The sequence below is a fragment of the Scomber scombrus genome, chromosome 18 (assembly GCF_963691925.1).
Source record: "Scomber scombrus chromosome 18, fScoSco1.1, whole genome shotgun sequence".
In the NCBI taxonomy this organism is placed as follows: Eukaryota; Metazoa; Chordata; class Actinopteri; order Scombriformes; family Scombridae; genus Scomber; species Scomber scombrus.
This window is the reverse complement of record NC_084987.1, coordinates 6,546,869-6,618,957: the sequence shown is the minus strand read 5'-3', so window position 1 is coordinate 6,618,957 and position 72,089 is coordinate 6,546,869. Positions and strand designations below refer to the sequence as shown.

General features: G+C 40.5%; 1 protein-coding gene across 1 annotated transcript; it reads right to left on the bottom strand.

The window, feature by feature from the left end:
- Positions 1-16,108: 16,108 nt before the first annotated feature.
- spop (speckle type BTB/POZ protein) lies at positions 16,109-67,492 on the bottom strand. Its single transcript, XM_062438961.1, has 9 exons — positions 67,415-67,492; positions 65,848-65,969; positions 61,459-61,610; positions 53,623-53,750; positions 33,878-34,055; positions 27,722-27,777; positions 21,625-21,747; positions 19,827-19,969; positions 16,109-16,312 (listed from the first exon to the last, which is right to left on the bottom strand). The coding sequence occupies exons 1-9, from the start codon at positions 67,490-67,492 to the stop codon at positions 16,168-16,170; spliced, it is 1,125 nt and encodes a 374-aa protein (XP_062294945.1). The 3' UTR covers positions 16,109-16,167.
- Positions 67,493-72,089: the final 4,597 nt, after the last annotated feature.

Sequence of the window (72,089 nt, the reverse complement as noted above, 5' to 3'; positions counted from 1 at the left end):
GGAGGGATGACTGCTCTTGAAAAAACGGATGCAGTAGAAGGTGAGATTGGCATGGGGGGGGGTGAGAGAGAAGAACAGAGTCGGCTGGATGAGTGCGATGCAAAAGAAGGTGTTAAGAACAGGAAGCATGAGGGTGGGGGGGCGGAATTGGATTGAGAATATCAGAGGCGAGAGGAAAGCAATGTCAGACATCTCCTCAGGGGATCAAACGCTGTGTTCAGTAAAAAAAAAAAGAAAAAAGGCGCAACTCCAAATGGTAGAAAGACTGAACTGTTTGAAAGTTAAAGACCTAAAAAAAAAACATGAAGCGTGCAACGTGGCGTCAGGGAGCAGCAGGCTCATGTTTCCCCAAACCGACTGGTCTGTGACGCTTTGAACGAGCAGACCACAGAGAACACAAGCGGTGCAAAAAGTCTGATGTAAGTCCAGTTTTTATGAGATGTTTTGCATTTCAGTGTAAATTGAGGCAACTTTCATTTTCAATTAATATGTAGATGATGCTCTCAATGAATCTATTAATTATTTGTTAAAATGTCAGAAAACCCTGAAAAATGCTCTTTTGAAAAAAAAAAAAAAAGGAAATTAAGAAATTGGAACCAGACTAAACGAAAGTTTAAACAATGAATTGATTTTCTAAATTGGTGCAGTTTAATTGTCTGTTGATCAAATTAAAAGTGTTGAAAGATGATTAATTGATTAACAAAAGAAAAAATCCAACCCAAAATGCACTAGGTTCCTTTTTTATTCTAATTTCCTTACTTAATTGTGTGTCTCCCCCTCAATTTATGCAGATATAGTGTCAACTATGGACCACTAATTATTTCCGACAATGCCATCAGAAGATGTGATTTACAGGACGTTTTTAGGGTATAAGTTTCTTTTTTTGACAGACACAATTTCACAAAGCATGTGTTAATGTTCCCACCAAACCAAGTTGTTACCAGTAAATATCAGCTTTGCTCCTGTGTCAGTAACTATCTGCTGCTATGTAAACTAAAGTCAGCTGGTAAGCTATCCAGCACTGTTATGTATTTAAAGTTGAGTTAAAAGAAAACTCAAACATGTAGCTTCTCTTTTTTTACTGACACTATTAAGCTCTTGACTTGACTAATTTAGTAAAGAACAACAAACTAACACTGTGGGTCACGGTTAAAACCATAGACTGTATATAAAATGGACGTAACATCCCTGGCGTCACCCATTGGTTTGTGGACTGCTGCTTGGAAGAGAATAGTTTCGGATCTGGGCATCAGGAGGAGCACCTGTGAACCAATCACCCTGTCAATCACGACGTAGCCACACCCTAATGCATACCCTGCTTTATCGTCGAATATAAAATCAGGGAGGCCAAAATTTCACAAATGAACATCATACTGCATTGAAGAAGGCTTTAAACTAGCGATTGAGACCATAAACACATTTTGAAAACGTTTACTGAGGTTAGAAATCAAGTGAGAAGTTGGTGAATTCTCCATTAACTTGTATAGAGACGGAAGTCCTTTTGACACCAAAACGGTCGCCCCCTGGTGGCCTTTTGATAGAATGCAGTTTTAAGTTACTTCCGCGTTGGCATCATTTCAGAGGACCGGAACTCCCCGCCTGGTTTAAACCTCCAATGCTAAAGTTACTTTAAAAAGGGAAATTGTGAAGCTCTGAAGTAATTTACAAATTCATAGTTTGTTGGTTATTCATGTGTCACACTGTAGTTAAAACAACCACAATTTGTGATGTTTCTGCAAGACTTCCACAGTGTGTAGCAGGCAGAGTTAGATACAAATAAAAATATACAGAAAAGTGGCTTTTTATTTATATACTATGTTATTATACCTACTGTAAATAAAACACACAAAAATAACACAAATAAAATAGGATTTAACAATTGGACTTTCTAAAGTTCATCCTGTTTTCTTTCAATTGCCAGGAATCACTCTTGAAAACGAAGAGAATCACTAATTAAAGTAGAATTTTAACTGATTTATTTATATAAAAATATAGTTATTATGCCAGTTGGATAAAGTTTTCTCGCCAGTGACGATATCAAATCACATCTTGTGTGCAGATGTAGCAGCATTATCCTGCAGCATGTTGCAGGCTGACTAGACAAGTGGAGTTTTACAAAGGAAGGAGTTCAGTACCTCCCTCCTCTCCTCTCATAACACTCAACATACATCTATCAGTAGATCCTGAGCAACAAATGACAGAAAACTCCTCTTCACTTCTCACTTTCCCTAAAAGCCTCCCAAAATGTTCAGAGTAATTATACAGTTGGTGTTTGTACCTATCAAAGAGTTTGAAGAAACAAACTCAAACAGGCGGAGGAGACGGAGAGATGAAACGGAGGATAGATTATACAAGTCTGCCGTCTCTCTCAGCTGTGCTTCCTTCTGGTACCAGACACTCTTTACACAGGGCAAGCTGAGCTTATCACGTCTGTAGTAGATGAATGATGATGTGGGTTTTTGGGAGCCAATATCAATTCATCCCAGAAGTTGCAAGCTTGCTTCCTTGTGAATTCTGTTTTTGGCCTTGATGGAGCATCATCCGAACAAATATTCAGACTTCAGGAAACCAAGGACGTCTTTACACGTGGTCCGGATTCAGTTTTCCTCAGTGATTTGGGAGGTGGAGTTTGTTTTGACGCAGGAGAATCAGTCAAACATTTCTACCACACGTCACTTTTAGTCAAGTTGTGGCCATTTGTGTTTCGATAGTTTTTTCACTCCAAATTTCAAGTAGATAACTTCATTTACACTAGGTGTTGAAATAGCAAACAGGGAAAACACAAGAGTGCCTTCTTTTGTATGCTAACTATTAACCAACTACTTTACATTAAATTAAATATTTAATTTAAATTTTACCAGCAGTTGAGTGATGACAATATCCCACAGCACTTTCATTTCAGTTTCTCCTCCAAATAAAGGGTTTCAGTATGAATATGAAATCCACATTTTCTCAAGTTAGCTAGCGTTAGCTGAGTAAATCTCCTCTTTTCTAGCCGACTGTAAATTTCAAGCTAACGCCGTAGCTCCACTAACCTTATGATGCAGTAGTAGGACTACAGCTGTCTCTGCACCAGGTGTCGTCATTATCGTTTGATGAAAGATAGATGGATTCTTTATTGTCATTGCACATAAAATACAACAAAACTTCATTAGCATTCCGTATGCTTCTATCTTAGCTTGGGCAAATCCTCCACCTAAACACATATTTTACCTTGATGTATGTCCCTATGTTACAAACATCAGCCATTAATATAGTCCATCTCTGATACAGACAGTGTTTCATACCTGCTATCTCAGGAGACACCAGCAGCATCTCCTGAGGGAGCAGCAGCCATTACAAACCAAGTTTAAGGTGACCGAGGAGACGCCCTCCTTCATTGTTATGCTCTCCATCATTATTCCACGCCTCTCTCCCTTCATACAACGGCCCCAAAGCAATATCAGGGTCAGAAGTCTCAAACTGAAAAAATAAGTGTTGAAACTGTAAAAAGAAAAATACATAAATTATTTTATTTTTCAAATTTCAATATCGAAACTTGGACTTTCAGTTTCAATCTCTTTTTTGAATGAAGAATACATATGACGTTGATTTAGCTCCATGCAGGCATTGTTTTCCATTTGTGTCGCTCACATTTCATACTTTAGAAACAAGAATTAAAACTAATTTTCACTTTGAACTATTCACCCACATTCCTGATAGCATCCTCCCTCTCCACAGCCATGTATGTCGAGTTCCACTGAGTTTGATTCGTCCAGATGAGCTGGAGCTTGCATTCATCTTGCACAAATTCTGCTGCCATGTATGACTGAACTGACTTGTTCCAGATTGCCTGGCATTTCCCAAAGGCTGCACGTGCTAGCCATTTGTATGTGCCATTCTTCTCTTCTGCCATGGCAGCATTTGATGTGGCAACTAGGTTTAACAGGTGGCATGCACACTTTTGGTGTGGAGGAAGCTGGTACTCAAGACTGTTATCTTGTTCCAGGATGCTGAATGTGTCCAGGTAATCAGCTTTGGGCTCTTAGGAAGAGTCTTGGTCTGACTCTGGCTCTACTTCCTCAGACTGGCTTTGTTCACCAAACACACTGAATACTTTGATAAAGTTTGAGCCGCTGTCTGTTATGGTTCTTATCACGTTCCCCCTTATTCTGTATTGACAATGAATGTAATCAAGGGCACATGCTAGGACATCAAAGGTGTGGGACCCTTTCAACCTCTGGCAAGCAAGTGCAGCAGATCTTCTCTCCAAGGTTTCCTCATCTATCCAATGAGCTGTGACCCCTATGTAACTTTGCTGATGCGCTGGGTTTTTTTTACTCAGTAACCGATGTGATTTAAAATGCAGCAAAGTACAATACTTCAAAATAAACATACTTAAGTAAAAGTAAAATTACAGATTTTTAAAAGTAGTTACAAGTACACAAACAATGTACTCAATTAATTAAAGGATGCTATATTCATAGATAAATTCGCACTCACCAAATTAACTCAGGAAAAACAGCCCAAAACCTAGAAAACCTCTCTGATGAGAATAACTGCAAATGCACCCTAAAACTCTCCACTGTGAATAATGTTCATTTTTAGAGCAAACAATTAACATTTCTGTAACCCCAACTTAAAACTCCAGTGGAGTGCTGATCGTTCATGAGAAGCAGGATAACAGGACATACTTTAAAAGTATAGTATGCTGCCAGTGTATGGATAAAGATCCTCCTCCTCTCCCTCCTTCCCAGTGGCAGGCGAAGTAAAAGGCTAAATAAATAAGGCATGGCTGTGGGGGGGTCGCCGAGCTGTGACCTTTCGGCCCATTTGCTTTGGGAGTTCAGTAGTGCAGCCTCAGCTAGCTGCTCTTCCAAACTCTGGAGGGCGAATTTTAATCAGCGCCGTGCCGATGGCCGAGGCAGTGCATCATGCTTAACGAGGCTAAGAGAGGCCTTTCATTTACCCATGCACAGGTAACAAATGGACCACAGTGCTCATATGACAACCCTGTTTCCCCTTTTCCTGTCCTTCACTGAATCTCTCCTCTTTCTCTCTCCGCTGGTCCAGATCTCACCCTGCCTCACCGAGTATCTCATTTAAAGGTTGATAGTCTTGAACACTTGTTTTCTTTTGTTGTAGCAAAAGCAATTTCAACTTCTGCTTCTGCAAACATTTTTATACGAAAAAAGTCTCTATCGGTTGGCTATATATTTGTCTTACATTGTTTTTCCAGTTGATTAGGGACACCATACAATCCAATCTAATCTGATGCAGTCCCTCAATTCATCTGAACACAAAAGTAAAGGTTTTGTTGACACTCTGTCAGAGATGAGTTCAACTCTATGGTTATTTTTGAGGTCATATATGTTGTATTGGATTGCATTATAATGAAAGCTTTTCTTTCTTTAATATTTAAACCAAATCAATGCTCTCTGTGGATCTTCCACGGTACAAAGACATCAAGGTTAGATGGCTTTAAAGCTGCTGTAATCAATATTCTTTTATTAACAATGGATCAGATGTCTACATGGATGTGAAAATGGTTGAAATGATGACAAGCTCACAGGGAATTATCACCTGACTCTTCAATTCTTTCATCTCATTGTTTTGATCCTACTGCAGCAGTTATTTTTGGAAAAAAGCTTCGATTAGCCCTCCGTACGCTATCTGCCCTGCAACAAACAACAGTGGCACATTGACCAGCAGGTTAAGGAAGGTTACTTTGGAAATGTAATAGGTGACAGATTACTAGTTACCCTATTTAAAATGTAATAAGCAATATAACTATTTCAATCACTTAATCAAAGTAATGTTACTTATTACATTTGATTACTTTTCTAATTTTCTCACAAATGTTTTCAGCTGTTAGGGTAAGTGTTCCCATTAAGCTCCTAAATCTAAGTTCAGGTGTTTTTCATGGATACTGACATGATTTATAAGAAAGATAATTTCTTATAATGCAAGATTTATCTCTCATTTGAAAATGTATTCATTAGTTCATGTAGAATTTGAAATACAAAATAGAGATATTTTATGAAGAAAGTCAAAAGTCTGGCATGGGCTTAATTGTTATTGTGACACCATTTAAGCCCATGTGTGCTCCAAATAAGCCCACGTCATGATTTATTTACATAATATAAAAAAAATATTGATGTCAAAGAATTAAAAACAGCAATATAAGTATTCAGTAATATTTTTTTTAAAAGATAGAAAAAAACCCTCCTGAGCAAAATCTTAAAGGTCTGACTTCAGATATAACCTTTGTAATCATCATATTTTTATAAGTAACTGTAATTTAATTACACATTTTTTCTCAGTAACTAAAACAGATTACAGTTACATTTAATTTGTAATTAAATTACTTAACGCTATTACATGTAACTAATTCCTCCCCAACACTGTAAACCAGCTAAAAATCCAGAATTTATTTATTATTTATTATATTTTTTCTCAAAATTGGTGGAAACCAAACCAGAGCTAAAAGAACAGTTAATATGGGACATAGATTCTTCAGAAACACGACTCAGAATTAATGCTAATGTTACTCCATGTCTACTGGATTTGCAAATAAGCAATAACGAGGATGCTAAAGTGTCTGCCATGTCAACTTTATATGGTAATAATATGTCAGTGTTGTGCTCACAGCTTGTTTCCCATCTGTTGCACGACTCCTTGTTCTTCTTCTCGCTGGAGATAGATCTTTATGACTCCGGCTGTATGTTTGGGGTCGTTGTCATGCTGCAGAATACATTTGGCACTCATCAGACGACTCGCTGAGGGTTCTGCATTATGGATAAGAATCTAAATGTCTACAGTGCCTAAAACTTTTGCACAGTACTGTAGATTTAAACAGATTGTAGTTAAGCCTCTTACCAGCTGTGAGTGTGAGGAGTGAAGGGGCTGATTTCTTTCTTCAGTACTTTCTTAAGATGATTACAGTGATCAGTGACGCCAACATCTTTTTTTTGTTGCTGTTTTATCACTTTAGTTTTTGCATTCATTGTTCGTGACTTGTGACTGTAAAACAAATTTCTCCTCGGGGACACTAAAGCTTTACTTTCCTCTTTCGGTCCCTCACATCCTCCCACCCAGTGTTTTATGCTGCAATAGACTCGAGCCCCCCCTTTGTGACCCTGAGCTGAGCAGAATAGGCAGTCATTTTTTCTCCATTTCTTTTTAATTGATCTCATCTTCCATAATATCTTTAGTCCATTTGGACAGGATTAGTACTCCGAGGGGATGTGTGTAGTAAAATATTTGCCGTGCTAATTTTAGATGTAATAATAGCCGCTGCTGAAGTACAGGAGGTGGTTTTGTAACAGAAGAAGGTATTCCTGAAGAAAATCATGTGACTCTAATAACCTGCAGGATTTAAGCTCATGTATCTCAGCTCTTACTGTAAAATATAAGGTGTCAGTTATGATCATTGACTATAAATGGGTGTTATGTGTTACTGTCTGTCCTGTTTTCTGTTCTTGTTTTTTTGAAACCAGTCTAAATGCACAACTCAACGACACAAGGACAGATCTTAAAAAGTGATGGTCAAAAGCACAGGAAGTCAGTCAGCAGAGCAGCGGAAACAGAGGGGCTAGGTAGAGGTGAAAACCAATGAATCAGACAGGGTCAAAACGAGGAAACAAGAACAGCAAAAATGCTGGAACGCTAACTAAAGGTAGACAAGATGATCCAGCAAATGGGAACATGAAGACTGTTTTTTTCATACACGCAGACAGGGGAGCCAATGAGACACAGGTGTAACACATTAGGGCGGGGCCAGGTAATTGCACAAGTGGGAAAAACAGTAAGGCATGAAGTGAAGTGACCTGAAACGACAAAAAAAGGTGAGTATAACAAAATAAAACAGGAAATAATGTACTGAACTGAGAATAAAAGATGAGACATGACAGTTTCATTGTCAACAACATTAACCAGGTTTAGACAAAAATTGGCATAATTATTCATGTTACTTATTGATCCAGAATGGAGGAGTCATGCTTTTTGTGGCCTTGGTGCTTTTTACATCATTTGACACACCTGCTTTATTTTCTACCCTTTTTCTGCTACCTCTCTCTCTCTCTCTCTTTCTCTCTCTCTCTCTCTCTCTCTCTCTCTTTCTCTCTCTCTCTCTCTCTCTCTCCCCCCCCCCCCCCCCCCCCTCTCTCTCTCTCTCTCTCGCTCTCCTTATCTGTCGCAGCAAGTGTTGTCCTGATGAGTTCAACTCCATCACTCCTTAGCTCCACAGGTCTCATTACAGTCAGGCCAGTAGGGAACATTCTAATAAACGGATGAAGATGACACTCTTACAGCTTGTGCATACACACACAAACACACACACACACACACACACACACACACACACACACAACCTTGAGAAAGATTACACCAGGGGCGAGTACAAAATAAAAACCTTTCACTTGATTATTTCAGGCAAAATAAATCACAGCCCTCAGACACACACTCCAACCTCAGAGCAAGAAAAATAGTGATACAATAACATCCACGGCGAGAGCGCAAGCAAACATGCGCCTATAGATAACGTCGCTCCTTGTTAAGAGGGAAAGAAAAAAAAAAAAAAAATGGACACACTCACAAACATGCACACTCAAGCACACACTCAAATAATGAAACGCATACAGCCATGCACCTTCCTCTGTTGCACTGTGCACAATAAGTCTTGCTTCATTAAAGCCAAATCTCATCCACTATCAGTTTACAACCACAGAAGTCGTTTGAACCGCCGGGGAAATACAATTCCATTCCGTTTCGGGGTTATCTTAATATATGAGCTTGTCTCCGCCACATTGGTCTGCGGTTATGAGGCGGGCAAACACCCACAGCACCGCAATATTGCACTGGCACATTCACAGGACGGATTGGTGCACACAAAGCAATTAGCAGCTCATATATATATGCATAATTGTGTGTATGTGTGTGTGTGTGTGAGAGAGAGAGAGAGAGAAACAGAGAGAGAGAGTGAGTGACTCAACTCCCATGTCTGGTTCTTTTCCTCTTCTAATTTCTACATCCGATGTTATTAACAAAAAGTTCATTGTGGATTGCAGTTTGTTTTGTCGCCTTAATACATGAAACAACCCCCATCAGAGTGGAGGAGTCTCCTAAAATGGCATCTCTTAAACATTCCCGAGCAGGTACAGTATCACTGCTGCAACTTCCACTGGTGCCGCCGCCGCCGCCGAATCTTCAAAGTAAAAAGTAAGAAATGGTTTTATGAGATTTAACTCGCTTGGACACAGTGAAGAAAGAGAAACAAGACAAATGGGGTACAAAGAAGACAAATCTCTCAACGCTGTCAATGTCTGAAGTGCTCCGGCCATCCATCCTCCATTGCTCCTTCATTCACTATCTGTCTGGCCCTATCCCACCTGTATGACACCTGATCGCTCTTCATCCCTCTATCCATCCTTTACCCCTGTCACTTCACCCTTACATTTCTCTACCCCCAAGGCCTGAGCTCCCCTCGCCTGTCAAAGATGATACCTTTCGAGTAGATCACTTGGGGTATCATAAGGGATAAATGCTCAAATGTCTCCTCACGAAAGTTATAATATGCTCTCGGTCATGCTGGTTTAAGCAGTCTCGGGTACGCCTTTTTTCTTAATTAATCATGATTAATAAAGGGTTAATAAGAAGCAGTAAGCAGTTAGATAAAAAGACAAAGCTAATTAACATCTCATTCATGCATCTCATCTCAGGGACAACAGATGAAAATGACATGACATGGACCGCTTTTGATCATGTCACCTCAGCTGTTATAATTCAACCAGCTGCTATTCTCCACAGTTAGCAAGGTTGTTGTTAGTTAAATGGCTTGTTCAAAACTAGCCAACACAAAAAAAGTACAGTTTGACTTTGAAAAACATGTATTTAAGGATGGCTAGACTGAGAAGTACTTGTTCATTTTGCCTGAGGGATATATGAGACCAGTGTGCTTCATTTGCAGTGAAACAGTAGCTATGATCAAGAGTGGGGAATGCAAAACACCACAGCTACGCCAGACAAAATTGAACCAGTTGAAGCTGTAAAATCAAAAATGTTCAACAATGAATGCACGAAAGAACTGCAGCGGACTCTCTGTTTGACTATCACACTGTATCATGCAAGAGTTTAAGGACTTGATTACACAAAGGGGTCACATCATCTATTAATACAGACATTCTGTTCATGGTCAGGCGCGTAGAGTTTTTGTTCTGAAATATCACGTAATGCACCTTTACTGGACCTTTAATGCATCAGAAATGTATTAAGCACTCTGTAATAAACGCTCTATCTAGAAGAAAAATAGAAACTCAGCAGCCATATCCATGAATTAAAAAAAAAAAAAATATATATATATATATATATTTATATACTGTGATTTTTACAGTAATTACCTTAGCAGCAAGTGACAATATCGTAATGTTATATTACTGTGTTTTGGATTACAGCACCAGACCTGGACTTTTTATGCAGTGGGAAGTTATTACGCGCACTGTAGAAAACTTACTGTGATTTTACAGTGTTACACAGTTTTTACACAGTTACTGTGTAAAAATCACAGTAAGATTCACAGCAAGTGCGCTTAATAAATTGCCATTGAATTACACCTTAGTAGTAGCTCACAGTAGTTTTAATACAGTAGTTTAATGTTTTTATGTTTACAGTTGCAATTTTTTAACTGAAACGCAGTGTTTTAATGATACTGTACTTAAAAGCAGAGGAAGGAAATTCTTACTGGAAATATAAAGTTACTGTAAATGAAAATACAGTAATTTAAGGTTACTGTGTATTCGATTACAGCACCAGACATGTTGCAGTAAATTAGTTTATTGTTATTCATGTAATGCTGTAAACTTTTTAAACTACACTTTTAAATGTCAATAAATTAGCACAGAACCAACTGTTGAAATGACATTTTATTGTTAACTGCTGAACAGGAACTAACACATGTACTGATTTTAATTGTTTGCAGGGATTGTGCATACCATGTTTACATTAATCTAATGGCCTTCTTCCATATGGCATAAATACCCACGCTGAACAGAGATCTGCTGCAGTTATATCTGTGATGCAGTGCAGGACAGGACAACAGAGCAAATTAAGTTGTTTTCCCTTAGTAACTCAATAATGTTGTATTACAGATCTGAGCAGTATTATAATGAATTATTAACCATTCATATGGTTCATAACAACTTATACAACTTTAATTTTTAAATATGTCTCGTTAGAAGTATGTGCTTTAAATTCATAGACTTTGGTGATAAACTGCATCAACAAGAGATCTAACCAAGACAGTATAACAAAAATAATTATCTGACATTACAGTCACAGTGTTGGTGAGGTTGTCTAAGGGTTAGCCTCCATCTCATTAGCTTCTTTAGGACATACAAAAGAAGTGAAAATACTGCCATTATAATCATGAGATACTTGAGTTGGTGTCAAGTGGGGGATATTCAAAAAATCTAAATAGCCAAGATTACATTTCAAACCCCTGACCTCAAAACCCAGAGAAAAATCTGACCCCCGTTGAACACTCTCTACTTCCCGCTGTCCGGGCAGTGCTCACCAGCAGGCATCAATCTCAGGCCAGGCTCTTCCTCCTCTTTAGTGATGGCAGGCTGACACAGACGCAGAGCTTGTGACAAGCTTTCACAGCATTGACCTGCCACGCCTCGCTCTCCTTTCTCCCATAAAAGGAGGAGTGAATGATGGGGAGGCGAGGCAGAGGCATGAGAGGAAGAGCGAGGAGGAGGGAGGGAGTGACAGACTCATACAGCATGCATAACAACTGAGTACGCCTCTCCACATGCATCGCTCCATCTATCTCTCCCTGACTGTCTCATCTAAGGCCAATGGAGACACACACAAACGCAAACATACACACACATCTTTACAAAGACACAGAAGGTTGGCTGCAAGCTGCTACACAAGCTGACTATCAAAGCTGGAGAAAAAAATCACACCCTGATGCATCAAACTCCAGCTCATATGAGGAAGGTCACACAACGCGAGTTAACAAAGCCTCTTCTTATCTCAGGGACATTCCCAAAAAAGCTCAGTGTGCTGACATGCATGCCCACTCGTCGAGCACCATATGCCTGCCATGTTCACACACACACGCGCTTTTAGTCCGGCGCACATGCACATACACCTTGACCTTTACAAGAAAATTCTCAAACTCAGACATATTGGCTGCAAAGCTTAGTTGAGGGTTATCAGGCATTATAAATTGTAAGCTATCAAAACCTGTCCTCCCCTTTTCTGGCTCCAGCTTCAGTCTCTCAGTCCCACAGTGTGAGACTCAGTGGGATGTGCACACACTGCCAGGTGATGGGTTCAGTTCGCAATAGGCGATGCTAAAAATGTTTTCACCCATCAAGGTTTTCTTTCTTTATTGGGGGTAAAACAGTTATTTCTGGCAATTATGTGAATATGAAGTTATTACATGTTTTGACTGAATATCTTGATATTGATATGTGCTGGGTCTGGGTGATGATTCAACGCAGCCCTACATGAACTTACAGCAGATTCCTGTTGTGATAATATAGTCTTATCATTTAACTTAAACCTATTGTCCAGATTAATGACTCCAAGTATTAACAACTAATCCATGTATGAATATTTTGGTCTCGTTTAATGCATTTTTTTATATGACATAATCTTGCCTAAAATCTTCAGCCAAACAGCCCCAGAATTCCTTATTGAAGCTTTTAGTTGGGACACCTGTAGGAATTGTTGCACTTTTAAGGCTTAATTTACTTCCATTGCTGCAGAAAAGCAGTAAATTGTTAACCCGTTACTTGATCCCTTAAATGTCATAACTCTGACATTTTACATATACTCTATTTTACAATATATTCAACCTTTGGTAACAAACTTTTTTTTTTTTTTAACCTCTGGTCTTTTATCTTTGTACGATTTAAGGTTATTCATTGAACTTGAGCAGCTTAACTTTCCATAAAAACATGGACAAAATGGGAGTATTGTAAAACTTTTGACTGGTAGTGTCAGTATCAGAAAATGATGATTAATGTATTATTAATATTAGATATTTAAACGCTGAGTTAACAAGTAATTATTAAAGTCACAATCTAATCGAAAATAGTATCTTGTGTTGCATTGATCACTGTAATTTCATGCTGCATCCCTATTGGTTGGTTAAGTAGACATAGCTAGAAGCAGCAGTCACATTATGGTTATCCTAAATTTCTGACAATATCAGACTTTTGTCCGAGGCTTTGGTCAGACGACCGTGAGAAGAGCGACATTTGAGCCTCTCTCACATTACGATGGTGTTTTAGAGCCCCAACCACACAGATATAACCACGTTTCTTTTACAATAGTCATCTTTCATGTGGGACAGCCCAAAATTACACAGTGTATACCCAGCTTGTGTGTGACAGTGAGCCAGCATGAACAATACCAGAAGAAATTCATCTATCATAATGATTGTAATGCTGTTTTTAAATCATAAACCTTAAAATAATGTCACCTACAAAATTAATCTTAACAAAAACACTTTTCAAACTTTTTTTTTTTTTTACACCTCTGCTGTCTTCAATGATAAAAGCCTGTAGAGAATGTTGTTATTGGTGGGGTTGGGCTGATTCAGCTAAATTATGACATTGAATTACTGCTCAGGCCTACAGAGATGTGCTCAGGTATGAAGCTTCAGTATATCACAGTGTCTGTATCACAAATAATAGCCTTTTCTCCATTTGATGAGCGCTGGGACAATGCCAGAATATCCCTGAAGATCAGTGGCCAGGACTGACTGTTTGATGAGGTGCGATTTGCAGGGCTCAGGGATGAGCTTCCCTAAAGCATGCTGGGCCTTGACTTCGGTCAACACACAGAAATCCCTGTTAAAATACTGGGTCCAACTCCCTCTGAAGTGATTACAACCTATGTGTTCTCTAAGCAAGGCCACAGACACCGAGTCAAACTGTCCTGTGACCATGAGTGCGAGCTGAGGCTACACACCACACAGCTGGATATACGAGCCCTTGTGATCAGACGATGTGAGCGGCACCGGCATCGGGGATTGAACTTTGATCACGACAGGATTAAGCTTGAAACTGAAATATGTTACTCACACACACACACACACACACACACACACACACACACACACACACACACACACACACACACACACACACACACACACACAAACACACTGATGTGGTGCAAAGCTGAAAGAGGCTAAGCATTAATGAGCCAGTAACTGGTAGATGTGGCCAAACTGCATAATGAGAAATAATGAAGCTAACAAGGACGAAAAAGACACTGATATGCCAAGTGTATTTTTATAATTTGAAAAAACATTGTTTCAGTCATGAGGGATGTACTGTAGTTAAAGTGTATGGCTGTATATTTTTGTAATAATAAAGCTCACATTCAGAGCCAAACTACCAATTAATCAATCCTACTTACGGGACAAGTATTATATGTGCATCCAGAGCCTGATATATATTATTATTACTTATCTTAATATCCTATTCCCCTGTGCCATATACAGTACCACAGTTGTTGCCAAATATTAAAATATGTCAATTGTTGGTTTTGAAATGGCTCTAAAGACACATTTTATCATCACATTTTCATTCTCCGGAGAGCAGTTCTGTGTAATGTACATTATATATTGTAAAGCACATTAGTACAAAGTCAAAAGGTTGTGATATGTAGCAGTCCAAGCTAAAAAACTCTGTAAGGGTCAGTGACGAATAACAGTTGGCAAGATGAGCAATTAAAAAATATCTTAAAAAATAGTTTTAAAAGCAGCATCAGGTTTGTTAAAACGTACATTTTGTATTTTTCTGTCATTTGAAATTATATTTGCACCATTTAAAAAAAAAAAAAAGTAAGACTGAATGCTCCTGAAAATGTCAAATGGTGTAACCACAAAAGAATGATATAATGATGATAAATAATTCCCCAGATAACATTTAATATGTAGAACAATTATATTCCATTACCTTTATTTAATATAACAAGTTTTAATTAAATTACTTGGTACAAAGTTTTATGGTCACATTTTTGCTTTAATTTATTCTGTCAAAATGGATGAGAAGCAGAAATTGTATACTGGGTCCACAAAATAACTTACTATACGTTTATTTTCAAATTTTAACCCCTTTAAATTTGACTAAACCACAAGGACACAAAAAATGTCATTGATCTGTAACCAGAATCACGTTCCTGCACATGCTCGGTGACGTCTGCCTTGCACAGAACTACTCTCCAGAGACTCAAAAAGTGATGGATGTTATTAGTTTTTGGAGCCATTTCTAAACAAACGACCCAAACATGCCCCTCAGTGCAATGCTGTGATTCAGTTTTAATAGTTTCTGGACAGCAAGGGAGCTGTCTAGAAGAAAAATATAGAAACTCAGCAGTGATATCCATGACTTTAAAAAAATATACTGAATTACAACAACAAACAACAAAAAACCCAAAACATTTAACCATACTGTATGAACATTAAAACACGCTCAGTTTTATCTTCTTTTATTAAAACAAAAATATACATTTTTTTCTGCTCTTCAAGAGACTTGCTTGTGCTCTAGAAAAAAAAAAAAACACTTTCTACAAACACTATTTAAGCCATCAATGACAGGAGCGATAGTTTTTCTAATCACGTTCCAGCTGGTTGATCCTTTTTCATTTGTCTTTTTATAAGGACGGTTTGGACTTTAGGACACACGAGACACTGTACTGTACAAGAAAAGACTGCTTTAAAAAACAATATGTCAAAATTGTATTAACAGGGATTCAGCACTGACTTTTTGCTTTCAAGCCAGAAGATCCGTTCTCCATGTGACAGACTAGCAGAATAAGATTCTGGCTTTTCAATATCGTAGACCAAGGATATATAGAATACGCAAGGCTTTGAGCTCGCAATCCATACATATCCAGGTTCAGATCCTACAGTCTTCACCCCATACCCACTTGTAGAGATGTGTAGTACCTCTCCTGTGGCTCCAGCCCTGTGAATCTCTGTTCTTCCCAGCTGAGTTGAGGGTCTGAATTTCCCCAAGAGATATCTAGCCAAGTTGTGAGTGTCAGTCTCGGGCGTCTCTGGATGCTGTTGGAGCAAGAGGAATCCTGGGAGGGAGGAGCGGTGAGGTTGCCGGTGCAGGAGGACACAGCAAGGTTAGGAAACACAAGAGTCTCTCCGCACCACTAGGACTGTTTGAGGCGTTTCCTTGGGGGACCCAGGAAGGGGCACTGAGCTGAAGCCAGGGAGTGATAGGCCTCTGCTACCAGATGGGGGTGAGAGTTCACCATGGACTTCCAGCCTGATGTCTCCATCACATCAGCTGCATGACTGTAAAGAAAAGACGGAAAGAGAAAAAAAGTTTAAGAGTAGCAACTAAATGGACAAGCAAATGAAAATAAATGCAACAAATTAATAAACCAGTTTCTCCAGATTTTGGGATTGTGTGGCTCCATCTGTGTGCAGTGCAGCTCTGAGACTTTAAGGATTCATCATACCAGCTGGTAGAGCTGTTATTTACTTTATTTAAAAAAAATATTTAACCCCAAAAGCCATTTTTGAAAGAAGTAGCATCGCATAAAAAGAAAGCAAGACTAAAGATCATGAATATGTGGGAATATGATGTTGAAAAAAACATGATAAAAGTCTGCTGAATCCTGAAACATAGCTGCATCACATATTAAACTATTATCCCTGTCAGTTTTGGCTGGTGATCATTTAAAGCCAAGCTAAAATCTAAATTACATATGGTGATGAGATGTGAGGATTGCAAAGATTAGTCAATTAACCAATTAGCTCGTAGACAGAAAAGTCGCCAAGTATTTTGATTAATTAATATTTTTTAGTCATTTTTGAGTCAAGATTTTTTATTTTTTTTATTCTCTGGTACCAGCTTCTTGAATGTGATATTTTCTTGCTTTTTAAATCCTCTGTGATACTAAACTGACTATTTTTGGGTTATGGACTGTTCGTCTGCACAAAAGAAGACATTTGAGGACGTCACCTTGGACTTTGGGATGCAGTGACTGACATCTTTCACCATATTCAGACATTTTATAGACAAGACGAATAATCAGTTGGTTGAGAAAATATTCGGGACATTAAGCGATATTCATTATCATTATAAGCCGGTGATTCCAGTAATACATTTTTTTTTTTTTATTGTTTTCGAGTCGAGAAACTCTCTGACATTTTTTGAAAAGTCAGGAAAATAAATATAATAGGATATCGCAGATAAATATAATTGTTGCAGAATGAAGCATAATTTTGAGGTACCTGAACTTCACTATTAATATTTACATTTGATGCTACTTTATACTTCTACTTCACCACATTTCAGGAAGAAATGTTGTATTTTCCCCCCAGCACTGACAGCGTTAATACTAATGCTAATTTTTGATGTAAAAAAAAAACAACCATTAAAACAAAACATACCTGCCAGAAAAACTGACCAGCTGACTACTTAGAGGGTCTTTTATCACAAACACTGAACAAGATTTTTTTAAGTGACTAAAACGTTACATTTAACTTTCATGAACTGAAAACACACTGTAAGATAGCTGCAGGACACCTATCAGGGATTACGCCATGGTTACGTTATGTGATCAACGTTAGCAACGGTAGCTACTTGACAATCACATGTAGCTATGCCCAAAAGCATACGCTGCTTTATTGTCTATTTCACTCTAAATGGGAACATAATTTACAAAATCATTCTGTATTGAAAACGGCTTTAGACCAGTGATTGAGATCCTAAACTCACTAATTAAGTGAAGTAATAAATCAACACAGTTCAACACAATGAGACTTATTTTTTGCCATCAGTGGAGTCGCCCCCTGCTGGCCATTAAAAGAATGCACGTTTCAGACACTTCCACATTGGCTTCACTTTTCAGACCAGGAGGTGCCTGCTTGAGTGTGACTCACAGGCTTCACAAATGAAAACCAGTAAGTCACATAAAAGATGAATAAATCTTGTAATTCCAAGTAATTGCTGATGAGTTTTACTTGTGGTCATCATCACCCACAGATGTGAGCTCACACCAGCAGACAGTGGGGTCTTTACCCTCCTGACACCCTCAGGGTGCTGGGCTGCACTATCACGCACACCGCTGTGTGGCCTTTAATGACATTTCCATGTTTTATTACGTGTACATAAACAACAGCATGTGTGTGTATGTATGTGTGTGTGTGTTCACATGTGATTGTGTCTTGGCGCGTCTTCTCTTGGCACCCCAGTCTGTGTGTGTGTGTGTGTGTCTTTGTTTGTGGCCATATGCTGTCCGCACAGCAGCAACCGACCACCAGCTGACCTCTCACCCTATTCTCTGCGGAGGAAGTGAACCCCTGCTTACAGTAATGACCGGTGTGCTGAGGCTGAGGCAACAGGTCAGCGAGAGGCCACAAGGAGAGCATCCACAGCAGGAGAGGAAGGAGGAGGGTTGGACCGAGGGAGGAGAGACAGCAGCGGTGACAAAAAAAAAAAAAAATCAACAAAGAACAAGGAGGTGAGGGAGAGTAATGAAAGTCTGTGGAATGACACAGGAAGGGACAGAGGGAGGGAAAGGAGCAGTGATGTGAAGTTAAATTAAAAAGGGGCCAAACTATGACCTCCAGTCAGCAGTAATCATAAGGAAAACCACCGTTATTATCAACAACAACAAAAAAAACTTTCAGAAAAGCACCATTTTTTCCTGCCTCAACAGACGTCGCTTTTGCACTACTTGGAGTGACTTATTCTATGAATTTACAGAAGCCTAAAGATTCATGTTAGGCTGAAAAATAAACAAAAAAACGTGTGTAAACTCTTTTCTATAAACAAAGTGGATAAAGAGAGTTTGGGTGGCTTTGCTCTGTGCTACATCCCTGGAGAGGATAAATAAATGAGACAGAAGCAGGATGAAGAGGACTCCTTTTGTCTTGACTAAATGACTGTGAGCTGCTTGTAAAAGACTGGTCAGGAAAAGGTTGAGGTGCTCCTGGGAGAGAGAGGGGGGAGAGATTATTGGGCCTCGGTGTCATCTGTTTTTTTTAATATTCGTCCTCTAAATTGATTTTTGTTTTGTTGCTCTTGTTGCTGTCGATTGCGACCGCAGGAGGAGGGTTGATGCTGGCCAGGAGTCCCCCGTGGCCAATTTTACCACCACCACAACAACGCTGTCGCAAAACTAATTAAACTGTCATAACGCCCATAACCACAATTAATGACTGGGATTAGGGCCTGAAATCTGCATTACTGAACACCTTTAGGCACACATGAGCTCTTAAGCACAGAACAGGAGAAGGAGAGAAAGGAGGGAGGGGAGAGAAAAAAGAGAGAGGAGATGGGAGTGAATAGAGGAGGGGTGGCAGATGGATCTCATGCAGGAACAAGGCAAGTGGATGGTGTAAAGCTGAAAAGAGAACAAAAGGATGGAGAACGTGCGTGAAGACAGAGAAATCAGAAGACAGAAGGAAGGTGATGAGCAATTTAGTCAGAGACTAGAAGAAAAGCTTTTTGTTCAAATACTGGATCAAACACCTCTCCATGGATGTAAATAGCAGTCATTGATGCTAATAGGCCCCATCTTACCTAAACAGGTTGGCTGCAACATGATTAACATCAGCAGCTGAGGTTTATTGTTAAATAGCCCAATATGATACGGCAGCAAAATGGTCTGATCTAGGGATTAAATTAAATTTCCTCGGTGGACAAAAATTGCTCCCACTGAAAATTAATGACTTCCTTTGACGAAAAGCTAAGTGTGTGTGTGTGTGTGTGTCTGTGTGTGTGTGTGAGCATTGAACAGGAAAAAAAGGAAGTATTTCTCAAGATGGATGATGTCAGCGCGGCCGTGTAACTCACTAGTTGATGAAGTCCACAGCCTGTGTTTTTAACTGGTCGGCACTGTGCAGGTCGGCCAGGATGAGGATCTCTGCAGCGTTCTCCGCAGACAGACTGGTGCACAGAGCGTCCTCACACATCACCTTCAGCTTCTCCAGAGCATACTGGCAATGACAGAGAGAGCGAGAGACAGAGGGGAGAAGCAGCAGGTAAACTAAATTACTTTAAGTGCGCTGCCACCAACAACTTATGTTGTGCTGTGTAATGATACGGAAACACAGAATTACTCGACCGCGGCGGCAAACGAGAGTGAATAAGAGAAAAAATGGCAAAGAGAAGGAACAGTGACAGTTATGCAGACTCAGGGAAAGTGATGATGGGAAGGGAGGAGTAAAAAAAAAAATCACTTACACTGAGTTTGATTACAAAATTGCAAGAAACAATAATCTCTCATACTCACACTCACACACACACACAAGAGATTTTATATAACCATAATTCTCAATTTAGTGGAGTGTTTACTAACACTTACGATAATAATACTTGTGTTTGGCATCACGTTCTTATTGTTAACAAATCTAATGTACACATATTTTTGTGTGCATCCAAATTCCGATATATCTAATTCCTCTGTGCTGTAGACCTCTGTTGTTGTCCAAAAAATATTTAAAACATGTCACTGAGCCACACATTGCACTAATTGATATGTCAAGCTTGTAGTGCCACTTATTTTTATTTCCTATTTTTTTTATTGTTTGTGTATTTTAATTATTTATTGTTCTTTATTCTTTTTATTGATGGACTTTCTATTTTCTCTATCCACTTGCTGCTCTAATATTACATTTCCCCTTAGTGGGACTAATCAAGGATTATCTTATCTTATTGTTCATATCACAACCTTTTGACTTTGTACTAATGTTCTTAACAATGTACATTACACAGAACTGCTCTCCGGAGATTGAAAATGCAATGCTGAAATGTGTCTTTTGAGCCATTTCTAAACAAACTATTGACATGAACTGATGTTTGTGTGTGACAGCAGCCACTGCTCATGTGCAGGAACATCATTTAGTTTGCAGAGCTTCACCAGCTTGTTGTTCTAAACACCAAAACCTCTTCATTTTGCACCAGCCAAATCCTTTAAAAGAGAAAACCCTAATTTGGAACTGCAATTGTACACTTGTCATGAGAGAAGGGGAGGATATAGTCAGGTGAAGAAATACCAGTCTTTCTTTCCAGGGACAAGCTGACAACATTATAGGGACACTCCACAAATTTCAACATGAAGTTAAGTTTTCTCTTTTCAAGAAGCATTTCACAGCCTGATAAAAGTGGCTTCTAATCATTATATAAGGTTATGTGTGTTAACATTATAAAAATGTGATACCTCATAAGTAAATCATTTTCTGATTCAGTAGTTAAACAGTATATAGTATCTATTGTGAGCCTTTACAAAATGAAAATAAGATACTAGATACTAGAGTGGAGGTGGATGAATAGAGAGGAAACCTTGAGTGTACAGGGTCAGTGTTCTGTACAGACAATGAGGACACCTTGGTTATGTGGACATGTATGTACATACAGTACTACTAGGAAGTAGGTTCTTATTTTCCTAGAAAAGTATTTCTGAATGGGGTTGCGGAACACTTGGAGGTACTCGTGTATTTCTGGAGACATTATCATGAATACAGGCTTCTGTGTAAATGGTACATAGTAACAGGTGCACACACACACACACACACACACACACACACACACACACACACACACACACACACACACACACACACACACACACACACACACACACTCTCTGTACCTTGTCAGCTGCAGCCAGCAGGTCATCAGCCATCTTGTCCAGGTTGGGGGCCTTGCCTGTGTAGATGAAGCACATCATCTCTTTGAAGACATCTGGCTCCACGTCATTTATCTCTACACGGTTCTGAGCGGGAGGAGAGGACAGCAGAGGAGAATACACACAGGATTTAACAGAATGAAAGGCAAGAGAAGAAAAAGACAGATGCTTTGACATTCCTTCAAAACCATGCACAGCGGCACAGTGTTTTTATTTTAGGTGAATATTCCAAAAAAACCTACCGGAATTAAACTCACTCACCTTGTTTAGCACACACACACACACAGGAAAGTCAACCATGCAGCGATACATAACAAGTGCCACATAAGAAAAAAAGAAAAAAAACACCTTCTGAAAAGTCTGAACACGTTTCAGCAAAACTAAAAACTACACGCTAGGACATTTATTTCATTATTTTCAGCTGATTCCTGGGAATTAATCCTGAGCATTCATTCCTTGACAGAGCCTGCAGCCAGTGAAGTAGGCTTTATCGCTCGCTGGCACAGTAATGGTAACCTGAACCTTTCCCTCCACACCGAGAGGTAGAACAAAGCAGTAAACCAATTATAACAGCACTTTATCGTCACCACAGTGGCCATCGGCGTTTTAGCGGGGTCAGGCTGGGTGTACCAACAGCTTAGTGCGTTTGTGTCAACTCGGACCACTCAACAGCAACATGAACACAACATAATTAAGGAAGGAGAGACTGAAAGCGGCCAACAAACGGTGGCCTTTTACAGGAATACGGATAAACACGAAGGCAGGTAAGCACACATGCAGCTCAAACCGGGTAAACAAAAACAGAAAACATGAATCCTCTACTCGCTCCAACATTTAGACTGAACCTACATGTGCATTTCCTTTCTAAATTAGCCTCAGACTCTTGCTTGATAATTAGCATTCCTCCTCATAGCTTAAGCTTTTTACTTTTACTGTATGTTGTTATATGGAAAATTAAAACTCAGCAGATTTTTGACAGCAGCAAGTGTGTTGGAGTGTTAATTAAATAAAACAGGAAAAATAGAAACACATTAACACATTGGAAGTCATGTGAGAAAAACTAACAGGGTGTAATGCAAATGCAAAAACGGGACTCCCTAAAAATGTTGGTATTTCAACTGGATGGGTGTAATTTTGCAGGATGTAGCAGTTCATGTTTAGGTGAGCTCCATGACCATCTCATCCTGCACATGCATGTTCATGAATTTCCCACAATGGAGGGTAAGTTAAGTCAGTTTTGCTACAAATAATGTATGTTAATACTTTAAATTTGCACTATCCAGTCATGCTAACATTACAATGTGATAATATGTGCCCCGTATCATATATGATGAACTACATTTTACTGACAATAGAAGAAGAAGGAAAATACATTGCACTTAGTTTTATTGTAAACTACTCTACATGGTAACCTTCATGTACCTTTATAAGGGTGCAGAACAAAAATCTTGAATTATGTTGATGAAAATTAGAAGTTGGACTGAGTGGCAATGTTTGGGATAAGATAAGATAAGACATTCCTTTATTAGACCCACAGTGGGGAAATTGAATGGCTAGTTTTATTTCCAAAGCTTTGCAAATTAGCCAAACTAGACTGAATAATATACACAGATAATCTTGCCATTTTTGTTGGGCATAATTTAGTCCATGTAAATGTCAGTATATTCTAGCATGATTTAGTTGTACGTATTTTCCAGTGTAACGTGATGATGGTCAATTTGTAAATGTATCATGTGTCACGTAAAAGTCATTTCAAAATCTGCAGGGAAGTTTAGTTGTGGTTGCAGCAGTGCCAGCAGTACTAGGAGCAAAAACCCGAATGCATATTTGTAAAATTAATCCATAGACTGTATATAAAATGGACGTAACATCTGTGACGTCACCCATTGGTTTGTGGACTGCTGCTCGGAGGCCAATAGTATCGGATCTGGGCAGCGCCATCTTGAAAATTTCCGGTGCATGCCGGGTAAAAAAAAAACACGGATTCTACTTATATGGGCATCAGGAGGAGCAAGAGGCGCCCTCCTGAACCTGTGAACCAATCAACCTGTCAATCACGACGTAGCCACGCCCTAATGCATACCCTGCTTTATCGTCAAATATAAAATCAGGGAGACCAAAATTTCACAAATGAACATCATACTGCATTGAAGAAGGCTTTAAACTAGCGATTGAGACCATAAACACATTTTGAAAACGTTTACTGAGGTTAGAAATCAAGTGAGAAGTTGGTGAATTCTCCATTGACTTGTATAGAGACGGAAGTCCTTTTGACACCAAAGCGGTCGCCCCCTGGTGGCCTTTTGATAGAATGCAGTTTTAAGTTACTTCCGCGTCATTTCAGAGGACTGGAACTCCCCGCCTGGTTTAATCTTGGAGTTAAGGCCAAGATTAGGATACTAAACAACTTTTTTAGGTAATGGTTTTGTTAGCTTATCCAAAAACTGTCAAGACGACCCAGACGACAGCAGTCTGTGTGACGCTGGACGTGAGGCGCCGCCCCCGTGTTGAAATACCAAGTCTTCGGGGAGTCCATTGCAAAGACAAGCTTTCAGCAGTGTCTCAAAAGCAGACAACGCTCCTGTAGTTACAGCATCTGAAGCTCTCCTCTATTCACAAAGCAGTCCTCTATTAGAGTGGTTCTTTATGAGCTCATTTGTCTCCCCTCTATAAAGCACTGCAGAGCGGTGTTAACCCATCTATCTGTTTTCTCTGAATTCATACGGGGACGTGGCCCACCATCTCTCCCTCTTTCTGATGAAGACGCCCACTTAAACAGCAATTAAGATGCATTTCCTGGCTCTGTGCTTTATAATTTCCCCATTCGAGCCGCGCAGGCATCAATATTCCGCTGACATGATGGCTAAATCACCAAGGTTCAATCTCACCACCTCCTATCAGATGAACATAACTAACTGTGGCATGAGGGCTCCCTGCATCACACGCATGCCCACACACATGGAAACACACAAACACCACAAGGAGCACATAAAGAAAAGCAGCGATGCTCATATTGCATGCACACAAGTACACAAAGAAAAAGTCTAATTAATGTATGCATTATATCAATTGCTGCAAACTTGAACTTATTCAGTCTACAGGTTAAAGAGAGCTTTATACAAAAACCATGATAATGACACAAAGGTAAATTAACAAGGTCAACATCTGCAAAAAACGAGAATAAATAATAAAGATGTTTTTCTTTACAATCTTTGGGCCATGAAAATTACTTTGAATAAAATTGTTTTCATATTTTACAACCTGGATCTTTTCTTACACTGGACAAAAAGAGGAAATTAGCCACTCCATGATGGCACGATATGTTTTGCTTGCTTTTAATTCAATTTAAATTAAATGCTGTAGTCCGGATGCTTTGAGTAGGTTTACATGCTGAAAAAACATACTGGTTTTGAACTACTCATGGAGAGTAGTCTTACATTCTGTCCATTCTTGATTAAAAGCTGTTTTTGTTGTGTACTTTTGCTTTTATTAAATTATTTCCATGTGGAAAAGCTTTTCTTGACCTGAGCTGAAAATAAAAATTGACGTAAAAACACTGCAGACCCCTGATTGGTCGGTCATTTATCTCATTCACGGGATTCCTGTTTCAGAGAAAGCTTTCCACCGTTCCGTCTCCTGATTCTCTTTTCAATTTAATAGGCTTTATCGGCATGAAAGTTTAGAGTTCAATATTAACATTCATATTAAATATATATATACAGTATACCCTATGCATGTGTGTGTCTGTGTGTGTGTGTGTGTGTGTGTGTGTGTGTGTGTGTGTGTGTGTGTGTGTGTGTGCGAATGCAGGTTTATGCTGTGTGTATCTAGGTGATTCACTGTCCCCCAGGTTGTGGCACGTTGATACAAATTGGGCAGCTAGCTATATGCCCCGTCTCCTCCTTCAAAGAATATTTTTAATTTTGAGAGGTCATTAAGATCTTTGAAATATGAAATTACAGAGTTGAACTTGTTAAAGTGAATGTAACTTATTTCATTGGATGTTTTACATTGTAGGAGGAAGTAGTAGTCTAGTAGTCTCTCTCTCCCTTCCGTGCAAACGTGCTCTTCAGCTGCGGAGCTTTAAACACAGCATTCACACACAACACTTCCTGCTTCGTCTTGTTGTTCTTCGTATTTACTGCTGCGCTAATTGGATGTAATGAATAAAGGGAGAAATGCAGAGGAGGAAAACAGAAATTAAGAGTGTGTCCACAGTAAATCATCTGTTGAGTGTTTGAAGGTTGCTTCAGAACGTAACCACCATGAATCAGTCAAAAAATAAAGCTCTATTTCCAACATTCACAGGCTTTCTCTCTCTCTCTCTCTCTCTCTCTCTCTCTCTCTCTCAGAGAAAGCTTTCCACAGCTGTCTCCCTGTTGCTCTCAGCTCACTTGCCCTCTCTTTCTCTTTCTTTTTTTTCTCATCTTTTTAAAAAATGAGTCAGGAAGCCGACAACAAAGCCTACCTTTTAACATTATCAAACAAAGAGAGTCGTCCTCTCGTCTCTCATGTCAGCTGTGATCATGACATTAAGTCACAGAGACCAGAAGTCCCGCCCCGCTGCTGCACAGAGGAGAACCTCGTGAACGGCTTGTTAATTCTAAGTTGGTTAATATTAATTATTTAATTGTATAAATCAAATTTGACTTCTTTGCACTTCTTTGGGTCCCCAGCAATGCATTCGCCAAGTGTGAAGTAGGTCAGATGAACAGTTCTAGAGATGTATGAAGGACACACATACATACATACATACAGATTCCTTCCTTTAGGAGAGATATTTATTAATTTTGTGTAATTTCTTTTATTTATGTGTGTATGTAGTGACATAGTTAGAACAGAAGCAATTATTTGCACATATTTTGATAATCACATAACCAGTTTAGTCATTTCTTTTAAAGCAAATAATCTAAAAACTTGGATAGTTTCAGCTGCTCGAATGTGATGATTTAATGCTTTTCTTTGCTCTTCATGATAATAAATTGATTTTCTGTGGGTTTTGGACTGTTGGTTGGGCAAATCAAGAGTTTTAAGAGGCATTTTTCACAATTTTTTGTGACATATTTTTAGGCAAAGATGATGAAAATGATTGCAGCCCTAGACGAGGTGAGTACTTGCAGGGCAGGCTGAACTACTGTATTTTAACATAGAAGCCAGCTAGGAACAAGATTATGATGATATAATATAATATATATATATTTCTGAGCTTTCTATGTTTTTATATACTAGGCTGTTTATCCAACCCCCTAACATGTATTCTCAGGATTACATCATGTGATTTAATAGAGTTACTGAAGTCGGGGGAAAGATCTCTGAGCTTGTTAGCTGAAGCTCGTTTCCTCTGCTCCTAACAGGACAATAAATTACAAAGTTTATTCAAAAGACATATTTAAGCCACCGACTCCTGCTTAACAACTGTCTGCAAACAATGCCTTCTCTCTGGAGCAATGCATACTCAGGCAAAAGCAAACAGCTAGTGAGTAACAATAGCTTCCTCTATGTTAAGACTCTCTGGCTCTTCATTATCTTTCAGCAGGTTTTTTTAACTCTCAAATGTTGATATCTGTATCAGTCTTAAATATCCAGCATGGAGCAGCTCTAGTGTTGAATATGAAGATTTCCTACTTTAGCATCGCCACAGGATCCCCCCCCCCCCCCCCCCCCCCCCCCCCCCCCAAAAATAAATAAATAAATGACATTATGGCTGACAGCAATGCACACCAGCATCCTCCTCCCACCACTATAATATCCCAGGAACAGTGAGATAGTTCGACTAATGTTCACCAGTGTTGTCTGACTTTTCTACCAACACTATCTACACTAAACCTTCAGAACAACATCAAAGATGCTATATCACATAAAAATCCTGCACATTGCGGCTTTAAGGAAACCAGATAATAGAGTTACAGTCAACAAGACATGAAGGAACGCTCGCAGACACACTTGGATGTTTTGGGAGGTGAGTGCTTCCTGACGCAACACAGAGAAAGATTAGAATTTAGACACATTCGACTTGCCATCGAGGGGAAGCTGGAACAACACAGTCAAGTGCTCGACTCACCTTCTTGCTCTCTTCCATCTCGTGCTCAAACATGGCACTGAACACCGGCGAGCGAGCTGAGACAGAAAGAAACACAAAAGACAGAGAGAGAGAAAGAGAGAGAGAGGGAGTTTGTTATTGTGTGTAATGTTGATACACGGTGAGGTCTCTGATATCCGTTAACAACCTGCCACGGGGCCAGAGGAGAGCGAGGTGGGTGATTGACAGCCGTGACAGCTGTAGAAGCAACATGTGAGAAAAGTCTAGTGCAGCTCCTTCCTGCTGACAGACTCATGACGACTTCTCAGGTGTGTTAAATGAGGATTTAACGCTGATAGACTGATTTGACTGGAGCTGATTTGAAGCATTATACTTTAAGATCTGTACTCCGTGCTTTGATAGCATGGTCACATACTGCCACTTAACTACTCTAACATGCATGCATTTTTTAAATATATATATGTTTTAAGTGATTTTCACCCTGTGTGAATGTCCCAGGTCGTACACATTCATAAATGTTTGTCTCCCAGCTGCAGGAGAACAATGTTTTCAAAAGTTTACAAGCCCTCTCGAGGCAGGAACGGTTCAACATTGTGCTTTCATTTACAGAAAGTGAAAAGAAAAATGGAGACAAAATGCAAAATAGCTGGGGAATGTGAGACAAAGTCATTCAAAGTTAGTAAAAAAAACCCCAAAAAAGAACAGTTAAATTCAGTGTGAGGAAAGTGGTATTTTCATATTACTGAGGTTTTCTTTCACATTTCTTATAGCAGATACATTCACACTCTAAATAAACCACAACACGTGACTAATAAGAACTTCTTTTATTATCCCAGACATTGACCTTAGCTGGAGAAGTCATCTATCATCTCCAGCATTATGTGTTCACACTTCCTGTCAGATCCGACCACAGCACTTGGGTATTTCGACTGTAAATCAGACCCACTTGTTTTGCCTGTAATTACTGCTGTACGATGATTCAGTACGGTTAAAATAATCGCCACATCTCGTCTCTCTAGTTCTGCTTGAGGCAACAAACAACGTGGTGTATTTTCTCTATTATCATCCCGGGTGCGACAGTGGTGGACAGCGTTAAATATAAGTGTAAACGACCACTACGATCATCGGATCACTCAAACCTCTTGCTGAGGTGGTCTGGGACACATTTGACATACATATCTTTTATAGTGCAAAAGTGTCCTGAATGCATCCCCGGCAAGGACGTAACAGGGAAATACTTTATCACTGCAGGACGTGGCAGTTATTATAATAAAAGTGCAACAATAGGTGAAAAAGTTGAGATGAATCTGAACAGTTGGAATAGCCTGCATATGTATATTAGTTCCTGAAACATTTTTCTTTGCTCTTAGCTCTTTAGCCCACACTAAAAACAAATGTGGTGCTTGTCTTAATAACTGTGAGCGGGGCGGTTTGACTTTCTACAACATAATCTGGACGCAACTGGTCAGCTGGAGACACATTATAGAGACGGGTGTGAACGGCAATATAAAGAGGGTCTTGATCACCAGCAGACTGTACGACAGCGGAGGTAGAAGCGTCTATAAAGTTTAAACATTAGCCTTTTGTGTCACGTATCAACCAGTGTCGTCCTCTTCTGGTACGGTTCACTTCGTTTGATTATGTGCTCATCGGGTGACACTTTACATTATTGTTCACTAATGAATGCTTAATTAACTAGTGATTAAAATTTAACAAATGTTTTAACACGTTATTAACTATGTGTCAAAGTCAGTGATATGCTAATCCATTTAAGTACTTAAGAGTGAGTTATTAACTGCAGTGGTAGCTACCCATTTAATTTCTCATTTGGAAACAGGGTGTCATCCATCAAGTGTGCAGAAGCTACAAATAAGTATAATACTGAAAATTACAGTAAAATGTGAGCATGAGACAATGAGTGAATTTATACATTAACAATGGATCATACAGCAGTGGTTTTAATGTCAGTAATATCCAAAATTCAGCTAAATACGTTTAAAAAAAAACAATAACTAACATTTAGTCCCAGATTATTCAGTTTTCATGAGTGTGTTTCACATATGTTATGGCTCACGGTCAGAGTCTAAGGTCAGGCCACAGGCAAAATAATAAAAACCTGAACCTCAGAGTATGCCCACAACTTTAATTTTAAGGAGCACGCTGCACATAAACAGTTTTACCGTTGTTGTTTACAAGATAACCAATGATAAACCATGTTTTTTCCTGAAAAAAAGGTTTGAAATCCTTTTTTATTTAATGACTGTGTAACAGAGATTAATATCTGACAGGACTGGCATCATCTTTCAGCTGGTGTCAGGTGGACAGGCTCAAAGCAATGAGAAGATTAAAGCTTATAGATGCTCAAAAGTTGAATGCTTTGTTAACCCACCACTCATTTGTCAGGCTTGTTTAGGGAATCTGTGAAATAGACATAAAAAGATCTTTCAGCAGCAGAACGCCTTTGTGCGCTCCCTCAAGAGGTAATTTGTTTTGTTTACACAAGAGATGAGAGACGCTAGCCAGACAGCTAAAGTTTTTGGACAGCTGATTTGTAAAATCAGTTCATCAATGATAAAGTTTCTGTCCTCAGGAAATATATTATTAACAATTAGACAGACAGAGTCTCAGTCATCCAGTTCATAGGATATCAAGTCAGATGCACCTAGATTTACTGTAGATTCTTTGCTGTCTCATATCGCACAGTACTTCTGTACTCACACTGAATATTTTGAGTGCATTAAGTGTGTCACACTGAGAAGTATGGGAACATGCAGTGCAGTATAAGTACCTGGATGTTGCACTCAAAATAGTCATAAAGTTGAGAATGTAACTATGGACACTTCTCACCCTCAACTGTCACCATCTTGGCTACAGAGCATAAGGGGAGGGACCACTTTTCAAACAGGAAATAAGCTGTAACTACGGTGTGCATCACCACATTATACAAATATAAATTATACATGTGTTTTTTGCACTAAGCAGCACTATACTGTTGTCACATATAAGCCATCAGAAGGTTTATTGGGTTAATTTAGCAGTCTGTAATGTTTGGTACCGCGAAGTAGTGTGTAACATAGATGTATGTGATTTGAGACACAGCATTAGCTCATTCCAGTTACCTACAATAACCCAACCAAAGAGTTTGAAGACATGAAGAATCAGATCCATGTTTTAGGAACCAATCCTTTTGGTCACATGACGAGTCAGAGACAGACCAACAAATCCTGAAAAAGTTTGGTGTCGTCTTTCATTATCTTCTTTATCCTGAAGCTACTTTAGTCTTAAAGTATGTTGTTAATATTTACACCGAAAGCTAACTTAGCATTGAATGCTTAGGTAGGACTGTGGGGACAAACCTACAGTATGTCTGTCTGGTGCAGCTCAATACTGGTGAGCTCATACTGCAGCAACAAAGAGAAGGGGCGGGCGAGAGAGGGAGAGGAGTGAATAAAAGAAGGAGGAAGATAACAATAGACAGAGATAGGGAGTAAAAGGAGCTGAGCAACATTTGAGAGGAGATAAAGAGATAAAGAAATGTAGACTGACAGGAAGACAAATAACAGAGGGATGTGGAGAGAAAACTGAAGGGAGAAAGACTCAAAAAGAAGAGAGGACGGAGAGGGGAACAGTAGAGGGAGGAGGGAGGGAGACGAGAGAGAGAATGAAATAGAGGAACATGAAAGTGAAAGGTAAGGTGAGAAGGATGCAAAAAAAGAAAATAAAGGGAAGATAAGAGACACTGAGAGAGAAAAAGAGGGAGATGGACTGGTTTAAAGATCACATGGCCAATGTGGAGCCAATTTGAGTTGCTCTCCCTCCTTCGTTTGATCCTTCTCTGTCCGTCTCCACGGCGATTAACAGCCGGGAGAGTTGTCACGGGAACGGCCGAGAGGGGGAATAACAAGGAGGAGAGATGTCGTGTGGACCAAGGAGAGCAAAAAGAGATGGAGAGAGATGGAGAGAGAGAGAGAGAGAGGGGAAGACCCCAAACCACAGCAGCACATAATTAAAATGGCTCCTCGCACACACATTTCAAGAAATCCAATAATCAACAGCCTCTCTTTGCCTCCGCAGAGACACACACTTCACCAGTTTCGTCAAACTTTTCACTATCTGACGCTCGGTGTCATCAAAGCGTCGATATCTGCAACAAGTGTCGTTGGAGATGCATCACTTGTGTTTGTGTTTACGTAACCGCGAGTCATCGACAGCCGATCAGCCGATACCACAAGACCGCAGACAGGTGCTGAAGGTGTCAATAACTTGTGTATCAAATGCTTTTTTTGTGTGTGTGTGGTTATTTAATGTATTCAAATTTAATCATCCCTGTGGTGAGCAAAAAATTATTCATTAAAATGAAAAATTTGATGAAGTATTTCCCCAGGAATTCTGTTCTCGTCACGGAGGAAAAGCATCTGAAAAAGCATTTAGACTGAAACTGAAACTCTCTAATAACAAACTCCGTGATGAATATGGAAGAACAGAAACTGAACCACGGACAACAGCTTAGAAGTGATATAGTGCTAAAACTATTTGTCAATTAGTCAATTTGATACAAATCAATCAAAAAACTATTCTGATGATCAGTTTATTATTGTCATTTGTCATTTAAAGATGTTAAACATTCATTTTAGACTGTTGGTTGGACAAAACAAACTATATAAAGATGTCAACTTGGGTTTTGGGAGATTATGATGGGCAGTTTCAATCTTCACATTTTACACTTACAGACTAAACTTAATAAATGGCAATTAAAAGAAACATCATGTGAGTGTTTTATCATGTTTAAAAGACTCAGTAATTTAACAAAGCTACACAAAATAATTGTTTAATGTTCATTATTTGCTTTTAAACAGTTTTTCTACACTCACTTAATACTTAGTTTGTGTTTTATTGCAAAACAAACTTTGGGCTTCATTCAAGAATATTTTCTTATTTTTATCCTCAAACTTTCTGACTTTTTTCTGTGAGGTTTGTTTGTGTGAGTGCTCCAAGTCAGTCACAAATCATTCATTTCAGCCTGATGAATGTCACCTGTTCCTGAGGAAGGTTGTGTGTCCCTAAAATTGCTGTAAAAGGCTCCATTTTCTGCTCTGTTTGGGGGAAAATTTCATTCAAAAATGTTCCGAAAAAGTAAAAATAAGAAATGCACACCACAGAGCTTCAAACCCTGCTTTCAGAAATCCGCAGACAAAATTAGGAGACATTACAAATTTAGGAGTGTCAGTAGTCGGAGGACAGTTAGATAATATGAATCCAGCTGCCAACTGTGCATCATCAGAGCAGCGCTGTAGAGTGACAGAAACAAAGAGGGAACGCATTGACGGGAAGTTAGATGCTGAAAAAGAAAAAAAAAACCCATCTCTCTAAAGCAAAGGAGTCTGTGACGGGAGGCGGTCAAAGGATGTGACAGTCACAGAGATCTTACAGCAGAGAATATTACAGCCTGCAGTAGGTGATGTTACACTGTCAGCTGCAACACAGGGTGATGATATTGGACACGGACCTGCAGAAAGACCCTGAGGCAGCTGTTTACAACCCAACAGTAAATACGACAGTAAAAATCATCACGGATAAAAAAAACAACCTTTCAGTAAATTGGCAGCCGTGGTGATAATTTGGCAAACAGAATATAATCTAGCATTAAATTTGTATTAGTTATTAGTTCTGTTTTAGTTGATTTTGGCATCATATTTAAACTCCAATTTCATTTAATGAAGGCATTATAAAAACAAGTCAAACACCTGTTTCTCCTCTTGTAAAGAGAGGCGATGACTGCCTGTTAATGACTTGTGTGATAGGTGTGGAAAAAATGTTGTTCCTACCTAAAAGAAAAGTATGAAAAAATGTATGAATGCCATACATTTTCTTTCAGAATGAATCATACGTGCCTCTTAAGAACGAATCTGTTTGTAAAAATGGTTCTTGTATGTGGCCCGCGTATATTTCAGTGTCCTTTCATGACCTCTTGAATGATGAAAATCCCTCGAATCTTTATTTATGTACTGTATCATTTACAGCACATGACTGTAGGTATTTTCTTGTCATACACATAAAACAGGAAGTGATGGATGTTTTCCAAGTCATTTTTTACCACCTGAATGCTTCCTAGTGTAAACCTACAATATATCTATCCCATTTCCCACATGTAATGAATCAAAAGGATATTATTCTTACCTGCCAGGATCGCTTTGTGTGCCTGGAATTTCTGTCTGGCGACACACAGCAAGCAGTCGGTGAATCTGGAGTTCTCCCACAAATCTCCGAGCTCCTCGGCCAGCCGGCAGTCAGGAACCTTCACCATGTTCACGGTGTTCTGGCCCGAGATGTTCACCGAATCCTGAACCACGCTCACCTGTAAACACACACATAATTCACAGAACATGCGAATATGAATCGACACTTGTCTTGTTAGCTGCTTTGCATAATGTAGTTTCAGCTTCTTTTTATAGTCATGAATGTCACCAGTAGATAGAGAGGTTTAATTTTAGAGTGAGTTGTGTCTTTAACACTCTCCCTGGTTCATACAGAGGCAAATAAATAGCATGCTATCTTCATATAAAAAGACAATATATCAGTCAATCAAACATGCTGCGAATGATTAATGTGAGTTCTTTGCCTCTGTAATCAATACATCAGCCACTCAATATGGGGGCCATTCAAAGACAACCTATTATTCTGACTTTATCCAATCTGATTGGCTACACACTCAAACAAGGCAGAAAATCGGCATTGAAGTCAAACTGGGTGTGTGAGTGAATGAGTGTGCGTGTGTGTGTGTGTGTGTGTGTGTGTCTGAGCGTGAGACTCGTCTGTGTGTCTTCCCCACTGACTTCACCACCTGTTCCAGACAATGTCAACCAGACTCATTTATCTCTCAACAGGACTCACTGCAAACACACACACACACACACACACACACACACACACACACACACACACACACACACACACACACACACACACACACACACACACAGGCTCATGAGCACAAACACACACCCTCATATTCACAATAGTAATTACCGAGTCATTTCCGACAGGTCTGGATTGACGGACTTGCTTTGTCGTGCAATAAAATCAAATAGTACCACTTAGTTAGTCATAGCCTTGCTTTGAAGTAGTTATTTCTGATTTGTGTTGTGTATTTCGTTTAATGTTTGTGGGGAAAAAAATCTGAAGTGGTCCATCATGGTTAGCATCAATTAAGTGCTGAATAGTTTTGGGTTATAATAAGCACTTAAGCTTCCTGAAGCAAAGATCCATATTTTGTCATTACGTTAAACAATTACCTGTTGAAGTACTTCTTATTCCTGGATGGACATGAAAGTCTCACAGGTGATTCATAACTACAAACAAGGAGTGTCTGAGTTGAAAATATTCTGGTTCATTGAACATAAAGTCCAATGTATGATATGGAGTGTAAATGGTAAACCTACTCAGGGGGTTAAATGGATTATCACCCTCTAAACAGCTGCACTGGCTCCCAGTTAAATACCATGTTTGTTTTGAGGTTCTTCTTATCGAACACTCGTCCTTAAACACCTCCTTGCACACTACATGTCTCTGATGCCCATTTACTCCCCCACCCCCACCCCTCGAGGCTCCGCACCATGGGTGACAGGGCTTCGGTGTGGTGGGTCCTAATCTTTGAACCGCTCTCCCTCAGGATATTTGACAGTGCACATCAGTTAACTTAAAACTCACCTGTTCAGACTGGCCTTTCCCTCTCCATTATAATGAATCTATACAAATCTTCTCTCTTACCTTATCTTGTGCTTCTATTGTGAGCTGAGTACATGTGTATACGTACATATCCATGCTTATTTTGTGTTTTATTCCATTTCTTCAGTGTCATTATAAATAAAATGTATTAGTATTATTATTACATTTGGAAGATGTCTAATCAACTTTGGAACAACTGAACAACTATTTTTTTGTTCATTGTTTAGTTACAGGTGATAAAAAGTTGTGTATATGCTAAAACTCAGACTCACACTCATAAGTTCTCATCTCTGGAGCGAGTGTTTTCTGACACTGACAGAAACAAATAGCTCCTCAACTTTAAACTAATTTGAAATACTCGATGGCCCAAACATAACCCTGTACTGTAGCACTCTCTAAATCATCAAATATGTTTGCAGATGCTGTGTTTGTCTCGTTCAATTACTGTCACACTTAGCAGTGACACAATGTCCATCTATGCAGATCTGAGATGTAACACTGTTGATTAAATTATGAAGTTGTGAAGAGATTTGTCCGACAAACTAAAACTCTAAATTCAATATAAATATAATTCGAAGAAAAGTGGATTGTGTTTGTTCCAATCAAATGTAACTCAATTTTAGTGATTAAGGAACTTAAAGGTTATCATTAAAAATAAACTTTCAAATGAGAAGCATAACAAATACTCTCCCTACTTCACTTCTCTATGTATGTGATTCAGTAGTTTAACTCAGGAATATCAAACAATGTTATATCTGCATAATAAAGGTTAATAAGTACATCAAAGTAAAATATTGCTGGAAAATTACACTTTTCATTTTAATTCCTTATCATATTTTTTACTCTTTTTATAGAAACTTTACAGTCTTTTATAGATTATTTTAGACATTTAAAGTGATATAATTTTGCCATTACACAATGATGTTATACAAGGGATTTTTAAAGTACAATTTTTCACATTATCGGGCACTTTACATCAAATGATTACATTATTAAAGTGTATTTTATAGTCTATTGTAGCATTTGTAGTGTAGTTATTAAGTTTGGTTTATTTATTACAGTCTGCACAATTATGACATGATCAGGTCAGACACCTCACCCCACATGACATCACATTAAAAAAACAAAAAAAACAACTTTCACTGTTTTCTTTGCTGCCGGCTCTTAAACACATTCAGTGTTGTCAAGGAAAAAAAAAAAAGGTAAAAAATCCCCTCAACATCCCTGCAAAGTGACCTTGCTGTTAAAGCCTCAGTCAGGGAGGTTGACACCAAAAACACCAGCAAAAAAACCAACAACAACCCAACAAAAAAACAAAAAAAAACAGCCCCTCCTCATCCATCCTAGTCGTCCGATGCCAAATCCATCCACCAACCATTCAGCTCGCACAAAGAGTCAAGAGTCAAGAGTCCTAGAAAAAGGAGGAGAAGCACATACAATAGGGAAGTGCGTGGCAAGCAGGAAATTGAATGTCAAGGAGCCTTGTTTGCTCCTGATGGAGGTTTGAGGGTTAGCCTGAAGGAGACAGAGAGAGAGAGAGAGAGAGAGAGAGAGAGAGAGAGAGAGAGAGAGAGAGAGAGAGAGAGAGAGAGAGAGAGAGAGAGAGAGAGAGAGAGAGAGGAGAGAGAGAGAGAAAGGAAAGATAATACAACTGAAGGACAGAGTGAGGGGGAAAAGGGGAAAAGAATTAGGGAAAGATGTAGGGATAATAGAAGACAGAGAGAATACAGATGCAGAGATACCGGGCGATGGACAGACATAATTAAGGGAGAGAGAGAGAGAGAGAGAGAGAGAGAGAGAGAGAGAGAGAGAGAGAGAGAGAGAGAGAGAGAGAGAGAGAGAGAGAGAGAGAGAGAAAGAGGCCATCGCACACAAACAGCAGTGGGGACATGAGGAAGTTATTTGCGGGATCTACACTTGGAGATGACCTCTCATAAGCAGCAGCTCATTTCGGGCACAGAAATGACAGGGATACAGTAGGATGAAAATGCGACTTTTCTGAAGAAAGGAGCATTCGAAGTATTCCTCTGTGTGTGTGTGTGTGTGTGTGTGTGTGTGTGTGTGTGTGTGTGTGTGTGTGTGTGTGTGTGTGTGTGTGTGTGTGTGTGTGTGTGTGTGTGTGTGTGACAGTCTGGTTTCCACAGCTGGCTGTATTAATCACACTCCAGGGGGGTCCGACTGACTGACGTGCATCCATCTCCTCACAGAGGAATGCTCACATACACAAACACAACACACATTCACACGAGGAGGAGAGAGTCACTCGCACAGACACTGGCATTCATAAAACACTGATTAGCCATACAGAAAGCATGGGAGAGAAAGGGAGCTGCTGTGTATAAAGGAGAGGAGGGAGAAGAAAGAAGAAAAAAAAAACAACAGAGGAGAAAGACAGACAGACGGACGGACAAAGAAACACAGGGCAGAGGACAGAAGTTCAGTGAGCTAAAGTTGGAATGAAAAATGACTTTAGAAGGAGGAGGAAGAGGAGGAGGAGGAGGAGGAGGGCTGCGAGTCCAGCGCAGTGTCCTGAGTCCACACTGAAAAAATAAACAAGTGCTGAAAAGCGAATTGGAAGCGAAGCCAGAGCGCCTGGTCAATGTGTTTCGGTATAAATAGCCCAATTAGCATGGCGGAGCCGTCGCTGGGCTCTCAGACGCAGCGTGGCAGAGCCGGTCTAATTACTGGCTAACTTGACCAATTATTCCAGTGTTTAACCAGGCAGAAACTAAATCGCAGCACCTGGTTATTTAGACACAGTGGCTGCCCTGACAGTCTTCACGCCATTAGCTGTCATCTTCAGTCATTGTCAAGCTCCTCCAAACGCCTCCCTCTCACACCGGACGAGCGGACAGGCATGAGGATGATTTACACACTATTATATTTGCTGGATAGTTTGGCACAAATTTATAAATTTACTGTCCACACGGAAATAAACAGCTTACATAATAATGGTGTTTTTGAAATAAAACAGCAACTTTGTCATAAGATATTTATTTCATTTATTTATACCGGTGGTCGGTTGCCTTAATGATATCAAATTACACATTTATCCACCTGGTTATTTATCATTACCTAACTGGATGACAGAAATGTAAAATGAACATTTGACCGCAGCTACTGGCCCCTAGAAAAAAAGCTATTTCTACCACAAACCTCATTACAAAAGTGTCAAATGGTGCTGATTTGTTCATCTTAGTGATGGGGCTAAAATGTAAAGGTTGTCCTGATGGTGGCACTAGAGGGAATTCATGCTTAGTATGTATAAAAATGTGCAAACTAAATTTTGGCAATCTGCTCAATAAACTATGAGATATCTTTTTATACAAAGTGAGCAATTTGGCCTGAGGGGGCACAAAGGGTTCATTCATTTGAATGGAGGCTGTAGTGCCAACAGAGAGGGCTCTGATAAACAGCGCAGGATCGTCATAAAAGTTGAATTATGCTTAATTTTTGATGCAATGCAACACATCATTTGACAAGGGGATGCAATGGTCAGCCACATGCATGAAAGCACACATTCCTGGTGGATTACTTTGTAACATGAATGTTGTATTTGACTGTTTAGTTCACAATCATGGAGATCAAAAACATGAGTAATAACTTTCTAGAGATGGAAAATCCTGTGTGACAGTATTACAAACCGCTGTGTTATGCTGTGGCGTCTGGCAAACCTTTAAATGCATTCATCTGTAGCTCCAACTTGACTTCTTGAATTGTATTTCATTGGTTCATATGTACCTTAAACAACATGCCCATACCAATGCAGTCTGAATGCAGCCTCAAAGCCAAAATACACCAAGCATGAACGAGTCCCACAGCAGAACGCACCCATTATAATCAACTGAAGCACTATTGGCTGATAAACTATTATACATTTTACACTCTCAAATATCAATATCAGTTTCTGCCTCAAAAGTTCAGCTTTAGCCCATTATTTTGGATATAATACACTGTGAATATTTCACATTTAGTCCGCTCAGACAGTTAAGTCTTGAATAAAAGTGGAAAATTTAGTTTGGTAATGGTGCAACAGGAAAAATCAGACACTCCACAGAAATATTATATATTTCCACAGCAAATCATTTTTGGGATACCAAGTGATGGATCAAAGTGTTGGTGAAAGGTAAAATATTGACCTGATGGTGACATGAGACTCTTTAAGGAGTCACCATAATAATTAGAAATCCTTCTTTGGTGAGTATGAGTGTATGAATGCAGTGGTGAAGTAGCTCTAGACTAAATTACTGGAGTGACTGAAGAACTGGCTGCATGACTGAGTTACTTTTATTTATTCCTGACTGATGTTAATGATGATGATCACAACGATGATGATGATGATGATGATGATGATGACGACGACAACGACAGAAACCCACTTATGCACACAACCTTAGGTATAGAATAACAATAATAAATCATAGCCTCTCTATCACCAAAAATCCTCATTTGTTTTGATAATTAAGTTCCCAAGATAAGTGCTGACTAAAGCGCTCGCCTTCCAGTTATTCCTCAGATATCAAGATGGATCTGTCGTAAGCTCCCTCTCAACCCCTCTAGGCAACATAGAGTTAATATTGAGTTTCGGTACCCAGATGATTTATTCATAATGCATCAATCTTTTTTCTGCCTGTTTATGTGTTTGTTTATGGATTTACAGTGTTTTGCCATGCATGAAATAGTTTGAAAGGGGGGGGGGGGGGGGGGGGATCAAATGAAATTCATTAAGTTATGGAACACTTGTTCTTTTACCTCCCTAGTCTCATTTTTTCCCTCTTCAGTCTTGTGCAGTTCTCAAAACACAGAAACACGGGCAGAGATCAGGGACACAAACAAGCACTTGGACAGACCCATACATATCATCATAACACACGCACACACACATAAAACACAACACACACACACACACACACACACACACACACACACACACAAGGCTGCACAGACATGTAGCAGACTTTCTTCTTGATCTCCTCTTGCTGGTTAATTGTCAATAGATGAACAGAATCAATGGAAGAAATAGATCATTTGAATCCGTACATTGCAAAGTTTTATGGATCTAGGACAGTCTCCCCAACTGCTAATGACTTCATGGGTAACTAAATGTGGTAATCAGTATGCAGTAAGTAGTGAATTTGTCTTCTGATATTATGCAATTGTCAAGATGTGTCAAACAAACACAAATTTGACAGAAGGCGTCTAAATTTGAACAATTTTAAAGCATCTTACCTAAATATTAGTTTGGAGGTTGTTATAACTTCCATAAGATGAACATACCAGCTTTGTTTATTACTGCTTATATTGCACACCGATCAGCCACAACATTAAAACCACCTAATATTTTGTAGGTCCCTCTCATGCCACCAAAACAGCTCTGACCCATTAATGCATTGACTCCAAAAGTCCTCTGAAGCTGTCCTCTGGTATCTGGCACCAAGACATTAGCAGCAGATCCTGTAAGTCCTGTAAATTGCGAGGTAGGGTCTCCATGAATTGGGCTTGTTTTTCCAGCATGCTCAATCAGATTGAGATCTGGGGAATTTGGAGGCCAAGGCAACACCTTGAACTCTCTGTCATGTGCCTCAAACCATTCCTGAACAATTTTTGCAGTGTGGCATGGTGCATTATCCTGCTGAAAGAGGCCACTGCCATCCATCAGGGAATACCGTTGCCATGGAGGAGTGTATTTAGTCTGTCAAAATGTTTAGGGAGGTGGTACATGTCCAAGTAACATCAACATGAATTCCAGGACCCAAGGTTTCCCAGCAGGGCATGACTCAGAGCATCACACTGCCTCCACTGGCTTCCTTCTTCCCAAAGTGTATCCTGGTACCATCTCTCACCAGATAATGATGCACACGTGATGTCAAAGAAAATGTGATTCATCAGACCAGGACAAATTCTTCTATTGCTACAAGGTTCAGTTCTGACATTCATGTGCCCATTGCGAGCGCTTTCAGTGGTGGACAGTCCTTCCTTCCTTGGACCACTTTTGGAAAGTCCTGACCACTGCATACTGGAAAGTGACCATAAGATCTACCATTTTGAAGATGACCTCTTTGACCCAGTCATCTAGCTATCACAATAAGACCCTTGTCAAAGTCACTTGGATCCTTACGCTTGCCCATTTTTACTGCTTCCAACACATCAACCTCAAGAACTGACTGTTCACTTGCTGCCTAATATACCCCACCTCTTGACAGGTGCTGTTTTAAAGAGATAATCATTGGCTGATCGGTGTATGTTATATCTTATATGTTTGATTGGCACAATGATGGTCAGTAGTCTCCATCTTTACCTGCTTATAGGCAAACACAGTGTCACACGGTCTTACCAACCTTTGCTTGTGGCCCACGGCTGATCATTCCAAGGTTGTGTATATTTACTAACTTTTTGAGCCATTCTTCTCAGAGATAAACACACATGCCAAACTGTGTTGGCAGAGGCACGGTTCGAAAGCAAGTTTCTGAAATTGCTGCCAGGCTGGCCGTTGCCAGAATGGTAGCTGTATTTCAACTGCTCATAACTGGAGTCATAACAGTCCTGTTTAATTACATCCCATATTTCAATAATAAAACAAACAGATACCAAGATTGAATGAACATATTTTACATAACACAGATTCTATTCTCAATTTTGCTCTGTGTGATACACACACACACACACACACACACACACACACACACACACACACACACACACACACACACACACACACACACACTAGACTAATGTCTGTGGAATAAGTTTGGAACATACAATTTCAAGGTCAGGCCATTTCAGATCCTTCTTTACAAGAATGTTTTAAATGTTTGAACAACGTCATTCATTTTATTCAAATTATAAACTGTGCAAATGTTGCAGCTCAATGTCACTTTTCAGAATCCACCCACTACTGATTTTAGCCCTGTACCTTTCCTACAATATTGTGTTGAAGTTACTATTCCTTACTCCGAAGGAGTTTGAACCCTTCAATTGGGTCAAATTGTTGAGAGATGAAATGAACAAAAACCATGAAACATGGCCCAAGAAATGGAAATGATGTGCATGTGCTTCCCATGAAATATGAGCACAATCGGCCAGATTACGGCACTGTAATGAAGTTCCAAAAATTACACACAAGTCCAGCTCAATGTGCTTTATGAAAAGCCTCAAAGTCTGCCATTATGGATTTGGATAATTTGAGAAATAGTATTGTGACATGACATCTACCTTTTGGATTTCGACTTGATCAGACTTGGGGGACTGCGATACACAATTCTATAATAAATTAGCAAGAGTGATAAAAAATCATGGCTACCATCAGCCAAAATATCTTTGTAAAAGGCAGTGCTAAGAAAATATTGGCCAAACTCATTAACCACTTGTTGAATCACCATAAATCCTGGTACATAAGTTCAGTCCGTACTTGAGAATAGGTCCGACCCATAGGGGGAGCCACAAATGCCACAAACCTGGTGGAAAGAATTTCACAAAAATGGGTATGCATGCTCTGGTGGCAAGTACTGACCAAAACCTGAAATGCCAAACTGATTGGTGCAAGTTGGTGTGGCCTATTACATATCTGCTCATAACTCAAGATGCCTTTGAGCAATCCTGATTAAACTCACTGCAGACATCTTGCGCCTTCTCCTGAACATATACACCAAGTTTCATCCACATCTGATGAAAGGGACACAAACGGCAGAATTATTGAAATGCTGCAGGCTTTGTGATGGTGAAACAGGTACATGCTTGGTCCTGGTTATTTTAAACAGAATCAAACTAGCTGAAGTGACTTTGTCAAACCTGAAACCCACTCGTTGCTCCTCTTGGCTTTAATTTCAACCAATTGAGCAGCTTCCTCCTGCTGAACGCAAAAAGGTTTGAACTCGCCAATTGCTGCTTGCAGCTATATTCTTTTCATTCATTTTTGGCAGTGTCAGTATCGGATTTATCATTTTACTCCACACTTTACTTTCCATTTTTATGTCCGACTGAGTAAATCAATGCAAGAGGACTCTGATTTGCCTGAGTGAAAATTCTACACTGAGAGCGAGGAATGCAATACATGAAAAGAGGTTCAACAAGAGCGACCAGACCAAACTAAATGATTCAAATCTGGTTGGCTGGAGCAGTTGGAGAAAAAAACTGCTGTTGAGATCTGTGGTGGTGACTATTTCAATTTAAAACACGAAAACATTGTTAGCACCAGACAAGTAAACCAAAATGTTCTGTAACCTTTTACAACATTAACTGTATTATATATGCAGTGTTTTTTAAATCACTTTGATATTAGTCTGTGAATCACTGTCTGTTGTGTTGATAGCGCTCAAGAGGAACAAAACAAATGTATTCCAAAAAATTCATTACAAATGTATTAAAAGTTAATTACAGAAAGGGAACAGCAGAAATGTACGATAACTTCATCATGGACTTCATTATCTGTTGTTTGCATGTTTAATGGAAATTTGATAGCAATTTAACCTGAATCAAATGCTGTATATTACATCTTTTATTACACACTGCACAGCTTAAAACATAACAAGGTGGATCTGTATTAACTAACCAATTAAACAAATGACCGGTAACTCCAGCGCTCATACAGTTTTCATATGCAACAGCTTAATAGATCTGTGATCTTTAAACTTGTTGTCTGAAGCCCTGAGCACAAAACTCATCACCAGCTGTTTATAATGCATGACTCGCCCTCCACTCTCCAGCCAGCCGGAGTAAACAGGCTCTATGTCACAGACCCACTCTGCCGTTCCCTTTCTCCCTCTCCCTTTCTTATTCATCCTCTCTGCCCTCTTAGATGTTATTGCTTACAAAAATCAAAAAACACTCAGAGCAATGACAGGATATTTTAGTTAGAAAGCAGACTTCAATACAGGAGTCAGACTAACACTAAGCGACCCTGTGGCAGCTGCAACAGGTGAAAGTGCTGATTAAAATACAGAATAATAGCAGAATCTGATTCAGCCCTGACACCATTAACCAAACATAGCCCCAAATCCCAACGCTATTAAAGGAAAGTCAGAAATAAACACTGCACTCACTCTCCGAAGAAGACAATATCTAGAACCTCACTTTTCTTAATTACAGTTTATTTACTTCATCTAACAATATGGTGTCCGATAGGTCTTTCCTCTGGTGTACAAGAGGTGATTTGTTTAATGTTTCTTTTTTGTTTGGAGAAAAACAGACTAAGAGTCAACAGCTACGCTAGCAGCTCAGTTAACCTCGACTTCACTGCAGTGTTTTAAAGGAGCAATACGTCGGATTGCACCACCTGCTCCAAACAAATATGGGGATGAACAGTTCTGGATCAAAGTGTTGTATTGACTAATTGAGCCACTAACACACTGAGACTGCTGTTAGTAAAGCCAGTCACAACCATAATAATACACGTAACAATTACATTTTCTCAGTTCAATTCAGTTATATTTCTCTAGTGCCGAATCACAACAGAAGTTATCTCAAGGCACTTTTCAATATCATTATAAATTTTGCTATCATCGATATCCACATGAATATTAAAGTCAACTACTGTAATTACTTTATCAGTTCTGAGGACTAGAGTTCTGAGTATAAGAATTCAGCTAAAAATTCTGAGTGCAAACCAAGAGGACAGTACACTATAACAAATACAATTGGCTGTTCAGTTTTCCAGGCTGAGTGTGAAAGACTAAGAACAAGAGTTTTTAATGAGTTAAAATTAAGTTTAGGCCTACGGTCGATTATTAGGCTCGAGTCGAAAACATCTGCAACTCCAATTCCTCGGCCAGAGTCTCAACGAATGTGAGTATTACTAAGACTGAGGGGAGTGGATTAATTTAGACCGACATATTCTTCATGACACATACAGTACAGGTTTCACTGTGACAAAGTAAATCAATGTGATAACCTGAGATTAGATCATTTTATTAATCCAGTTTTAGACGACAGAGATCTGATGTATAGTACACGTTGAATTCTTCGATTTTGTTGTACTATTGCGGTGGTGTTGCTCATTTTTATTAGATAACAAAGGCAACATCAGCAGTGTGTTGAATCTGGATTTAAAACTGTTATGAATTTTAATCTTCTTTTACATAATCACACCACCATATGTGCCAGTCCATCTGTTACAGTGGTCACTTCAGCCGCTGTGTGCATTTGAATGTCTCAGTCCACACACACACACACACACACACAGACAGACAGACAGACAGACAGACAGACAGACAGACAGACAGACAGACAGACAGACAGACAGACAGACAGACAGACAGACAGACAGACAGAGAGACGGACAGAGACGGACAGAGACAGGCAGAGAGAGAGACAGACAGACAGAAAGACAGACAGAGAGAGAGAGAGAGGGATAGAGAGAGAGGGAGGCAGACAGACAGACAGACAGACAGACAGACAGACAGACAGACAGACAGACAGACAGACAGAGAGAGACAGACAGACAGACAGACAGACAGACAGACAGACAGACAGACAGACAGACAGACAGACAGACAGAGAAAGAAAGACAGACAGACAGACAGACAGACAGACAGACAGACAGACAGACAGACAGACAGACAGACAGACAGACAGACAGACAGAAAAAGAAATACAGAAAGAAAGACAGACAGACAGACAGACAGACAGACAGACAGACAGACAGACAGACAGACAGACAGACAGAAAAAGAAATACAGAAAGACAGACAGACATACAGACAGATAGGCAGTCAGAGAAAGACAGACAGACAGACAGACAGACACAGACAAAGAGACAGACAGACAGAGAGCGAGAGAAAGACAGACAGACAGACAGACAGACAGACAGACAGACAGACAGACAGACAGACAGACAAACAGACAGACAGACAGACACAGACAAAGAGACAGACAGACAGAGAGCGAGAGAAAGACAGACAGACAGACAGACAGACAGACAGACAGACAGACAGACAGACAGACAGACAGACAGACAGACAGACAGACAGACAGACACAGACAAAGAGACAGACAGACAGACAGCGAGAGAAAGACAGACAGACAGACAGACAGACAGACACAGAGAAAGGCAGAGACAGAGAGACAGACAGGCTGTCCCGCCATTGACACAGAGGTATTAGTGTGAATGTGCACAGACAGAGGCATATTTCATGCATGATTTGAAGTCACGCTGCTGAACAACAGTCGTGGCTTGCGCCCCGATTCGCAGCCAAGTGCGTTGTGCCTGGCCAACCTCGTTACACACATGCATACAGACACGGTATCACCACTGGCAGCGAGCATCAGCCTCTGCATGCTGTCTGTGAGCAGCAGCCATTTGGGTCTCTTTTTAAGTAGTTTTGTTTTCTCTGCTGGAAGATCACAGGCACTAAAGTGATAGCTTTGAGACTCTGAGGCCCCATCTAAAGTGCTTGAAGGAAATGTTTGGACAAAGAAAATAGATAAATAAGCAGGGAAAGTTGCCTGTTTGTTCAATTTCTGCTGTATTTACTCTGGGAGAAGCAAATGGCTTTTGATATAAAAGACCTGTGGATGTGGTGTTGGTGCAAAAGTGCTGCAAAGGCGGTATCCATGAAATGATCCGTTGCGACTTAGAAATGGGTGCCAAAAGATGTCATAGTAAAAATTCAATTGCGGGAGAAAGATCGAGCTTGCCCTCAAAATGTGCCTTCGCATTATGCATATACACAAACCCAAATTTCTGTGTGTACCCTTCCCTTTTCTCCCTGTGTCTCTTCCCACCTCTGCCTCTTTATTCTGCTCTCAGTGTGTGTGTGTGTGTGTGTGTGTGTGTGTGTGTGTGTGTGTGTGTGTGTGTGTGTGTGTGTGTGTGTGTGTGTGTGTGTGTGTGTGTGTGTGTGTGTGTGTTTATGTGCTTGCATGCAAGTGCGTGTTGTTCAGTGTGCAGGGAGGGAGCAGCTGGAGCATCTGCAGTCGTCTCTTCTGACAGCAGCACAGCATATGGCAGGGCCCTGTGAAGGATGGGTGCTGTCACCCGGCAAAGTGCTTACCCACCGACAGGAGCACTAACACTATGAGGAAGAGGAGGAAACAGCTGAACATCAGCACCCCACTCATTTATTTTCCCACCACCATCTCGCCCCAGGAGGGACGCAACGGAGGAGCCTTAAAGAAAAGACCTCCGACCGGCAAACGGTGGCCAAGAAACCCGTCGCTACGCATTACGGTAAATCGCATCAAAGATCCTCTATGTGCACAAGATAAACCAATTGACTGGCTCATCTTGCAGTTAACACATGCAGGAGATGAGCCTCACATATGCACTCCCATCACCCTTTTTTTTGTCTCACATAGAGGTGCATAAGCATCCGTAGCAGCTTTTTGCTTCTACGTCTATCCCAAACTTAACAATTACCACTGAGAATAAGAAGATATAGACTTCAGTGTTTATTGTCTTATTTTGAATAGGAGAGTAATTGTATCTTATCTGTATCTATATTTTAATACTGGGGCTCAGCTGGAATATCTTTGCATGATTTACAGTTAAAAAAAACACCTTATTTATCTTATAATGACCCTTTACAAAGCCCTTCAGTTCAGCCAATGTCTAAAACAGGCTGTTTTAGCTCCTATCTCTTTAAGACCCCCCCCCCCCAATGAGTACACTCTATTCTGATTACATCTACATAACACACAGTAGTAGTAGGATTTCACTTCTTTTTCTTGTTCTTTACCCAAAAAAGGAAACTTCTCCAATACATCCCTGCATGTTCAAGCCTGAATCTGATACAAAATATACAAGTGGACAACACGAACAACCTTAGCAACAAAGGCTACCATGGGACAGCTGTTTTTGGGCATGTGCGAACAATCTGACATCAGGACTAGGAGGAAGTAGAGGAAGCATTAGAAACAAAGCATTCAGAGCAGAAGGAAGCCCTCACTTTTGAATTCCAGGGAGCATTTTGTCATAAGTTCACCTCAAGTTTTTTAACATAAACATCCAACATCATAATATTATTAGAATTCAGATAATCACAAAAACCCTGTCATGACTCCTTCAATAAACCTGTGATATTAACAGGAGTCAGGAGGATACAGTATCTGCAAAAGAAAAACTCTCTCTTCTTCAGTGACATCAAGTAAAATCTCTCCTCACCCTCCCCTTCACCCCTTTCCAAACTTAATTTATGTGCAAATCAGACCGCAGCCAAATATACACTGGCACTCGCAACTTCAATGGAAGGACAATAAAATCAATGTCAATCCAGTCATTATCAACTGTCATTCTTCCTCTGCATACTCTGCCATGACTCGTAGCGACTGATGTAGGGAGGGAATATTCTGCCTGATTGTGGATGAAAGAAAAAAAAAATCAATGGGTTTCAGTTGGGCTCTTACACTTGAAAGCAGCTTTTAAAGCAGACATTTGGATCCATCATTTTAATGCTCCCAAATTGCATGTTTTTTCCCTTTTTGAAAATTAAAAATGTTCCCTTCGAGATATAATAGCTTTTATGCAAGTGGATACTTTTTTTTAGTAATAGCAAAACATTCAACTCATTCTGACAAACTGATATCAGGCTTTCTGAGATGAAGACAGATAAATGGGCAGATAAATGTGGCTCAGGAGGTAGAGCGGATCATCTGCAAATTGGAAGACCGGCGGCACGATCCCAGCCTCCTCCAGTCCCCATGTTGTAGTTTCCTTAGGCAAGATACTGAACCCCAAATTACTCCTGAAAACGGTGCCATAGGTGTGTGTGTGTGTGTGTGTGCGCGTGCGTGCGTGAATGATTAGAAACTCTTCCTGATGAGCATGTTGGCACCTTGCATGGCAGCATCTGCTATCAGTGTGTCAATGTGTGAATAGGTGAATGCTGGCATGTACTGTAAAGCACTTTGAGTTGTTGGAAGACTAGAGAGCAGCTATATAAATGCAGCCCATTTACCATTCACCATCAAGTGTTTTAATGATCTATGACAGGTGGAGTCAAATATAGAGTCTAAGAGGTCCACTTAATACATTTCCACTGCATCAAAAGTCCAGTAAAGGTGCATTACATGATGATTTTTAAATACAAAAACTCCAGAACTTTGTACATGAACAGCATTTCTGTATTAATGGGAAATGTGACACCTTTACTGTGTAACCAGGTTCTTAAACTTGAGCATAAAAAGGTGTGATAGCCAGGCAGAGACACAGGTGTAAGTGTTCATTAATGAGACTGCTGCAGTTCCAGCTTTTCACTGCATTCATTGTTGAAAATGATTTTACACATATTCTGCCTAAATCTTAATATCACGAGTTCAACTGGTTCAGTTTTGTTTTTTGAGATAGTTCGAAACAGTTTGATGTCGACGTGGTGTTTTGCATTCCCGCTCTTCATTACGCCAACCGTTTCTTTGCAAATCAAGTACAAAGGTCTCGTACTTCCCTCAGGCGATATGAACGTGTATTTGTCAGTCCAGTCATCCTTAAATGCATTTTTTTCACTGTCAACCTTTGTTTGAATTGAATAACTCTGAACAAGCCATTTTACTGTATCAACCAAAGCTCCTACCTTACAAATTGCGGCTTCTAGCTGGTGGCTAAATGATGACAGCTGAGGTGACAGCCATGTGCTAATCAAAAGCGGCTCTTGACATGTCGCAGTTAAACTGTGGTCCCTGTCCAGTTTAAGCTGTTATTCGGTTCGGATGTGGGCCAATCTGCCTATTAAATATGTATGTATTACAACTGTGGCTAGAGACTTTACACACTATGTTGCATCTGCATGATGGATGCAGAGAATATCAGGGTTCATCCTGCATGTTGCTCCTGAAGCCACAGCCGACTTGGGGGGGGGGGTCACGGCCCCCTCTGTGAAATAAACTTCTGGCTGACTAAAGGTGGACCACTGTGTTCATCCACTTTTCAGCAGCCAATTTAACACGACTCACTGATAAGTTTCCTCAGTAAACTTCTCCCTTCCAAAAACAACCCGTTCTCTTCCCTCAAACAGACTTCCCGAATCGTAAACCTTTACAGTGTCAGTCAACATGACTCTGCCTGCAGCACAAACTTACTGAGATTTTCCCAGGAGCCATAGGACCCCACATGTGTGTCTGGTACATTATCTGTAGTGTGTAAACAGCTGTATAAAAACGGTCTGCCCCTAGAGCGAGAGGTTACCCGCAGTTCTGACAGGGAAAGAGAGAAGGGAGGTGAAGAGAGGTGAGGAGAGAGAAGATTTAACCTCCTTTGCCTCTGCGTCTCATTAGAGGAGGATTGAGAAAAGAAGGTAAAAACATGTCTCATCCACATGAAAAAACCCTCTCTCTCTAACTTCATTTAAACCTTCTTTGCCTTTTTGTTTTTTTAACCTAGTATCATCTTCATATCTTCCCTTTTGTCTGTTCTTCACCCCCCTTGGCTCGATGCCACCCAGCGTGCCCACTTTTCCCTTGAAGGCCTTTCCTGCAATGTCTTCTCACCGTGCCTCCTTTTTCCCCTCCTTCTTCATCGCTCTGCGTCCCTCTTGCTCTCTTTTGACAGCCAACGCAGCACCTTTAATGGGAGCTATCTCCTCATTAAATACCTGCAGGTGTCTGCAGAGTTCTGGCGGGAATGGAGAGAGACAGAGAGATGGAGACGAAGAGAGAGACAAAGAGGGAGAGAGAGGGAGCTGCTGCTGCTGGTGGTGTTGTTCAGGCCCTCTCCGACATGACATATAGCCAGATTCCCTGTGCTTAATTTGAATTACTAATGTCTCCGGAGGCAACTGAACTGAGCGCAGGGACCAAGGGGTCAGGAGGAGAGGTTGAGACAGCATCCCCCTCCCACAGCGATCTGGCCTCTCCTCATAGCCTTTTTTTTGCCTCTATTTGACACTCTACTTACACAGAATGAAAGAGGAAGAGAGACGAGGAGGTGAAGGAGGGCAAAAAGTGCAGAGAGAGACAGAGCTGAGAGGAGACGAGGGACACGAGGAGGCGGGGAGCTGAAGGTAGGGTAGGAAACGTGTGATGCTCAAAGTGGGAGGAAGCAAGAGATAAAAGAAAAGGGAAAATAAGAAGAGGGGAAAGGACGAGATTGGGTTTAAATGAGAGATAAGATGGAGGGAAGGGAGAAAAAAAGAGGAAAGAGTGGAGGAGATGAGAGAAGAGAGAAGAGAGAGAGAGCGCTGGGCTCTGGGGCGATGGGGCTCTCTCAGATGCAGGACGGGACCATCTGGACGAAAGCGAAGCCAGGTCTCTGACGGTAAACACTGGGCTTCACTTTGGTGTGGAAGAGGACCAGGAAAAGAGATTCAAACACCCGCTCCACACTTTTCTTACCACCATCCACCCAGTGCACGACTCCGCCAACCGCAAAACGCCAACCGCCAACCACCAGCCGCCCTGCCCGCATGTTGGTGGAAAAGGCAACCAGACTTCTCTATTGGCAATCTCATCATCCTGCACATCTCATTTCCCAGACTGTTTTTTCTTCTTCTTCTTTTTTTCTAACATACTGTACTGACTTCCAATATGTTGCAGGATTGATTTTAAAACACTGCTGCCTGTCTATAAATCAAGAGTCTGCCTGACTTTAAAAAAAAAATGAACTCTGTATACTTTTCAGGTAATTTGGGGCCATTCGGCTGAATGTTTCCAAAGTTTAAAAAACAGTAAAGATTAATTGTTATGTTGTTTAACTTAAAGGACTTGAAACTACTATTAAATCCTTCTTTTAAATACATAGTGTTCTCTGCCGTTTTTATTTATCTACTTTCTTCCCCCCCTTAAATGTTTTCCTGTTGTACACAGTTATATCAAGCACATAGATTTTTTTTCTTAACTTGTATATAATGAGCTATATAAATCAGGTTAGCCTTGCCTTGCTTGTGCTTTAGCAGAGCCAGCTAATTAACACAGTACAGCAGATACTTATGGGTGGTGGGGGGAGGGGGAGGGGAATGGCCACTGAGGAGTTGAACCAACAACCCCACCTCCTGCCCCTTTCAGGAGTGGAGTGAGTGGATGAATTCAGTGAGAGAGAGAGAGAGAGAGAGAGAGAGAGAGAGAGAGAGAGAGAGAGAGAGAGAGAGAGAGAGAGAGAGAGGACTCCTCAAGGTAACTAATCCCCACTCTTTTCCAGCTCATTCTCTACCAGCAAACAGACAATCTCATCCTCAAAATTACGTCCCAATGAGACACGCCTGCACAAACACACACACACACACACACACACACACACACACACACACACACACACACACACACACACACACACACACAAACACACAACTCTACCCCCCCCCCATCCTCATCCCACATGGCTCTGGAGAAGCAGCACTGCCCCTCCTACCCCTCTGTCAATAAGCCCAGTTTGGAAACACTTTAAACAGACTTGAACATTGCTCCGCTACAAAAAGGGAAAACTTCAAGACATGCTCTCCTCCATACCCGCAGGGTTAATTAGAATTGTTTTAAACAGCCACTGCCATGCTTTTTAAACATTTATGGGTGCATGCATTACAACTAAGGCATTAACATATCCAGAAAGTTTAACCTCTTCTCAGCTCCCTGGCTCCATTATGAGAAGCAGAAGGGGGGGTTGAACGAGAGAGAAAGAGAGAGAGGACAGTTGACCTCTGCTGCCCCCTGTGTTACAGCTGAAAAACAACAAGGGAATTTTCAATGAGGAGCAGCAGCCAGCTTTGGATCAGAGGTGTCGGAGCCAAGCCGCCACGCCGCCTGAATGACAATCAGCTTGTATGTTGGTGATGAGAAGTGAGAGAGAGAGACATCTAAAAACCCAGAGGCTATGTAGTACCAATAAAAACATACATTATTCACTAACAGGGACATACAATGAGCAGTACTGTTGAATAAAAAGATGAGTGAAACAGGAATTACAGTTGTGATTACTGCAAGGCAAAAAAAAAAAAAAACCCACCAGTATAAACAAGAAATTTAGGTATTTCAATAGTATTCATTATTTTTTTTTATTTTTAATTTAAATCAAATTATTCTGGCAATAATCCAAACAGTTCTACTAATTCACACAAACTTCTCAATCACTATAATCCTACATCACAGTTTGGGTTTTAAAGGTTATTCTGGGTTTTGGGTGCAATGTAGAAATATCTCATTTGATGAATAGTAATTTTGATAAAGCAATATAATCAGGATTATCATTTTGAACCTCGCAGCCTGTGCCATGGGAAAGATTTTGAGCTTAAAAATGAAGACAGTGTGAACTCTGTTTTTACAAATAACACCCGAGATACCTACCTCACAGAAAAGTGTTAATTTGTCATCAGGCAGCAGACCGTTGGCCTCGTCTAACAGGAAGTCCCTCCTTATGAACTTTTTGAAACCCCAGTCCTTCCCCTGGACAAAACGATACGCCCTCTGGCTTTCTGGAAGGAAAAAAAAAAAAACACGCAGACAAACAAACAAGGAGAAACAAGATTATTTGGAGACTTTCACAACGTCATTAAGCTCTGCGTGTGTGAATGTGTGTGCGAAAGAGAAACTTTGTTATGAGTCATGGCCATAAGCAGCGGAGGAACAATGGCGAAAGAGGCTGGGTGCAGGAAGTATTGCCTGCAGGGAGCTTTTAACACTTCAGAAGAAAACAGAATCTCTCTCTCTCTCTCTCTCCCTCTTTCACTCTCTCTATCCTCTCGCTGCCACATAAAGACTAGTGGTAAACATGAGACAGAACTGCTGTGCCTCTTTGGCCAAGAAGTGAGAAATTGCAGGGATCAAAGCAGTCCAATTATCATGTGTTTATGTAGTGCCAATTATCTCTGACAGTGGCAGGAAGGATTCTGTAACACTCAGTTGCACTACAAAGACACAGGAAAAGGTGCTGGAGTTCCTGTGCGTACAACAGTCACACTGTGGGGGCGACGGCGGCTTTCTACAGTCACCTAACAGTCAAAAACGTGAAAATACAAGGTCAATAGATGGAAACTGCGGAGTATGACGGGTGCAGAATTCAAGGCAAATTAATGCTAATTGCCAATAGAAAGGAAGCAGGGTGCTAACACATAAATGCTGCAAGTAAGTGGAGCTCTGTTGGAGGGATGTAACACCATTCTTTGGAGAAATTACATCATTCGCCATTTTGTTAATGAGAGGAAAATGCTTCCCAGGGCGCCGTGGTGGGATTTCTGAATGTATTCAGTCGAGGCAAGCGTCAGTGACAGAGCCTCTCTGAGTATGGAGACATCATTGTCCATTCTCATTAGGCTAGACATGACTCACCACATGATGAAAGTAATAACTTAAAAGCCTTTATGTGTTGTATTATGTCTCTTGTTTTGTGAAGGGTTAAATTGCCTCAAACCATGCAGGAAAACAAGCCTCAAGCTTAAAAGGAAACCACTAGAAGCCAATTTATTAATCAGGTCTTTTCAGGTCTTTTGATAGATGTCATCATGTTTCTTCCGAAGATGACCCACGCATTTGACATTAATGTTTACTGGATGATTGGATTGTTCCGATCACAAAAACAACCAACAGAGGTTGTCAGATTCTCATTTTGCGGCGCACTGCGAAGGGTAAAAGGAATGTCTCTCCTGTCTATATTCACTATATCAACTCTGCATATGCACATGGATCCAACAGGAAAGCATATTCTAACCTAACAGACAGACTGGGAGTATTAAGAGCGGTAGTGATGTGCCTGGCAGGCTGTGATTTGTGAGAGACGCATCCAATTTCAAACTATAAATTTAATGTAAATTTAATAACATCCCTTGAGGCCAGAAATATTATCAGATGAACAATTATTTGACACTTTCAAAATGGAAAATAAGAACAATGGGCCTTATGCAAGAACATTTTCTTACTCTAAAACCTTTTTCTGTGAGGTTTTCTCATATTAGTTTTCCAAGTTGGATTAAACAAACTCTCTTAACTGCATGAACTTGTCGTGAATCCTTCACTTTCAGCCTGATTAATATCACTTGTTCATCAGGAGGTGCTCGTTAGTGAGATTTGATCATTAGCATAATAAATGACCCTAAAAGGTCCATTTAAGGCTTCGTGTTTGGTTTGCGGGCAAGTTTCATTCACAAAAATGTTCCCAAAGAGTAAAAGCAAGAATATCAGACCACTTTGACACCAAATTAGATGCTGAAAAATGTCTTTCTAAAGTAAAGAGATCCATCATTAACATAACGAGAGGCGGTCAAGGGATGTGACGGTCTTTGAGATATGGGTGAAGGGAATATTACAGCCTGTAGTAGATGATGTTACACTGTCAGCTGCAACAGAAGAGACTTGACAGAGACCTGCTGAGGCAGCAAAATCATAAAATCCCCCAAAAAAACCTCTCAGTGAATTTACTGACACAATGATAATATATTAAACAAAAAATGAACTTTTCATTAAGTTTGCTTTAGTCGATTTTGTGTTTCATATTTACTCCGACTTCAAATTCATTCACATTAAAACGTTACAAATAATGTGTTTCTTCCCTTTGTGAAGAAAAGCTGACTGTTTGTTCATGACTCATATAACAGGTCTGGAAACACTTGATAATTCTGTATATTACTCTGATAATTTGTACTTAAGAGAAAAAACTAAATATGTGAGGAAACTTATGAATGCCACATTTTTTTTAATCCCTCAAATGTTTTATTATCATTCATTTGTAAGAGTTGTTCTTACATGAGTCCCAACGTCCAGCTAAAAGACAGAACTATAGTGAGCATTGATGCTACACAAAGCAACATTTTATCCCTAAAATTACACAATTCTTATTTAACTTGACTTGACTCAATGCTTTTAAGGCCTTAACATTTGAGACTTCTGCAACACAAGTCCAAGACTCAATTCATATGTAAATTTTTAGATGATGGAGAAAATGATAAAGAGGACCTTTAAAACTTCCTTAGACATGGTTTAAAGGGCATTAAGTATCTGAGACTCTTGCTAAAGCCGCCACATATCAAGAGGTCATCGCCTCTCACGTGCAGAACATTAACTCCTCCGCAGTGCGTGCACGCTATATGTGTTTAGCCGCGGCAGCTCAAACACATTTCTCTTCAGGCTGCTCTCGCGTTACAGATCGCAACAGGAGATCTGCTGACAGATCACAGCGGGAAGCACTGAGATGAAGTGTCGATGCTGCTGTAAGATCCTGTGTCAAATCCCCCTGTTTGGATCTGAGGGAGCAGGCAAGCCAAAGAGGGGATTGGTGGAGGAGTTGCAGTGCATATGCAGTTATTCCCACCACTGCTCATGCAGGGGGGTCCTTCACTGTAATCCCCCTGCCTCTAGAGACTGTGTACGCAAAGAAAGCTGACAGGAATCACTGTGCAAACACACACACACACACACACACACACACACACACACACACACTTAAGTATGCATGCAAGCCAATGCAAAAAAAATAATACAAATCTATGCGTTCCACTTTTTCACAGCGCTCTACTTTATTCATTGTTCTGTCTCTGTGTATAAAAGAGGGGGAGTGTCAGTGTTTCCAAAAAGACATTAAGATTTTTTTTTTTTTTTTTTTTTTTTTTTTCAGAGCAGATCTCTTAAGCAAAGCCGAGCAGGTTTTAAAAGGAAGAGTCAAACTTCTGCAGCCTCGGTTTACTGTACTGTTTGCGGCTGATACAAAGCGATAGACTTACCGTACCTGAGTCCCTCTCAAGGGTCCAAAAAGAAAAAGACAAAAACAACTCTACTGACTTTCACCCACTCTTTCATGTCTTTTAAACATGTTTGATAAGATGTAGCATGTGAGACCCAAGGCGCTGAATGTCCTTGTGAAGTTGTGTTATTTGGGTATGAAACCAGACTAGCAATGATGAGTGAGGACTTCCCCTGTGGCGGTATCGGAAGCTAAACTCGGGCGTGAGAAGAGAAGGTTGGCATGAGGAAGACAGGGAGAGGATGAGGTGAGGAGAGGTGAGAGGGAATGCTGAAAGAGGCTCAGGCGGACAGGGGGAGTGGAGGGAAAAAAAGAGAGAGAGAGGTGTGACTTCTTCAGTGCTCACCCGTGACAGTGAGGTGCCCTTTGTGTGTGTGTGAATGTGTGTGTGCATACAGGCAGCGATGATGAGGGTATGTGTGTGCGTGTGTGTGTGCTGAGCTCAGCTAATGCCATGCTGCCATCTCCAGTGGGGCATCAGAAACCTGCACTGGCAGAGAATCAACTGCAGGTCAGACTGCTGCCTGGCACTCACCATCTCTCTCTCTCTCTCTCTCTCTCTCTCTCAGCGAGCTGGCCAAGGTGGCGGGAGTGCAGCCGCTCTGCCAGAATACCAAAAAGAGCTGGAGAGTGGTGGAGGTGGTCTGCGCAACTGTTATATCCAGCGGGGAAAGTGTGAATGACGAAGAAGACGTAGCAGATATAGGAGATTGTGTAACGTGTCGCAGCGTCCTTGTGGTGATATATAGAGCTTGTTAACACATAGGAAAATTATCATAGACTTTGTGTGACAATGTAGGTATGTATAGGTACAGCTAAATCAAATAAAAAGTCACAATGCATTTTGATGTTTCCAAGGCATTGAAGAGTGAAGTTTCTCACCCTGCCGAAAAAAGACTAAAGGTGACGAGGAAAAGTGAGAAAAATGAGGCCCGAGTCGGAGACACAGAGAGGAGAGGAGAAGGAGAGGAAGGGGAAGAGGGAGAGACGCCAGAGTGTTTAAGTGAGCAGGGGCATCCATATTCAGGCGCGGGGCTCAGGGGCACGGTTGGCACACAGAAGGAGAAGGTCGCCAGAAGACGAGCTGGCATGTCGGGAAAAATAACGGGCCGACGCGGCAGCCAGAGTCAACATCTCTCTCTTCCTGTCTGTCACTCGTCTGGCCTCATCTTTCACACATTCAACTTTAGAATAAAATCCCTCCGCTCACCGCAGACTACAACCACCCACAGACCAGACTCACATTCATTTTCCCAAACCCCTCAAAAGCTATCGATGCGAAAGAGCAATTAGCACAGAAGCCGTTTACTGACAAGACCTCAACCTGAGCCTATTTATCTTACTAGTATCACAGTTTTTACATACAATTTAAAGCTTTAGTCCCCGAATGCACCGATTTCGAATTAGTTCACATAAATCAACCAGACAGAGGGACCTATAAACAGTCTTTCAGAGAATACGATCTAATCTCTATTGAAAGATTGAGCTCTATAAGCTAGTGTCAGCACAAACATGTCTATTGACATTCTTTCTACCAATGTCAATACAATCTGATTATGTAAAGACTGACCAATGGCTTCTACTCTATTAGCATTGCTCCATTCACCCACACAGAATGCCTGATCACCTCCATCAGTTACCGAGGGCAACAGACTCTGACAAGCTCACACTCCGAGCTTCAATTAACTGGAACCGAAAAAGAAAAAAAAGCACAGATTCTCCAGATCTAAAGTATAGTAGTAGTACCAAAAAACCCTGCTGTAACTAGACTCTCCGGCCAACTCATATGCACATAAGCTCACTTAGCCTTTGGCTACAACACAACAAAACCACTGTCTGTAGGGGAGACTTAACAAGGACACTATTTGAATACAAAACAGCTTGCGGCAGAGGATGAGAACTTTCCATCTCTCCTCTCCGAGCTGTCAGAACAGGAGTCTGCAGGGGGGCAGCTGTTTTCTCTGGCACTGGGAGGAGGAAGAGGAGGAAGAGGTGGTGGGTGGAGGTGTGTGTGTGGGGGGAGGGGGGGTGTAAAGAGACAAGTTACAACCCACCCAACAGCCTCAGAGGAGAGAACCAGCACATTAAGCTAGGGAGAAAAATGATGTGGCCAAGCTGAGTATGGGATCACGCTGTGGGGAAGGGAGGGGAGCGGTGGTGGTGGTGGTGGTGGTGGTGGGCTGCCACTGCTGCCTGAATCTATCTCCATTAGCAAGTACGGACCATCAGAGGATCCAGACGCAGACACATACTCTCTAGTGGGGGGCTCAAGGGCTGACTGATGCAGATGGGGTGCTTCATCAGATAACGTCAAGCGTTCCAGTCAAAATCTGCCATCGAAGCGCAGCCTTCAAATCTCGCACTGTATTTATATCTCCTCCTTTAAGTACTGCGGGTATACTTTAATTTATAATACGCACACGTCAGTCCTTCACACCTCGACACAAATCAAATTTTATACCTGCTCAGAGCCCGGATTAAATTAAACACTGAGTAAACGGCCTATGCCTTTGCATTAAATACAGAAACTGACTTTTAAAGAGAGAGTTTGCCTCAGAAATTCAGACCAAAAAAACATCAGCTCTGTAGGTGCTTCTATAAGATAGATTTGGATGATAGCGATATTGCTCTGCTATGTTTCAATATTATGCTTACCTTAGTTGCAAAAATGTTCTTTCTGTACTCATTATCCACTCCTATTTCTTCATAACTAGTCGGGCTTAAAGTTCTCAGACTTAATATGCATTATATTAAGGAATATTCGCCAGTGTATAAGAGGACCAAGCAGTGACCTGCCACATAACAGTCCACAGCCACCCAGCTTTCTTAATTAAGGCACTTTGTTTTTATTTGGCCTTTTTTTCCTAGAGGCCTGGATTAAATTGGATTTCTAAATGATCCAGAACCGATGGAGCAATCTTTACTGCCATATTCTTAGACGGAGAGCTCACTAAACTGTCACAAATATGCTGGCAGTCGGGTAATTTTCTTCTGTGACAGGGCGAGCGAAGTGGAGGGCTCAGGTCTCCCCAAGGGGATAGTGGGAAGATTGGAGGAGGGCATATGGCAAGAATGGGATAGGGGTGTGCACCATAGAGCACAGCATTTATAGCTGAAAGCCCCTTGAGACACAAAAAGAGAGGAGGAAAATGAGATACTCTTCACTTCACTCGGTATTCCCCACATTCAGACTTTTCTGGGGTCATTTAGGGGAGGCAATGCTCACACAAAATGGCTTGGCAGTGAAGTCAAACCTCAAATGTCCGTTTATTATTCCATACAAGCAGGCAAATCCTCTCTCCCCATTACCACATAACCACCAGCGTACAGTATAATAGCCAGGAGAGAAAGCTTTAAGGACAATAACCGCGGCGAGTTTTCGTTTTTCATGAGTGTGCCGCTGAGAATGAAGAGGTGGTATTCCAACGCTGCCGGACAGAAGTGGAATAAAGAAAAAAGGAGATAAAACTTAAATGAAGTTGATGTTGTGAATGTGAAAGAAAGGGATAGAGGTCTAAGAGAGCAAATGAGTTAAAGCACACATGAAAGTAGGGGAGGTGGCGGTGTCAAGTTCACATGAGGAAATGTTTCTCAGCAGGAAAAAAATGATTTCCCATTCTACAAAACTTACACCGCAGGGGGTTGTACACAGTTTGACTGCATACGCCTCCGATTCGAACACACTTCCGCCTCCCACCTCTCCTCTCCTTACCTCACTCCCCCCCCCCCCTCCATCCCCCACACAACCTCCCTCCTCCTCCGCTTCCTGTACGTATGCTGCAGGGTACCAAGAGGTGGGTGGGGGGGGAGAGGAGGGGAGGCAGCCAGAAAGCCTGATAACCAGGAAGCGGTCACATCTGGCCCTCGCTAATTCAATTCCACACAAGTTTGCTTTTCCTCCCCATAACATAACCTAATTAAAAAAAGCAGGAATTGGAGGCACATTCATTTCCAATTCATCAACGGGGAGAGAGGCCGACGAAGACTTCTAAAAAGGTTGGGTCTTTTTTAATTAAAATCAAAATTGCCCTGCGCTACTTTGAATTATATATTTACTAGAAATGAATCCAACCAGCAGCGATTACACAAACCCATATGGCTATCAATACTCTCACATTATTAGACGCACTTGGAGTATTAGACACACTCCCCCCACCTCCCACATTTACAGATTTCAGAACCCCTAAGACACAGGTGTGGTAGAAGTTTTTAATTTTCAACCTCTCAAACTTTGAGAAACCTCTTAATTTTGCTGCTGAACACAGACCCATGCACAGGTTAGGCATGAATAGCTTCTCAGTTATTACCAGCGACATATTTCCAATGACGAGCGAGGGAAAATTATAAAAGTGGTGGAGGGTTACAGAGAATGGAAATGAGGATGATCTGCTTCAGAGTGCAACGTTAGCACGCAGCTGGAATTGTTTAGGAGCCTCGTAGCCTTGACTTACCCATCGCTTTGGTCTCTTCTCCCTTTGCATTGAGGATAGAGAACTTAAACTTGGCGCGCACTTCGCTTTTCGGACAGCTGACCAGGAGCAGGTAAAGTGACAAGTAGTCCTTACTCTCCTCGTCTAGACCTTTAGGGTTCACACGCAAACACCTGGAGGTAGAAAAAAGAAAGAAAGATTGATGAGATCGCCTGTGAAGTAATGTGAAGCTTCAATCTCTATAGGAGCATTTTTTCTTCATGACTGTCAGCAGCAATATTATTCTTTAACAAATGTAGTTCAGACCTATTCTCTAAAGACTGTTGAGATGGGGAATAAAGCACATTTTCACCCCATGCCATGCGCACAAGTTTGACCCCTGAATTTTTTGTGCAGTCCGTGTTTATTACTATTTCCCAGTTGGAAATCTCAACTGGAAAGTGGGACGAATCTCACCAGCCCCGACCTCAAAATCCAGGATGGTAGCTCCGTGCATCAACACGCGTGAAAGTTATAGTAATATCCTGTTTATTAGCACTTTTTGTCTTATTTGTGTCTCTTTAAATCAGCTGTACACACAAACACTGTCCAACTTCTATCTGTAGACATGTTGCCACGGTGATTATATGTGAAAAATACAGCGAAATGTGGTATTGCTAACAATGGCTAGAACTGGTTTTCTGACTTCTTGAACTGGAAAGATTGAAACTCGGATAGGACGTCTTTCCCAGCTCCAACTTCCAATTTCCGAGGTAAATGGAACGCAGCATAACAACAACACATTTAATATACCATATATATATATATATATATATATCCAATCTGAATCTGTGTGTGTTCAAGAAGTCGCTCAGATATTCTTAACAATTTATTTTTTATGTTATTTCCTTCTTATTCATGTCTCTGTATGTTTCAGAAGAACATTCATAAAGCACCAGGATATGCACAAATTATTCACTCAATGTGAAACGTGGTCTTTCCATTGGCTTTGTATATCAACGCGCTGCATCTAAAATGTTCCATGCATTTCATTAAAATGCCGGTTTCATGTTATGACAACATTTATCATGATACAACCCTTAAAAATGCTATTTATTTAAAAGCAGGAATCAAAACCATGCACTATTCATTCACTCAAAATCACTCAGTTATTTTTATAGACAGCTGAGATGAAGCATGGTGAACCTAAGAGAGTCTGAGCATTTAAAGCACACACACACACACACACAGCAACATAAAATGTGCGAATATGTCAATGTTGGAGAGCAATAAACTAGCGAGAGGCTGAAATGCCAGAAGCAAAACACTTGACAGTCCAAGTGTATGCAGGAAAATAAGAAAATATCCCATTATGAGTATCAATATGATATTATAGCCAAGTACATATCACAACATGGATTATTTGACCTGCCTTTATATCTGACTACAAATTTCTAGCTAACCTTCCTAACCTTAACGATAAAAGAAGAATCTACAGTATATCTGATGCTCCACTTTCTTTTGAAACTTAAAAATGTATCAGGTACATGAACAACACATTTTTAACCAGGCTCTTAAACTAAGATTTTCTGTGTTCAGCACATCAAATGCAAAGGTTGAGTCTTTCTTTTTTTGTCTACAAAGAGCATTTTTCCACAAAAGAATCATAGCTTTATAAAAAAGAAGTACTTGTAACACATGGTTTGTTTGGCTGCACTGTTTGAGAAGAGCAATGTGGACCCTGGCCATATGGACTCTTACTTTAGCATCTGAGCAGGGGGGGGATTATGTAAAAACCATTTGAGACGTAGAAACTTTTACAAGCATGAGAAGGAGAAAAAAAAAAGCAAGAAAAATAGTAAACGTGTGGAGTTCTCTAAGCTGAATACTAACCAGAGTCACAATGATACCAGTTTAAGCATATAATCAATGTAAGCGGCTATTAACAGGTGAAAAAATCAAATGACTCAACAGAATAAATACGGATCTTTTTGCAGCAGCAGCGATACAGATTTGACTTGTTGGTAACCTACCCTACATTCTTGACAGGCTCTTATCAATTCATCAATACAAGTCTTTTCATTACTTTGTAGTATATTCAATTTGCAGCCTCTTCTTCTGGCTGACCTGCTGTGGGTTGCGGCTCCCCGTGCTTTAAGAATAAGAAACGATGAGAGCTTCAGAGTGAGATACGATACACACAGCCTGCAAATTGAACAGTCAGAATTGTTCAATCAGAAAAGATACACACACAAAAAAGCAGGCAGCCACTTAAAGGAGAGAGAGGATTAATGGCATAATGTCTGACAACAACATAGGTTTGCTGTGGTTTTTTAAAAGAAGAGCCCAGTTTTTCCTCTGAAGCGGTGCATATCCATTTGTTTCTAAATTAAGCCGATAACTTGGCGATCGCAGACTCACTGTTGTGTGTTATTTCACCCAGGGCCACAGTCTTTACTTCCAGCCCCCTCAAATTGTCTGCGACCAACGTTGTCGTGTGATACTGAATATGTTTCACTGCTCCTGTGAACATGAGACAGCTGCGTGTTGTTTTAAACCATATTCAGTATCAAAGCTTGGCAATCTTAAGTGTAGCATACAGAGTATAGCCTGAGAGAAACAGGATTGACTTAAATTTGCTTTGTTTTTTCCTTCTTTTTTTAACGATTGCAGCCAAGAAATGTTCTGGCAGGACATTTTATCACTGGAAAATAAACTTGTCACTTCTGCCCAGTGGATGAACTAAATGGTGACACTATTTCAGAACATAACATTGGCATTTCTATACTTCAATTTCCTGTCATTTATTGGCCGACAAACTGTATACACCGGCCATTAATTTTGTGTCATTTATTTGGGTCACCCTGGCTGATTTATTGGTCTGGCTCTAACATACAGTATATACACTGAAAACCTGATGACTGTTCTTGTAAATCTAGTGAGTCATAAACAAAAGTTTTCATCAATCCAGCCAATTATCCATCCGCCAGTCCATCAGAGTCCAGGTCGCAGTGGCAGCAGAATAAGCAGGACAGCCCAAAAAACCTTCTACCCAACCAAAGATCCTTCAGTGGGATCCTGGAGTTTTGTTAGACCAGGTTACTTTCCAGTATGTTCTAGGTCTCCATCAGGGCCCTGTTTCAACTTCAAAGCAAACAACTTCGGATTCAAACCGAATTGCTCCTGCTGATTCTGAGCTTTGACCTCCCTACAACGTACTTGCATAAGCATACCTGGAAGGCTGACCAGTGTTATATCCCAGTACAGGAGCACACGCTAAACTCCTCTTCTTTAAAGGGCAATTTAAGGTTTTTCAACCTGGACCCTGTCTTGCCATCTTTTTGAGTTTAAATGACTAATTGGCACTATAATTTTAGAGCAAGAGCACTGCAGCTGGCAGCTATGAAACAGGCTGCAATGTAACCCAATGGGGCAATAGCATTCTGTCAATGCATGTCCACTAAAAGTGCTTGTTTGGTGCTAATGACAGGCTCAGATTATTATTATTATAAAAAGTGTCTTGAGCAACATTATGGAAAGGACCCTACAGAGAAAGAAAAAGGTTTAATTTATCTTTTTCTTGATCCAGTCTGATTGTTATTGTGTCTGAGCAGGTTCTGCTCAAGGAGAAGTCTCGTTCTGAAATCTTGCGAGATCTTAGTTGTTGAAATCAGCTCGATATTAAGTCATGACAGAGTTGGAGAAAGGAGTGTAGGAAGGAGTTTGTTATACTTGGAGTAAAGAGTTGTTTACTTAGTGTTGTCTAAAAGATTTTAAAAGTCACAAACAAGGGAAAAATCCAGGTTGAAAAATACCAAAGTTTCCCTTTAGTCTCCTGTTAGTCTACAGGCGTCTTCCCAAACCCTTAATAACCTGTAGTGATACAGAAGAAGTGTGTCAACCAAGATAGTCAATGATCTTATAGTCTTTAGCATCTATCCATTCATTTCCCACCACTTATTTGGGTCTAAATTGCAGTGACAGCAGATTAAGTAAGGGAGCCTGTACGTGCTCCAGCTCCAGAGACCAACAGGCGATTCAAAGGCCAGATAAGGTAAGTAATCCCTCCAACACGTTATAGTCTTCTCTCAGGTGGATGTGTCTGAAATACCTCCACAGAGAGGTGTGCAGGAGCAGTAATTGTACGAGTCTAATCTACTCTAATCCAGAGGAAACTCAGAGCAGAGATATATTTATTGTTTCAGGGAAAATCTCATGTCTTGTTTTTCCACACGTGTGAGTAAAGCACATGAATGTTAAGGGATTTAATCCCTTGGAAACAATCTTCCAGTCTCAAAGAATTTAAATCCTTTAGTGTGAATTTAGAGATAGGCTGAGAAAATGAACCCAAAACACACACACACACAAAAAAAAAGATTGTTGCATTATCATTATCTACAAAAAAAAGTACAACGACCAGCCTTCACTAACCATTTGAGTTTGTCGTTGGCTCCCGAGGAGAAAGTGGAGCTTTTGATGACCTCGCCCATCTCCTCGCGACAGAAACTGAAGTTGTTGATGGTCCACATGTAGGAGAACTTCACCACTTTGATCTGCAGGAAGGAAAGACACAGGAAGGAGACTGCAACCACATCTCTTTATTTATATATTTATCTATTCTATATGGGTAAGTGGTGTTTGGTCATCCTGGACTTCAAAACCGCACATCAAAAACTGCCTTTCATCTTAATAAACACTGACAACAAACGAAAGGAAAGAAGAAAGGCTATTCTAAAAGCGGCAACAGAAAAAACACACAAAACAATTTTGCAAAGACCTACAGGAGATGAAAAAAAAATAACCAGACATCTCAATGACATACTTTATCTAGCCTGGTTCTTAACAGCAAAGTGATGTCTGAACTAGCAAAAGTATGTTCTGCAATGACTGAAACAAACACCTTTTTACAGTATGGCTAATCTTTAAAACAAAGAAAACACAATGTAATATGAAAACACCAACTTCAGTGAGAAATAAATTAGGGTTTTAATATTGAAGCAGTCAGGAAGTGCCCAGATCAATTCATATTCATTCACTGACAAGAGCATGGCAAGTCACATATGGTCAAATTATAGACTGTACAGTATATAAAATGGACGTAACATCCGTGACGTCACCCATTGGTTTGTGGACTGCTACTTGGAAGCGAATAGTTTCGGATCTGAGCAGCACCATTTTGAAAATTTCCGGTGAATGCCTGGTAAAAAAAAAAAAAAGGATTCTACTTATATGGGCATCAGGAGGAGCATGAGGCGCCCTCCTGAACCTGTGAACCAATCAACCTGTCAATCACGACGTAGCCACGCCCTAATGCATACCCTGCTTTATCGTCAAATATAAAATCAGGGAGGCCAACATTTCACAAATGAACATCATACTGCATTGAAGAAGGCTTTAAACTAGCGATTGAGACCATAAACACATTTGAAAACGTTTACTGAGGTTAGAAATCAAGTGAGAAGTTGTATGTGAATTCTCCATTGACACCAAAACATTCACCCCATGGTGGCCTTTTGATAGAATGCAGTTTTAAGTTACTTCTGCGTTGGCCTCATTTGAGAGGACCAGAACTCCCCACCTGGGTCAAATGTGTTTTTTTTCTGATTTATCACCTCCGTTTGTAGTAAAATGATTATTTCTTGATGGATATTCAGATGCAACACCCACATCAGCAGAGCAGGAGTAAGCACCAAAGAAAGCTTAAATTTTCACTTTTTAATCAACTCTGATGTTGACGGCTGTACTGAATGGCTGCATCAAGAGCCAGTATAAAATAAACAAGGAGGTTTTTTTAATTGTAAATCATGCAAAGATATTCCAGTTGAGCCCCAGAATGAAAATACAGACATGTAAATATGCATGATACATCCTCCTTTTTAAGCAGCCAGCCAGTCACACATACACACACACACACACACACACACACACACACACACACACACACACACACACACACACACACACACACAGAGAGAGAAGTCTTACATCTCTTCCTCACCTGAGTATAACACCAGCTTTCAGCGACGGGACCGCTGGACATTTCCGCCAGAGGATGGGGGCTTGGGACTCTGGACATCGCCAGCCTTGATGCAGGGAAGACCTCAGTGGGGCCTGAGCACCGGCCGGGTGTGAGGTGAGGTGGGATGTGGGCGTAAGAGGGGCAAGAAGCTGGCCGCCTCTTAAACAACACCGCACAGGGAAGAATCTACTACAACAGAACGTCCAGACTCCTAAATAGCTGCGAGGACCCTGTAGGGACACAGGAACACAGTTAAACACATGTTATAAAAACTAAAGAACTAGTCGAGAACATTACTATGAAAAGCTGCGACCTTACTAATTGAACGGTTAGCCTAATTGTGCGGTATTTCCCAGTAAGTGTGGACGTAAGGGCTCTGAATTCATTTTGTTTTAAAAGAGGCTTCGGCATTCAAAGCACAGCAGCGGCGAGCGCTCTGCTTCACTGAGGGAAGCCTTCCTTTATCTGTGCGTGTTTTGCTCTTTGTTTTTACTTTGAGAGAAGAGTGCTGCGCCAGCCATCTGATTCCAGCCAGGCTGCTTCCCGTCTACTGTGGGCTCTAAGTGAAGGGCAAGACTTAAGACTTTCATCTCAAGCTGCCAGTCTGTATTCACACATACACACACACACACACACACACACACACACACACACACACACACACACACACACACACGCACACAAGGTCATACAGTACTTTCCAAAAAAAAAAAGGCAGTGTTGGCTCAGAAAGGTCAAAGTTGTTGTTTTTTTCATTCTGATAAGCAGCCATTGAGATTTTCACTGCATTAGCAACGTCACATCTCACTTTCTGTTTGCTGCAAAGAGAAACTTCCTCATTATTTTTTGTCTCATTTCTGTTCCTTTGCTACACCAGCAATCTCTTGGGATTGAAAGTCTTGTCGGGGAGAAAAAAATAATAATGATAAAAAAAAGGGACACGCGACAGTTTGGTTTCAAAGCTTCATTTCTCTGCTGCCTAAATCTCTCATTTCCGTTAGTTTCATCCCCTTCTGCTCCTCTGAAGTTCCTCTCCTCAGCATTTCATACCTAAGTCATCACAAGGTCTCAGGATGTGGCTTTTCTCACTCAACCTGCAAGTCCTCGCCAAGCCAAAAGAAACCCCTTTTCCACTCCGCTGCTTAATTAGTGGCTTATTGAAAGAGAAGTTCGGGGACCTGAGAACACTCAACCGAGCATCAGACCACAAGTGCAGAGAGAGACAGAACGAGAAACGAGCGAAGGGGTAAAAAAAAAAAAGCGGGGGAACGACCTCTGTCTTTCCCGCTTGTGGATTGGAGACAGCAGAAAGCACCCAGACCTCGTCAGATCCAGATCCAGACCCAGACACGACTTAATTAATGTTTAGAGATAACGCCTGGATCAGATCTTCCTCAGTCCAGTGCCCCCCCCCCCCCCCCCCCCCCCCTTTTTCTTCTTTTGTCCTATTTGTATCTGATGAAAAACACTGGTGGCATTTTCGCTCAGTAAAACAATAAAATATTAATCACAAAAAGTTGGGAGAACAAGGCGGCACTGATTTGCAATTTAAATTACCTGAGACTTCCTGGCAATTAATTATAGGCTATATGAGTGAGTGAGGGAGTAGAACGCACATTTTTTCGCATGCACGTGTGTTTCTCTGCATGTGTGTCATCATTGTGGATTCTTTTTTTTAGTAGTATTATTATTATTATTTCACCCCATATCTAAAGCAGAACTCACCTAGTGCTTTTTCCCTGTATCCTGTCCTTTAAAGAGCACTGTGTATGCCAAGTAATCACAGGGAATCAATTTAAGAAAACATGACAACACTGGCAGCACTGCTAACAGCCTCGCAGCTTTCTAAATAGACCCAGATGACACTTAACCAGAATAAAGCTAGGGATGGGGGTTTTTTTTTCTTCTTTTTTCATCCTTTTCATGACAAACATCAAGAGCAGAGCGGCGGGAGCAAAGCAGCAATAACAACTCTGCGAGATGGAGGAGATGTGTGCTAATCATAGGACTCCCTCAGAAGAAATGTCTTCAGACAGTTCATTTGTCATGGGAATCAGATGATGACAGCGCGAACGGGAGGGATGACTAATAGGTGATAATGCACAAGGCATAGAGAAAATAAATAATGCCACATTACAGTGTGTGCCGGGCAGTGATTTACAAACACTTTGGTTCCCAGGAGGCAATTAAAAGACAAAGTAAGGAGGTGCTGCGCTTCAGATAAGGGGTTGAAGTGTTTGTTCCAGCTACCATCAGCACCTCGTCGTCGTAGGTGGGATAGAGAGCGGTGGAAATTAGGATGACGCCGAGAGTGATTAGAGACAGCAACACAGAACAAAACAAGTTTACAGTCTGTTGAGTATGCGACTTAATCTGTTCTCCAGCAAACACAAGACGCACACAAAAAGCTTGTCATACTGCAGACATGCATACAAAGGCCATGCAGTAAATATACTACACCGTGAAGCCTATATTGTGCACTTCTTGTTGAGATACATTACATCAGAAGGTATATTTTTTATATATGCTTCACAAAGTCAGTTTCTTCTAAATGCCCCTCATTATATTACAGTACATTCATTCAAGTGTTCCTGACAGTATCCACCCTTGTACAAAAAAAAGAACAACTTGTGCAACATTGTGATTTAGCATAATGATGTACGGCAGCATCAATTACAGGTTAAGTCCATAAAATGCCAGAAAATACAGTCCAAAACACAAAGATGTTGGATTTACGACTATATAAAACACACAAAAATCACAAAAAGCATTAAATCTTTCATGTTTCAGAGGCCGACTCGCCATTTCACTTGATAAATGAGGATTAAAGCAATCATCAAAACTGTTGGCGATTCATTTTGTGTCACTTGACTAATGGACAAATCGTAAAATCCTTGATTTAAACACTGTGACAACACTGTGATGAAGTTTCGGGGCACTAAAAGTCTCACTAGCAGCTGTTTTGGTTAAACGGTACCTTAAAAATCCGACAGTGGTCGCCACTAAAGCAAGAAAGACATGTATTTGTATGTCTGTGTGTGTGTACTGTATACACAATGCAGCAAGTGTGTGTGTGAGTGAGTGGAGAGGGAAGAGGAGGAGGAGGAGGAGGAGGTGGGTGGGTCACCTCCATCACACCGTAGTCTCATGCCTGCTTTCAGACAGCGAAGCCAGATGAGGAGAGTGAAACCTGGAGCCCATTTATATTTATTACAGAGGAGACAGTCTGCTCTCACTCTGCCAGACCCGGGCCTCCATCTCTCTGTCACATACCTCGACACGCTGGGGGAGGAGAGTCTGACAAACCAACAGACAGATAGATTCAACTTCCTCTGTATAAACAAGAGCTAACCGAGGTGATGCTGCATCTGCCTCCCCGCTATCAGGATGAGCGCTGGAGGCTGCCAAAGCTGCCCAGACACTGCCCAGACTACATATACAAGATCATGATACATCCTGAGCTAATACATGTTACCCAGCTCATGGTGCAATAATGCTGGTGGTGTGATATTAACTCCATCTGTATATTTTTATGTGTTGATAGCATATATTTCTGCACATATGCTACCTCCATCTGCAAATCTGATAATAGGAACAGCTTACAATGCATATTTACACCCGAGGACACATTTCTGTTCATTTGTTTTTTCCATCTGTGCTGGTGACAATCTGAATAGCTGCTGATGCACATGTCGCTCCCGCACTGCAATCTCAACCTGTAAGTCTGTCTATGAAGACGATGAATATTTAGCTGGTTTATTTTCAATATGTTCAGCTGTGAGTGTTTCTTTTTTTAATCGTTGGTACTTCTTTTAAGCAGAAAGACAAAAAAACACTTACCCTTGCTGATACGTCAGTCTACACAAATGGTGCATGTTCCATCTAATGTAATCTGAAGTAATTGTGTAAGAACTGGAGTTAAATCGAACAAGGCTTAACACAGTGTTGGCCCTGTGAGGCTGCTGCTGTAAACAAACATCTTGACTAGATGAATAACAAAGAGACAACTTTGCTATTCTTAAATTCTTACCACCAGTGGCACGAAATATCTTTGCCCCAAAAGAAAAACCTTGTTCAAACCCCTCAGATTCAACGCTCTATAGATAGAAACTCTTGTTGATTCGGCAATTCATCCCTAAGAGGCAAATTGGAGATTTTTGGATACTTATAGTAAAACTGACGTGACGTCTTACCTAAACACAACCTTTTTACATCAGATATTTGTGTGGTCAGAGAAGTAAAAGCTTTAACATTAACTATGGCTTTAACCTGCATGCTAACTATGACTATTCATGCTTTACAGGCAGTGTTGAGGAGTAACTAGTTACATGTAACGGTAACTATGATCTTTTACAGTTACTGAGAAAAAATGTGTCATTAAATTACATTTACTAGCGAAAATGTTGATGATTACAAAGGAGGTTACATCTGAAGTCAGACCTTTAAGATTTTGCTCAGAAGGGTTTTTTCCTATTTTTTATATATATATATATTTAACATGTTACTGAATACATATATTGCAGTTTTTAATTCTTTGAAATCAATATTTTTTTATATTTAGTAAATAAATCATGATGTGGGCTTGTTTGGGGCACACATGAACTTAAATGCTGTCACAGTACCAATTAAGCCCATGCTGGACTTTTGACTTTTT

Coding starts and splice junctions, on each gene's coding strand:
- spop (XM_062438961.1), bottom strand. CDS start 67,492: ATGTCCAGAGTCCCAAGCCCCCATCCTCTGGCGGAAATGTCCAGCGGT. Junction 65,970..67,414: donor AAAGCTGGTGTTATACTCAG/GTGAGGAAGAGA, acceptor TCCTTCCTGCAG/ATCAAAGTGGTGAAGTTCTC. Junction 61,611..65,847: donor GCCAACGACAAACTCAAATG/GTTAGTGAAGGC, acceptor TTCTACCTCCAG/GTGTTTGCGTGTGAACCCTA.